Source organism: Triticum dicoccoides, chromosome 7B (genome assembly GCF_002162155.2).
Source record: "Triticum dicoccoides isolate Atlit2015 ecotype Zavitan chromosome 7B, WEW_v2.0, whole genome shotgun sequence".
NCBI classification, from domain to species: Eukaryota; Viridiplantae; Streptophyta; class Magnoliopsida; order Poales; family Poaceae; genus Triticum; species Triticum dicoccoides.
Window position 1 is genome coordinate 430,747,631 of NC_041393.1, and position 72,089 is coordinate 430,819,719.

Genomic DNA, 72,089 nt, shown 5'->3' on the forward strand with positions numbered 1-72,089 from the left:
GAAGATCTTTATCGGTCAAACCGCATAACAACATACGTTGTTCCCTTTGTCATCGGTATGTTACTTGCCCGAGATTCGATCGTCTGTATCTCAATACCTAGTTCAATCTCGTTACTGGAAAGTCTCTTTACTCGTTCCATAATACTTCATCTTGCAACTAACTCATTAGTCACAATGCTTGCAAGGCTTATAGTGATGAGTATTACCGAGAGGGCCCAGAGATACCTCTCCAAAATACGGAGTGACAAATCCTAATCTCGATCTATGCCAACCCAACAAACACCTTCGGAGACACCTGTAGAGCACCTTTATAATCACCCTTTTACGTTGTGATATTTGGTAGCACATTAAGTGTTCCTTTGGTATTCGGGAGTTGCATAATCTCATAGTCCGAGGAACTTGTATAAGTCATGAAGAAAGCAGTAGCAATGAAACTAACACGATCATAATGCTAAGCTAACGGATGGGTCATGTCCATCACATCATTCTCCTAATGATGTGATCCCGTTCATCAAATGACAACACATGTCTATGGTTAGGAAACATAACCATCTTTGATTAACGAGCTAGTCAAGTAGAGGCATACTAGGGACTATATATTTCGTCTATGTATTCACACATGTACTAAGTTTCCGGTTAATACAATTCTAGCATGAATAATAAAAATTTATCATGAATTAAGGAAATTAATAATAACTTTACTATTGCCTCTAGGGCATATTTCCTTCACTAGATGCATGCTGGATAGCGATCGATGTGTGGAGTAATAGTAGTAGATGAAGGCAGGAGTCGGTCTACTTGACTTGGACGTGATGCCTATTTTCATAATCATTGCCTTGGATATTGTCATAACTTTGCGCTTTTCTATCAATTGCTCGACAGTAATTTGTTCATCCATCGTATTATTTTCCTTCAAGAGAGAAGCCTCTAATGAAACCTATGGCCCTCGGGTCTATTTTCCATCATATATTTTCAGATCTATAAACCAAAAAACCCAAAAATACCTCGCTACAATTTATTTACTTTTGTTTTGTTTTACGTTTTAGTAATCTTTTATATTTATTTCTAGCAAATCTCACCTTTGCAAGTGACCGTGAAGGGATTGACAACCCCTTTATCGTGTTGGGTGCAAGTGTTTGATTGTTTGTGCACGTGCATAGATTGGAGACTTGCATGTATATCCTACTGGATTGATATCTTGGTTCTTAACTGATGGAAATACTTACCTCTACCTTGCTGCATCACCCTTTCCTCTTCAAGGGAAAAACCAACGCAAGCTCAAGAAGCAGCACCTACATGGTAACAACTACCGATATCCAGAACAGTGAGTATATATAAGCCATGGGATGAAACTAACCTCGACGGAAAACAACAGTTGTTCCCTAAATTGTCCTAGGTAAGTACATCGAGAGGCATGTTAAGCACAATAGGCTAAACATCAACCAAATATATCCATGGCATACAAAATAATCTCCAAAAGAGAGCTTCAGTGTGCAGGTTTAAGCACACTAGTAAAGAAAAACAAGTGGAAAGGTGTGTTAACTGCAACAGGCCTAACATTTAACAACAAGCAGACATAGTCATTCAAACTGGTATTGTGCCGGTCTAAGTACACTGGTTATTGTTAAATAAAAATGGAAAGGCATGTTAACTCCAACATGCTTAACAACAACCAAATGTAGTAATTCATAGTGGTATTGCTGAAATTGAACTGCACAGTTCATACTTGCACATATAGAACATCACGTTGCGAATAATTGGAATAAACAAGGCATACTACAAACAACCAAAGATAGCATTTTAAATTGGCCATATGCTACGTATAACAGGCTTAATAGCAAGCAAATATATGCATTCCTATCTGTATGTTTAAAACAGGTATTGATGAAAATGTACTGCATAGTAAATAGTTGCACATATAGAGTATCAGATTGTGAACAACTGAAATAAACAAGGCATACTGCAAAGAACCAAATATAGCAATTAAAACTGGACATATTCTCACGACACTACGAAAGGGACTCGACAAAACAAATCATGCCCCCCCCCCCGTGAAGAGGCATGACAAAACAAATCATGGGTTTACTCACTTTTCACAGATGGGCTCATTCCCATGGGAAGAGCACAGACCCTGGGTGTGCTCCATGTTGTGGCAGATGGGCTCCTTCCCCTTGGAAGAGCACGGCTGTAGAGTGCCCTCCCTGATGTCGCAGATGGGCTCTTTCCCCTTGGAAGAGCCAGAGAGGGTTCCTTCCTCGTAGTCGCCGTCAATAAGGTATGACTTGGAAGCTGTGGATCCCAAGCCAGCGTCACAGAAAGTGTCCTTCAGAAATGATAAAAGGGGCTCAATGGCGATGTAGTATGGAAAATTCTTGACAGCGAGGCAGAGGAAATCAGCAGCGAGGCCATGGAAGAGATCGACGGCGGTTGAACCTGAGGGGTTCGGGGTGGGCCGCTTAACCTGTGACATAGCCCATGTCAGGCTGTCGCTGTTGATGACCTCGATGTCGTAGCCGGCATCCGCGACATACCCGCATACTCTGGACCACTGATTGAGAGCCTGTGGCCAGTAATGGTCGTCGGCTTCCTCGGTGGCCACCTCAGCAATGTCGGGCGAAGAGGCCGCGATACACCTCTTTTGTGTCAGCCGCTCCTCGAGCTCCACGGGAAGTGTAGCCGGGCTTAGCTCTAGAGTGGGGGATGGGATTGGGGATGGGGATCTGTGGGAAAGGGGCGTTTGGCAGGCATCATCTAAGAAACTCAGGGCGGCTAGGGTATGGAGATCAGAGGGTAAGCTGCACGGGCAAACCGACTGATGTTGACAATGAAGGCCTTGAGGCGGCAGTGGCGGCAACCTTGCTAGGGTTTCAAGCGAGGAAGGGGTTGTGGTGTGTGTGTGTGTGCGCGCACGCGACCGAGGAGTTTTTGGGGTGTGTGTGTGGAGGGGGTGTTTGAGGAAATGACGCGGCTACTGAAAATTTTACTACGCGGGTGTCAAATGCGGGAGTAAAATGCTGAGGCTATTGAAAATTTGGATGATGGTGCATCGCACACGGTCCCGAAATAACAACCATGTGTTATGAAATAGAAAAACCCTCGAGCCGAGCAGATATTTTCAAGGGATGCAGGCAGGAGCGGGAACAACAAACATCACACACGGTCTAAACATAATAACCATGTGTTATCAAACAGGAAAACCCTGTAGGCGGGTAGATATTTTTGAGAGGGGAAGCCTCGTGGAGCCCAATGTACTGTGCTGATCTGCGTGACAGGGTCACCGGCGTGCCACACAGTTAGTGTGAGTGAACCGTGTGTGTTGCATCATCCGACTAGTCGAATGTTCATAAATTTGGCAAAAATGACGTGGGAAAGGGTCAGAACACGAACACACTTGCATGTGGACCAAATATATGTATGAAGGGTGGTTTGATGTTCAAATACCAAATGCACAACTTGGATGTGGCACCTATCTCACAAAGCGCACGGTATTCACTACAAAAAAATACACTTCCGTGATGATACGTGTTTGTCATAGTAGGTCGCGTTTTTTGTCATGCACGTACATCCATGACGAATTTATGACAGAATCAAGATAGTCATACCTGTGCTGTCGTAGAAGTGTTCCATGACATTACCAAAATTATCATCACGGAAGTGTCCACTTCCATGTCGATAAATCGCGCGTCACAGAAGTGCTTTCGTCAAGGGTGACCGACACGTGGCATCCACCGTAACAGAAAGCTGTTAAGCTATCGGGTCGGGTTTTGGATCCGGTAACCCGTTAACAGCCCCGACCAATGGGGATCTTCCACGTGTAAAATCATCATTGGTTGGAGGAGACACGTGTCAGGTCCGCGCTGGCACAGGTGTCACTCATCCAATGGGCGAGACGCGCCTATGATATGTTGACATGTGGATCGGCCCATCAAGTTTAAATGGGCCAGCCCAACTAAAGGCCCACAAGATTTTGCGGACCATAATGGGCCGGCCCAGCTAAAGGCCCATGAGATTTTGCGGACCATAATGGGCTGGCCCAGCTAAAGGCCCACAAGATTTTGCGGGCCATAATGGTCCGGCCCAGGTAAAGGCCCACAAGATTTTTGTGTGCCATAATGGGCCGGCCCAGGTAAAGGCCCACAAGATTCTTGCGGATCATAATGGGCCGGTCCGGCTAAAGGCCTACGAGATTTCACCGACATTAATGGGTCGGCCCAGATGTAGGCCCACAAGATTTTGAGGACCCTAGTAGGCCGGCCCATTAACCGGCTGCCACGTTTTGGGCCAAATGCCGGCCCATATTTGATCCGGTCCATTAATGGCCTGCCACGTTCCGGGCCTAATAGTGGCCCATATGAGATCCGGCCCGTTAAAAGCCCCACGTTCTGGGCCAAATTACGACCCAGATCAGGTCCGGCCCTTTAAGAGGCTTTGGGCTCAATTATGGCCCATATTAGATTCGGCCCGTCAACTGTACACTATGCTTTTGATCCCACTTGCTAAAGGCCCACTTAGTAATTTGGCCTAATATTAGTTTTGGCCTCTTAAGGGCCCGTTTAACATTTCGGCCCTATATTAATTTCTGTTAAATGCCCATTATATAGTTGGGCCTAACTACGGCCCGGTTTGCATCCGGCCTACTCGCAGCCGATATCTGATTGGGCCAAACAAGGACCGAGACAATTTGGGCCTGTTAAAAGCCCGTGATTTGATTCGCACAATCATGGGCCGGGGTTCATTTCAGGCTGCTGCCGGTCCGTTAGCTTTTCGACACGTTTTAGGCCCAACCTACATCGTGATTGCATGACTGCCCGATTATGTACCGTAATTTTATGGTTTGGCCGGTTTACTATGAAGACAGGATGTATATACAGTAAAATAACTGCAGCATCGTGAATAAGAAAAAACCTAGACTATACAATAAAGAAATTACAGCATATTACATCCACTGGGCATCAAAGTTCGCCACTATGATAATAAAGCACAAGCAGACAGCAGATTACATACACTGGGCATCAAAGATTGCCACCAGTGCAAATAAACACACCGACAAAATAATTTACAAAACCGACAGCACTTCAATAGAGTTCAAGAAAGGTTAGCCCTACTGGGGAGCTGCAGCATAAGCAGCTGAGCAAGATGATGAGACTGCGCTTATTCAACACTTAAATCTTCCTCACTCTGAAAGATAAACAAGCAGACAGATGACAGGTTTTGCACATAAAAGTATTAGTGCTGACAATTCATCACATTTCTTACTGACGAATAAAGTGACACAGTTTAAAATTGCATTAACACAATATGGTATTGTTCAGGTCAAGACATGGCAGGAAATGACATTGTGAAGGACTTGGCAGCTTCACGACACCACTGGATTACAGATCAAGAACTCATAAGTATCAATGATTAGTGTGCTGTCAATTTATCCCATTTCAGATTGGCAAATAAAGAGACGGTTTAAATAATACTCCCTCCGTCCGGAATTACTTGTCATCAAAATGGATGTATCTAGAACTAAAATACATCTAGATACATCCATTTCAATGACAAGTATTTTTGGACGGAGGGAGTAGTAGAATGATATGACATTGTTCATAGTTAAGACATTGCAGAATATGACATTGTGCTGTAGTGGGTAGGTTCACCACACCACTGGATTACGGATGAACAATAGAAGCATACATGCAGTGCAAAAGAAGATCACTTGCTCTGTATAGTTTAATTTACATGGTATGAAGAAGGAACTTGGTTGTACAACTGAAAACTTAAATTGAGAAAGGACAAACTTTTGTTTATGAACTACATAATAAACTTTAAACATGCAATTTGATGCAAACACCAAAAATAAACAGCTATTGCAGTCATGCCTAACCAAATATATACAGCAAAGTTTGAAGGCTTGAGATGGACAAACTTACATTATTGGTGAAGACAGGCTCTATAAAGGCCTTGTCCATGTTGATGGGGGGGGGGCAATTCAGGAAGTTTACCACAGAATCTTCTTCATGAGCATTGCCTTTATTCTACATTTTGTTAAGAGTAAATATAGATGTGATAATATACGGAAAAATGGATAATATTTAAGATAAGATGAAGAGTGAAGCTACATAACCAAGTAGCTATAAATGTAAGTGCAGCGATACATGCAAAAGGTACAGCCAAGAGCAATGCATAGCTAAACTTCTTCAGTACCAACCTTATGGTAAGAGTAAATATAGATCTGATGTGTAGAAAATGGAGGGCAAAGGAAAATAACCTGCAGAGTGATGGTACATGAACAACTACCTGTCATTATAAGTACACTGATAAAGGACAATATGTACTTACAAGAACAATGCAGAGCTAAAAAAACATTAGCATTGGATATATTCTACACTAATGTAACCATTCATACAGATCATTTAATTTGGAGCGAACAATTGATAAGAAAGCTATCATGCATACTGCTGTCACATAATGAACCAGGTATGTATGCAAGTACAATGATATAGGACAACAGGTACTAACAAGAGCAAAGCAGCGGGCAACATATTTGCGAAATCCTGTCGTTCTTTTCAAACCAGAATTCTTCTTTGAGCAGATTTCCTACAAAAAAGATCCGTAAGGCACATGTGGAAAAGTAGAAGTTCAAATTGTCATGTGATTTCATAGACAGTACCTCATCCTGGGAACGAGACCAGTGCATAACAAGGTTTTTCCATTCAATGTCTTCTAAATTTAGCACAGGAGACTTCACCGGAAATTCGTTTATAGACTTGCCATCAAAGTGTGATTTCCTCAGGTAACACCGATACTGCTGCAATGCTTCCTTGAAAAGCACAAGCAAGCTTTGCTCGTCATGACTATCCAGATTGACCCTCGCCTAGTTACAACAATGTAATGTAAATCATTGATGTGTTCAATCAGCAGAAAATAGGAAAATAATAACCATGAATAATAGCACTTACACGTAAGTTGGACAGGAAGATGTGAAAATGGTGTTTGTCTTCACAATAATCTTCCCATGATGGGAATATATGCACCTAGTCCCTAACAACATTGAAAGCATTGTCTTTTAAACTGGGAATAAATGGAATGGGGTTCCAATCTGCAGGAATTGGCCGTCTCTGCAGTTGGGATAGGTCTTCGGCCGGTGGACTTGCTGTACTTTTTACTGGAGTGGGATTTTTCTGTGGTACAACTGGTGCTATGGCAAATGAAATCGGTATACCTTTTGCTGGAGTGCAGGTCCTGTGTGGTGGGGCTAGTGGTGTGGCCAGTGAAGTATGGGTATAGTCTGCTGGAGTCGGTCCTACGTTTTGTGTCACTGGTTGTACAACCAATATAAGTGGGGTGCTGTCTGATTTCTCCGGCACCACCACGTTTTTCAAGGACTTTGCTGGTGCTCCTTCAGGTTCGGCAATCACCCTCTTCCTTTTTGATGTCTGATGCACATGAACAACATTTGAGTGAAAAAACATGGTATGGTGACAGATGGAATATGTATTGATAATGGATGGGCATGGCATCTCGACATATATGATGAGTAAACTAAGCAGATGGCAGTGCAACAAAGTAGAAGAAATGCAAGATACTCGCAATCAATAAAACATTGCCAAATTAGAACATGCACCTTGATGGGTGAACAGGACAGGCCATCTGCCTTTGACTCCTCGAGGTTAGAATAGTCATTAGGATCATATTCTGAACAAGAGTAAACAGGAGGGGAGCGTATGAGTTTCATTGCATCCAGAATGGCACTCAATGCCTTGGTGCCAATTTTGTAAGTCAGTGCATTGTTTAGCTTCAAGAGTGGACTGCTGCTAGTGCGACACAAAGTAGCTACACAGATCATAGTGTAGATATAACGGGAAAACCTTAAGCATCAGAGTAAAATCAGCAAAGTGGAACTTGCTGGAATATATGTGCTAGTATTGCCGGTACGGCTAGAAAGGCTTCGGATACCAGCTCTCTTCAAGTGAAGGTGCGGTACTGTTAATATCAGTGTAACTCTCAAAGGCGACACAACTCCGCGCATTTCCTTGCTATTCTTATAGGATTCAAGTGGGCAGGCCACTACAAATCCTATTCCTATGTTTACAAGATCCTACGAATCAAAGAGGCTCAAAGTGTCCATCACAACCGACCGTATAGACCTCTACACTGCAAATGTCCCTGCTCATCTTCAGTACAAGGAACATACTGTACTACTAGCATACTCCCTCCGTTCCAAAATATAAGTCTTGGTAGAGATTTCCACTATGGATCACATACAGATGTATCCAGATAGATTTTAGAGTGTAGATTCACTCATTTTGCTCCATATGTAGTCCATGGTGGAATCTATACAAAGACTTGTATTTAGGAATGGAGAGAGTACATATTAAAGAAGAACGTAAGAGGAACATGGTAAAGAAGAGCAAGCAGATTTTGGATAATAAAATGTTGGTTGCGCAGTGCCCACACATGATGAACCAGAGCGCATTAAGAATGCAACTCCCAGCTGTCTCTCGACCATTTCAGGCGGTTGGATGAAGATCCTACGTCTCCTAACCCTTCTTCTTCCTCGTCTCTGATTCTTCCCATACAGAACACCGCACGGGCCGCCGGCCGGACCACCGGCCTCCATCGCCTGTGTTCCTCCACCACCCCCACCCCAACCCCGCCCAACCCCCACCCGTGTTGAGTTTTCTTCGTTCGGCGAGGCCCCACAACCACCTGAGCCCCTTCGATCGCACCGGCGAACTCCGGCGAGCTCTGAAAAATCGACTGACCCAATTTTGAAATTTAGTCTACTGTGATTTAACTAGTGTGGAATATAAAAGGGGAAAACCATAAGCATTGGGAGTATAGTGTTGAGCATGCCATGGCGGATCTGAAGGTGCAAACCGGACAAAGTCAACTTCGCAAGCAAGACAAGAAATCAGAGTAAAGCAGTGGCGATCTATTTTCTTGCTGTGATAAATAAGTTGAGCAGATACGAAAGAGTACCGCCTCTGGTGCGGCGTCGTGTACGCATCTGCTGAGAATTTGACGGTGCTGCGGTAGCGATGGCTGTCGGCGGCGTGGAAGTAGATCTAGGAGGGTAGACGGTGGCGGCAGGGTGCGGTGGACGAGACGGTCGTAGGAGCAGTGCCAGCAAGGTGGACGATGGTGGGGATGAAGCAAGAGGACGGGATGCAAGGATCCCTGTCCGAAGGCGTGGATGAGAGAGGTCGATCTCTTGTAATGGACGGCGGCGTCGGGGTATCAGCTCCGACATGGTGGAGGAGGACGGCGGTGGATGGGGTGGCGAACGGCGGCGAACGGAGGAGGGTGGGGTGGAGAGGGTGTTTTGGCGCCCACGGAGTACGAATGGGGAAAAGGGATGAAAGTGCGTTATATCGACTAGAGGGGGGGTGAATAGGCGATTTTTATGAATTCTTCACTGAGGAATTTGCTGGTGAGGAAATTCCTGTCACGACCAGTTTTTCAATAAAAAGCTTATTGAGAAACCGACCTTTATATAGACCGGTATAGGAAAATCCTCCTTACTGGTAGACAAATCCTTGATACAGAAATCCAGTAGTACTAAATATTATACAGGGTTGAGCTGAGGTTGCTCAACAATTTATTACAAGCACGCCAATATTATACATAAGGGCGGATATGACACAAGGGTGTGGTGGCATACTACTGACTCGAAATAAAAGTGGTGGTGGATATGTCACAGTGGAGTGGGTGACATGACTCCTAATCTTGCAGCTCATCGAGCGTCGAAGCGGGGATCGATAATTTTATTCGAGTAGCGGAAGCGTATGTGATACAAGTAACCAATTCCAGGATCGCACGGGACTGACTGGGACTCCTCTAGGCGTCGGACTCGCTATCGTACTCTTCATCCATAAGATCGCCTTCGTCAACATCTGGCCAAATCAACAAGCCAGGTGAGTACTTTGAATGTACTCGCAAGACAGTTTGGACATAAGATATAACAAATGCAAACATGATGCACCATGAGCAGTTAGCAATCCACACTCAAATAATAAATTTGCCCGACATGTTAAATAAAAAGGAAGTCAGGCGGTAGTACTCCCGAAATCCCAATAAAATAACTGACAACCGATCGGGTGTCTGAAGCAACGCCTCGAAAGGTAAAAATAAATTAACATGCCACAGTCGGGCGTCTGAGCGACACCACATAAAGGGCTTATATTGAAATGTAAATGACAGTGCATGCCACAGTCGGACGTCTACGCGACATCTCGGAAAGGGCTTATAACGAAAATAAATAACAGTGATGCCACAGTCGGACGTCTGAGCGACATCACGTAAAGGGCTTATATCGAAGGTAAATAACAAAGGTGCCATAGTCGGACGTCTGAGCGACATCTCATAAAGGGCTTATATCAAAAGTAAATAACAAAGGTGCCACAGTTGGATGTCTGAGCGACATCTCATAAAGGGCTTATATCGAAAGTAAATAACAAGAGTGCCACAGTCGGACGTCTGAGCGACGTCACAGAAAGGGCTTATATTTCAACATTCATTTCAATAAATTCATGAAGTTAAATCACACCAAGGGAAATACTCAATACATCATAATAAACGGGTCAGTCCATCCACAGGAGTAATCATTCAGCCAGATTTTAACATTCATGTTTATTCACTAGAGATTTGTCACTAAGACAGAAACTGAGACTGTCAAGACAAGTTGAACACAGTCCTCGACCAAAGATACGGTTACTTGAATGATTTTGACTCTGCAGAGTTTGTACTATTTAACCACAACCAATGGATTTCAGTAGTCACGAAGGACTAGTTCCGTTTACGGTAATTCAGTAGAAACACATCTAACCAGTACACACCCATTTCCACCTCACGATGCCAGGAATCACCCTAGGCAATGTTCAAGAAAAACTTTGAGACGGGGAGGCCACAACCTCGAGTAGCATGGGATCAAATTTATATCGCGCGCTCTAAGGGGTGCCCCCCTCTCGGTCCCAACCTGAAACACCCATGCCCCCTGACCGGATGACTGGCTTTAATCCAGGGCCATGGAACCCTCATCACGGCCTCTCTATCTGGTGTGTAGAGGAAAGCAGTTTGCAACTTACTAAACCATATTCTTTGCAGAAAACATGCGGTAGCACAAAAAGAAATGGATGGTAACATGACTTGATCCATGTTGACACTGGAGTTAAATGGTTTGGCATAAGACTGGCATGCTTCAACACTGCCATCTTACCACCTCTCATGTCACCACATGATCATGTGAACTCAATCAAATAACATATGGAGTTTCGGAGTTCACTTGCATTAGCTTTGCATGCAATATAACACTTACTACTATTCAACCATATTCATATAAACATGCCATGAGATAACTACTCAAGCAAACATGCAAAACACTCATCATATCAAAGGTTCAAACATGCTTGCCTGGTTCGGAGTAGTCGGAGTCTAGCTCGGTGAAGTTCGCGGTTCCGTCACCTCCTCCGGTATCTACGATATAAGAAAATACGTACTAGCGTAAATACCGTGTGTGCACAAAAAGTGTTCCAAATATTTTTCAAATAAATATGATAAAAAAACTAGACAGAAAAATAAAGATGACAGAAAAAGAATCAATCAAAAATCATTTTCTGTTTAAATGTTATTAAATATTTAGCCTAGGGACTTGTCTGTAATGAAACAGATAGTTTCCAGGGGGTAGAACAAAAAAAGACAGAAAACGTTTTAGATTGAAAGCGTATTTGCCCGAAGGCGTTTTCAGAAAATGTTTCAAAAAAAAGGTGACGGGGAGGTCCCACCTGTCGGGTTTAAACTCTGAAACAGAGTCACCGGCGCCCGAAGGCTGCGGTGGTCGCCGGCGGCGATCCACAGCGAGGTAGGGGGAAAGGAGGGTACCTACGAGTTCCTTGGGTCCTTCCGCACCTGTGGGTGGTGGAGTTGGTCGTCGGCGAGCACCACGTCGACGGCGGCCTCAACTCCGGTGGACGGTGGTTCGGGTGTTGTTGGATCTCGTCGGGGAGGGCTGCAAAGGTTGAATTGGGGCTCGGGTTAGAGCACTGGGTGCACTAGAGGGCTACAGACGTGGTTTGGGAGACAGGGATGGTCTCACCTGAGTGAATCAAGCCGGAGCCCGAGGCGGATCGGGGCAGCCGGAGTCGAGGAAGGAGACCTCCTCGGGGTCCTCCTGGTGGCTTGGCGGGGCTCTGGTGAGGTGGAGTTGTGGTGTGGGGTCGAGAACAAGCTCGGGGGCCCCTTTTATAGCTGGTCCGAGGCGGTGGCCGTGAACGGGATAACTCCAGTGGTGATTACGGTGGTGCAGTGGTTGGTCAGGTGGTTTAGGGGGCTAGGCATCACCGTGGGGGTCTACTGGTTCAGTTTAGGTGCTAAGCTTGGCATGCCTTGGTTGATACTCCAGGTTCCCGACGGAACGGCGCACGGAGCTCGTCGGCGGCAGGGAGCACGCTCTGCGTCGCTCAGGGCACGGTGAAGGTGCCGCAGCATGCACAGGTAAGCAGACAGCCACGCGGAGGCCTCGGGTGGCTTGGGCGGTGCTGGACGGCGCCGAAAGCTGGAGCTGATCCCTGCTGGCCGCCACGGGTGGCTCTGCCACCGCAGAAGCTGCCGGCGTCGGTGGGACACGTCACCACCGACGATGGTGCCCGTCCAAATGACCATGCGGCGCTTTGGATAAGGAGGGGGAACAGGGAGCAAAGCGCCACTGCAGCTACTGGCGAGATCGATGCCGTGCTCTGAAGAAAACGACACTAACGGTGAAACAGGAACACTGAAGTCTGAATTTTTCTGAATTTGAACAGCAACAATGCACGCCAGGTGTTTGATGAAATGATTTTGGCATGTGGAGAAATTTTCTGGAGCTGATCTTTGGTGAGGTGACCTCTCAATGCACCTGGGGACTGCCTGATTTATCCCAGAATTTTTGGAGAAGAAAAATATTGAATTTCACCAAAAATGTCAAATCTGGTCCAAACTTGCAGTGAGCAAAACTTGAAAAATTTGAACTGTGGAAGAGTGGATCTTGATGGATCTAGGTTGACGGTGCTAAGGACTAGTCAGGGGAGTTGGTTTGGAATCAAAACTCAAAACAAATCAGGTACCTCCTTTGTAAATCACCTAGGTCCAAAATAAAAGACAGAAATAGTTTTGGGGATAAAATAAATGGAATAAAAATCAAAAATGGATTGAACTTGTTGTGATGGGATATTTGACTTGACCCAAAGTGGAGGGAGGGGTTTTGGAAGAAATTCTTAACAAGGGCTTGGTAGAAGAGAATGGTTTGAAAAAAGGGAATAAACCAAAACCCATAGGATTTATTTTTAAATGAAATTTTTTCAAAAATAAATTGTGATTAGTCAACACCAATGAAGAGCCTTCAATATCAAACATCAAGGTTGAGGATGACCCAAAAATAAAATTTTGACATAAGAGAAAATTTTGAGAAGGAGAGCCCTTATAGAAAGATTTGAAATAGCCTCCTTCAAATAAATAAAAAGAAAATTTAAAAACCAAATCAAAATTTTTGGAGTGTCACAATTCCTAAATGAAGAACTACTAGCAGCGGAATAAGTACTCAGAAGTAAACATAACAGAATACAAGCATAGTCATCATGACGAGATGAAGACAAGCATAGAGTACAGAAAGCGTAAACACAGGATAACACAAGAAAGAAGACGGACAGACTGAAGAAATTGAACTGAGGAAATTGAGAAAGTCTTCAGTCAAAGTCTTCGAACAGATATGAACAGGCACACAACAACAGAAATGAGGAAATGAAAGAGTTGAGGAACTAGAACCAGTAAGCTTGGTGAAGACAATGATTTGGTAGACCAGTTCCAACTGCTGTCTCAGTTGTACATCTGGTTGGAGCAGCTGAGTATTTAAACTCGAGGACACCCAGTCCCGGACACACAGTCCTCACCGTATTCTCCTTGAGCTAAGGTCACACAGACCTCGCCCAAACACTCGTGGTAAGTCTTCAGGTGACTTCCGAACCTTCACAAACTCGGTCACTCGGTGATCCACAATTCCTCTTGGATGCTCTAGACCTTGACGCCTAACCGTCTGGAAGAAGCACAATCTTCAAAGGAAACAAGCGTCGGATCCACGCAGGATCAATCTCTTCAGTGATGCTCAATCACTTTGGGTTTGTAGGTGTTGGGTTTTTGGGTTTTCCTCACTTGATGATTTTTGCTCAAAGTCCTCGGAGGATGGGATGCTCACAATTGACAAGTGTTAGTTTCTCTCGGAGCAGCCAACCAGCTAGTGGTTGAAGGGGGCGGCTATTTATAGCCTAGGGAGCAGCACGACATGATAAGACGTAAATGCCCTTGTCTGATATGACCGTTAGGTGGGTAGATATTTTGGAACTGCTGGCGCCTAGCACAACAACGGTCGGAATTTTGACTATCAAAATCCTCAGGGCTATCATGTTCCTCACTGTGTAGGCAATTCACACTGGTGAATTCCTAAATCCTCAGTCAGAACAAATTCTTCAGAAACCAGAAGAACTTTGTCTCTGTCACTGAAGAATATGACTGAACTGAATGAGATTTCCAATGGCTTCACTCGAAGGGATTGGTAGGTGTAGGATTTTGAGTTGAGCATCACATGGAAATATTTCCTTAGTATTTCCTCGACCCCCTTTAGAAGTACGGTGTTTCCTATGACTCAAGAAAGAGAAAATGAAACTACGAAAACAAAAGTCTTCACGCTTCATGTTCCTCGAATGATTGCCTAGTCTTCAAGGTCACACCAATTTCTTCACTTTCAAAGTCTTCAGAAAGTCTTCAGAGATCCAAAGTCTTCAGTTGAAGAACTTCATTTTTAGGGGTCGACTTTCTCTGTAAATATCAAACTCCTCATAGACTTATAGACCTGTGTACACTCACAAACGCATCAGTCCCTTAACCTATAAGTCTTCAATACACCAAAATCACTAAGGGGCACTAGATGCACTTACAATCTCCCCCTTTCTGGTGATTGATGACAATATAGGTTAAGTTTTCAACGAGGATAAACATGTGAAGTGTAAATACTGATATTGATGAATTTGATTGCAAGATATAGAAGAACTCCCCCTGAAGATGTGCATAGTGAGGAATTTGCTTTTAAAGCAATGCACACTTGAAGAGTATAATCATGGAGATCTCCCCCTATATCTTGTAATTCATACACGCATTTGATATATAATATGAAGAATTTGAAATGCATGATGAAATATGGTGACTGATGTAATTCAGCATGCGTGCATTAACATTAATGAGGAATAAGCATGCAGAAGAACACAACAAAAGTATCAGGTCACCATAGAGTTTAAGATTACAACTCGATCCAGCAAAGTCATCAGAAGAACGAGAGTTGTAACTTAGCAAAAAACGCCCATATAAGATAGACCCGCTTGAAGACTAACTCAAATTTCTCCCCCTTTGTCATCGAATGACCAAAAGGGTTGACACTGAGGACTAACGCCCCTGAAGAATATCATGAAGATGGAGGAGCGCCAATGTTGTCAGGGTCTTGAGTCGATGTAGGGCCTGCTGCAGTGTCGTCCAAGTCTTCATGCTCGTCCGTGGCGCATGATGAAGAATATGAGCTGGCCACCACGGAAGGAAACTTGACCCTCTTGAATCTCTTTGGTGGAGGAGCAGACCAGTCAAAGTCTTCCTTGAAGCCCATTTGCTTCAGATCTTGTTCACCATATAGATGTGACAGAATAGCCCAGGTGCGATCAAACACTACATGGAGGTAGTAGTGGTTTTTCTTCACTGCATTATGTGTGGAAGTCATGTAGTGAAGAATAGAACCAAACTGACGCTTAACCCACTTGTGGTTGCGATCCACCTTCTGGTGAAGACTTATCAGCAGTTCACGATCAGTCAGCACACGAGGAGCAGTAGCTTGAGGACTTGTCTTGCTAGCATTGGCAGCAGTATCATGAGTGGCAGAGTCATCATTGGTGGAGTAAGATGCAGCTTTGCGGAACTGACCATCCAATGGACGAATGCCTTCATTGATAACGGCTGGTGACTTGCCCTTCTCATCAGATGAGGAAATTGTCCGCTTGAGGACTTCAATAGGGGGCAAGTAGATGAGGTGATTCTAAAAATCAGCCTTGTAGTTGAGTGAATACCTTGTTCTGAGGAATCTCATGATCCACGACGCGTAAGGCTTCAGCTCAAATGGAGAAAGTGCAACATTCGCCATAGTCCTCATGAAGAAATCATGATAATTTATGGGAATGCCATGCATGATGTTGAAAAGCATGTTCTTCATCATTCCGATAATTTCTTCATCGGACGAGTCATGGCCTTTGATGGGACTCATGGTCTTCGTTAGAATGCGGTAGATTGTTCTTGGCACATAGAGCAATTCCTTCACGAGGAATTTGGTCCTTGGAGCTTATCCTGGCTTCAGCGGCTTCATGAGCACTTGCATATAGTGATCGGTGAGTTCAGGCTCATCATACAGACAACGAGCACCGTCAGGTGGAGGACTGATTGGCAGGGCATGAAGCAATTCATAGGCTGGTGCCTTGTAATGAGTGTTTTCAGTCATCCAGTCCAACACCCATGAGTTGATGTCAGCAACATCGCCTGTGATATGCAAAGTTGCATAGAACTGAAGAATAAGTTCTTCATTCCAATCAACTATGTCAGAGCAGAAATTGAGCAAGCCAGCGTCATGAATCATGCTGAGGACTTGAGAGAAGCAAGGCATGGATTCCATGTCCACATGTGGAATATGCTCATGATCGAAGACTTTGTCCTTGTTAAAGAGCACTGAGGAGTAGAAGTTGGCCTGGCTGGCAGTCCAGAAACGCTTCCTTCTAAGACGAGCATTTTCATAGGGGTTGAATTCCATGAAGAATACGTGCTCGCCAAAGAAATCACCAGTCTTGAATTTTTGCTTCTTGGAGAAAGGATCCTTTGGCTTGGGCTGAGGAGTGTCAGTCAATTGCAGCACTACTTCAGGAATCGCAATCTTAGGTTCCTCAAGCTGAGGAATTTCAGGCTCTTCTGCAGCTTCAGCCTGGGTCGTCAATTTTTCATTGACAATTTCTTCAGCACTAGTGGCTGGAATTTCTTCATGAATACTTGGGGTTGCATGAGGTTCTTCAGATCCCATTTGCACTTCAGTGGCGGCAGGGGACTGAGGAATAGCTTGAAGGGGAGTGAACATTGGAGAGTTGGGATGTTGACTATCCCAAAATTCATCATTGAGCACAGGGGTGGTACAACCAATGTCCACATACTCCTCTTCAATTTCTTCAACACCTGCCTCTTCAGGAGTAAACTGAGGCAAAGGTGAGGAAATGACTGGGGTTGAAGGGATCTTATCCACTTCAATTTCTTCGTCCAACTGCTCTGACGTAGTAGCAGAAGGAGATTCTTCATCATATTCATCAGGAATCACATAATCTTCACCAAATGGAACAAGATCCTTTGATGGCATTGATGAGACTGGAACGACATCAATTGGATTGTCAATTAAACTGATCAGAGTCTTCATCTTCTTCGGAGCTGAAGAATTTGAATAAGTTGATGCCTTCCTTTTCTTCACAGCTGCACGTTCTGCAGCCTTGGTCTTCTTCGCATCTGGTGCAGATGGAAGGATTGGAGTTGGTGTAGGCGCAGGAGGTGCAGAGGAATTTGGTTCATTTTCCTCAGGCACAACTGATGTAGTTGTCCTGATTTGTTCACTTCCCTCAGGCTCATCACTAGTGGATGCCCTGGCAATATCTTCAGCGGCTGGAATGGAGTCATCAGCCCTGGCACTCTCATGGTCTTCAGCAGCCTGATTGTCACCAGCGGTGCTGGCATGTTCTTCAGTAGGCTGAGCAGATGCCTCAGCCTGAGTAACTTCAACGTGCACAGGTGGATCAATACTTGAAGTGAATTTCTTCGTCAGATTGACGAAATGCACCTTGGCACCCTTCCAATCAGCATGGTAGCGATCAAATTCATCACTCAACTATTTGATTTCAACTTTCAAGGCAAGGAGCTGATCAGGAGTGAGAGTGAGGACATTGTCCTTGAGGTAGCGCTGTTTCTTGTACTGTGCCTTCTTCAAACTTCTACCTTGATCAAATTTCCATTTTTCTTCTTCAATGAAGGCAGTAAGAACATGACTTTGACCAGGAGTGAGGTTCATCTCCGGCAAAGGTGTGTTAGGATCCTTGTGCCACAGGTCAATATAGTCAAGGATCAACTTTGGATCCAGCATCAGCGGCACAGTGCTGCCTTTGGCTCTAGCGGCCCTAGCTTGCCTGTCTCTGATGATTTCGGCAAGTTCTTCATCATCAGCGTCATCATCATCAGAGGGTACATGGAAGGCGACCTGCTTCTTGTGAGGACTTGGGCGAGTGCCTCGTCCAGCAGTGGCCTTTTTCTTCAGCAGAGAGGGACCAGCTGAGGAGCTTGTAGATGCTCCTGAGGCAATAGAGAAGCCTTGAGTCCTTTGGCACATGGCGAGATGCACAGGTGCCAAGGATTTTGTTGGAGCAGCTGAAGACTTTGATGGAAGAGCTGAGGACTTTGAAGGAGCAGTCTGAGGAATTTGCCATGAGGGCCTTGAGGAATATGGCCTTGATGGCATAGCAGAGGAGCTTGGCCGTGAGGGCATTGAAGGTGAAGCACTGGATTTATGTGCAGGCTTCTTGTGCATTGCCTTCTTTGGATGACTAGCAGAGGCCTCAGCAGAGGCAGCAGCAGCAGCAGAGTCTGCATTGAATTTCTTTACTGCTTCTTTTGCTTGCTTAGCCAGTTTGGCTTGGCGCTTTGCCCATTCATCAGGATAATCCTCACCGTGCTTGAGGCTGGTGGGATCTGCCAATTGGCCTGGTGCAAATGGAGGTCTTGGGCATGGAGGGTTGAGTGTGAATTTCTTCATATACTTGGGAGTGACATATCTGTACTCCCTCCATTCTCATGCCCATCTCCTCTCTATCCTTTGTATGCGCACCTTGCGCTGATTCTTGTCCTCTTTGCCGAATTTGGCTTCATCGGTGTGCAGTAGTCCTTATATATGTCCTGAGGGATTTCAAACACAGTATTGACCTCAGGACTCTTTCCTCCCTTCTGTGGCCTTTTGTCACCCATTTTCTTCAGTTGAGGAATATGAACAACTGAAGTTTCTGAAGAGGTATGCAACTTTTCTTTGAGGAACGCTGCAAATGAGTTAAGTTGATGAGAACCTAGTGATTCAGCAGCGGACATTTGTACCTGTGAACAGAGTATAGTTGCGAGGAATTTGGAGAGGTCATATGCGTTCTCAGAAGTTTTTTCAAAAAGAATAGGTTTTGAGGAATTTGACCAGATGAGTCTTGAGGAATTTCACTACGTGTTCTTTGTCTTAGGTTCTAGAGTTGTGTAGATTGAAAATCCACACAATTGAGGAATCTTGAAGAAAATCATTGCTTAGAGAAACGAATCAAGAGCAGATGACATGTGAGGTGTTTATGTGTATGAAGAATTGAAGAATAAACACTTTTGAAGATTTTCAGGAAAAACTTGAGAATCAAAGCGAGCAGTTAAAAGTAAATTTTAATTACCCGAAGTGAACAACACGACGAACTGGGAAGAACATAAGTGAAGTTTGTCAGATCAGATCTTCCACGCCCTAACTCGGCAGAGGAAGATGGCTACGGCGGCGGCGGAGTGAAGAAATCCGCAACCGGCGCGAGTACGATGGCGACGAGGTCGAGGCAGTGAATCTCTTCCTCACCGACAACGATGAAGTAGCGGCGGCGCTAGGGTTTTGGGAAGCTCGAGCGGGAGAGAGAGCGCGAGCGAGGTGAAAGTGAAGTGAGGAAGAGACAGGGGTATTTATAGAGGGAGTGACAAAGTGTTCAACCGAGGAAATCGGACGAAAATGCCCCTGGACTCTTCTCATTCGCTTGACATGTGTCACCCACGTACTGAGAGGTGGCGATCATGTAGGATCATGGGTGAATAGATAAGTATTGTTGTGAGAAGCGGAACGGTTTGAGCGGCAAAGCCGAAAATTCAGATAAGATAAGTTAAAAGATCCGTTCGCAATTTCTATAGCTGTCAAGGACACAGTGAAGAATTTGAACGAGTTTCAAATAGAACGCATATGAGGAATTTGTGAATAGACTAGGTTGAGTTTAGCATAGAGGGGGAAGGGTCCGATCACATTCACTTAGCAGAAGAAATCAACTTGAAGAAATAACAATAAGTGAATGCTATAGAGGGCATAAAACTCACATATATATATATATATTCGAATGAAGAACAACACCACAAAGAGTGAAGACAATGCAAAGTTGAAGAATTTGAAAAACTTAGGAATTTCAAAAACGAAGAAAAACTCAAATTGAAGATTTTCAACTTTGGTTGGTGGCATAACCCACCGTATAAGAAAGCTGATTTCAGACACCGCGTACAATTGTCGTAGGGATCTGAGAATCAATTTCTTCATTAATTTCTTCACACTTAGAGAGTTAGTCTTCATTGATTGAAGAAAAACGTTACTTCGTGTGTTGCGCATCTAAGTCATCAAGTCAGCATATGTGTTAGGAGGTGTGTCCATTTCAGAGAACATTCGAAGATTCTAGGATATTTAGCTACTTGCTAAATCTCTTCTCATCCAAGGGCTTTGTGAAGATATCGGCCAATTGATCTTCAGTGCTGACGTGGTCGATGAGATGTCGCCCTTCAACACATGATCACGAAGAAAATGATGATGAATTTGGATGTGCTTGGTCTTCAAGTGCTGAACTGGGTTATGCGCAATCTTGATGGCACTCTCATTGTCACAGTAGAGAGGCACATTCTTCACGTTGACACCATAGTCCTTGAGTGTTTGCTTCATCCATAGTAGTTGAGAACAGCACGATCCAGCAGCAATGTACTCAGCTTCTGCAGTGGAGAGAGATACGCAGTTTTGTTTCTTCGAGGACCAACAGACCAAAGATCGTCCGAGGAAATGACATGTACCAGATGTTGACTTGCGGTCCACGCGATCGCTAGCATAGTCAGAGTCTGAATATCCAATGAGATCAAAGTGGAGCCCTTGGGATACCATAATCCAAGTGTTGGTGTGTGAGCTAAGTATCGAAGAATATGCTTCACAGCTTTATGGTGTGATTCCTTCAGTGTAGCTTGAAATCGGGCACACATGCAAACACTAAGCATAATATCCGGCCTAGATGCACATAGGTACAATAAAGAGCCAATCATGGAGTGGTATACCTTTTGATCGAAGTCTTTACCATTTTCATTAGTGCATAGATGGCCATTTGTGTGCATTGGAATTTTGACCCCTTTGTAATCTTGCATGCTGAATTTCCTCAATACGTCCTTGAGGTATTTCTCCTGAGATATGAATATTCCATTGCGCTGTTGATGAATTTGAAGACCTAAAAAGAATTTCAACTCTCCCATCATAGACATTTGATATTCTTCACTCATCATATAGGAAAATTCATCACTATATCGTTGGTCAGTACAGCCGAAAATGATATCATCAACATATATTTGGCACACAAACAATTCACCATCATAAGACTTAGTGGAAGGAGTTGGGTCGATTGAACCGGGTTTGAAGCCTTTCTTCATGAAGAATTCCTTCAAGGTATCATACCACGCCCGAGGGGCTTGCTTGAGGCCATACAGGGCCTTGTTGAGCTTGAAGACTTTGTTGGGATTCTTTGGATCTTCAAAACCTGGGGGTTGAGCAACATATACTTCTTCCTCAAGCTTACCATTGAGGAATGCACTGTTCACATCCATTTGTTGTAAGATAATATCATGATGGTTAGCATAGGCAAGTAATGCGAATAGCCTCAAGTCTAGCAACAGGTGCAAAAGTTTCATCGAAGTCAATTCCTTCAACCTGTGTGTAGCCTTGAGCTACAAGCCGTGCCTTATTCCTCACCACAAGGCCATTTTCATCTTGCTTGTTGCGGTAGATCCACTTTGTGCCAATAATGTTGTGCTTGCGAGGATCTGGACGTTTGACCAGTTCCCAGACGTTGTTGAGCTCGAACTGATGTAATTCTTCTTGCATAGCTTGAATCCACTCAGGCTCCAGAAATGCTTCATCTACCTTAGTGGGCTCTATGATAGAGATAAACGCAAAGTGCCCACAAAAGTTAAATAAATGTGAAGCTTTTGAGCGTGTGAGAGGACCTGGTGCTTCAATGTCATCGATGATCTTCTCGATTTGCACTTCGTTTGCAATACGAGGATGAGCGGGTTGTCTTCGAGGAATTTGGTATGCATTTTCTTCAGGAGCATTTTCCTCAGCACCATTTTATTCAGGTGCGCCAGCTCGACGTTCATCACGTTCTGGAATGAATTCTTAAGCAGATTCTTCAGTAGGAATGACATCCTCAGTGGCTTTGAACTTGATAGAATCCTCAGGTGCTGGTTCATCTACCACAGAAGGTAGGTGCTCTCTTTGCAAGCCATCTCAACAAGAGTTCCATTCTTGCGCTCCACGACGCCATTCTGTTGAGGAGTATAAGGAGTAGATAACTCATGAGTAATACCAAGTTCATCAAGATAGTCATCAAGACCAAAATTCTTGAACTCAGTTCCATTGTCACTCCTGATGTGCTTGATCTTCACACCAAAGTTGGTTGAAGCCCTCGAGGAAAATCGTTTGAAGACTTCCTGCACCTGATGTTTGTAAGTGACAATGTGTACCCATGTGTAACGAGAATAATCATCAACAATAACAAAGCCATATAGAGATGCATCATTTGTCACAATAGAATAATGATTAGGACCGAAGAGATCCATGTGAAGCAATTCAAATGGTCGAGTGGTAGTCATGGTAGTCTTCGCTGGATGCTTGGCCTTTGTCATCTTCCCAGCTTCACAGGCTCCGCATAAGTGATCCTTGAGGAATTTGACATTCTCAATGCCAATGACATGCTTCTTCTTCGCGAGCGTGTGTAGATTCCTCATGCCAGCATGACCAAGTCGTCGATGCCATAGCCAACCTTCTAAAGCTTTTGCAAGTAAGCACACGGCAGGCTGTGGTCCTGTAGAGAAATCAACAATGTACAAGTCTCCTCTCCTAAAGTCTTCGAAGACTTTGGAATTCTCAGCTTCCAAGATCACAACACAACGATACTTGCCAAAGACAACAACCATATCAAGATCACAAAGCATTGAGACAAACATGAGGTTGTATCCTAAGGACTCGACAAGCATGACTTTGTCCATGTGTATGTCCTTAGAGATTGCAACCTTACCTAGACCCAATACCTGACTTTTGCCTTTGTCAGTGAAGATGACATGCTTCAGATGTGACGGTGATAAGGGAGCATCCATCAATAGATTCTTGTCACCAGTCATGTGATTTATACATCCACTATCGAGGACCCACTCATTTGCTTTGGGTTGATCATCCTGCAGATGAATTAGTGCAGCTTACAAACTCATATACTTCATCAGTGAAGAATATGACATCAGTATCATCAGGTCAATTTCATCAAGCAATTAGAACAAATAATCAGTATGAGGACGTGAGAAATGAAGGTTCATTTCATCATGATTAGCCTGCGTTCTATCAGGCACTGTTCAGGTCTCCAGCAAATTCTTCAGTCGTTTTGAGCACGACTGGAGACCTGACCCTGCATAAGAGATTAGTTCTTTTTCTTCACCACCCACATCTAGAGGGGTGGCAAAGAATTCATCACTCTGTGAGCACCATATGAGAAAGGTGGCATGGACGCCAGTCCACTTCGTTTCACATAAGAGGGGTTAGGGTAAGCATATGAATAAGCAGAGAAATTCTTCGAGGACTTATGAGCACGATTTGAAGAATAATGCACATATTCATAGCCCTTAGCTCTACCCTGCGAAACAGAAGGGTTAGCACGATGATGATCATATGAGGACTTTGATCCTTTTGAGGAATTTGATCCACGTGAGGAATTTGGTCCACCTGAGGACTTGGATCCATATGAAGAATTTGGTTCATATGAAGAATTTGATCTGGAGTTCCTTTTCTTTACAGGTGGTGTCATGAGGACATTCACCTGAAGACTTTCAAGGAAACTTTTGGGAACCCAGATTTTCTTCATAGGAGAACCGTTCCTGCAGTTAGTCCCAACATATCTAGCAAATACTTCACCATTCTGATTTTTGAACAGTTTATAGTTAGAGTCAAATGACTCATCAGAAGAATGAGGAGATTCACATGTAAAGCCAGATAAGTTGGATGGATCAACTGGAGGTCCCTTTGCAGCAACCCATGAGGTTTTTGGGTACTGCTCAGGCTTCCAATATGTTCCATCAGCATTGAGTTTCCTCTCAAAGGCAATACCCTCTTTCCTAGGGTTTCTGTTGAGGATCTGCTTTTTGAGCACATCACAAAGAGTCTGATGCCCTTTGAGGCTTTTGTACATGCCTGTCATGTACAATTCCTTCAGCCCCGCATCATCAGTGATACTTGCATTGTCCTCAGATGAGGAATTAGTGACAACAGATACATATGAAGAATTTGTAGCATTAGAAGCATTTGAACATTCAGGTGAAGAATTAGCAGTTTCACGTTCAATGCACTTCAGACATGGAGGAACAAATTCTTCCTGGGTAGCGCTGATTTGTTGAGCAAGTAATGAATCTCGCTCCTTCTGAAGATCTTCATAATCCACTCTTAGCTTTTCAAGATCTTGCTTTCTTTGAAGAAATTCATAAGAAAGCTTCTCGTGTTCTGATAAGAGAGTGTTATGATGACCTTGAAGATTGTCAAATCTGGACTGAAGTCTCTGAAGATTTTCAGTCAAGGTTTTAGTGCGATCCATTTCTTCACCCAACATATCATCACTTTTGTCTAGCATGTTTTGAACCTTTTCAAAGGCCTTTTGTTGTTTCACAGCAATTTTAGCAAGTTTAGAGTAGCTGGGTTTGAGATTCTCATCAGATTCATCCTCACTAGAGTCAGAGGAGGCGTATTTAGTTACCTTGGCACCTTTTGCCATGAAGCAATAGGTGGGAGCGTAGTCATCATTGCCTTCATCAGCCTTGTTGGTGGAGTCATTTTCTTCAGAGTTGAAGATAGACTTGCTGATGAATGCAGTAGCGAGAGCTAGGCTCGCCACACCAGACTCAGACTCCTCAGATGCCTCCTCGTCCTCATGTTCCTCAGATTCAGCCTCAGAGTCCATTTCCTTGCCAATGAATGCCCGAGCCTTCTTGGAGCTGCTCTTCTTGTGAGATGAAGACCTCGAGGATTTTGATGATGAAGACTTTGAGGATTTCTTCTTCTTCTTTGCGTCATCAGAACTGTAATCCTTGTATTTCTTCTTCTTTGATTCCTTATCCCACTGAGGACAATCTTGGATGTAGTGACCAGGTTTCTTGCATTTGTGACACAGCCTCTTCTTGTAGTCACTAGATGAGGAATCATTGCTCCTTGAGGGTTTTCCAAAGCGAACACATCTAGTGAACTTCTGAAATTTCTTCATGAGCAGTGCAAGTTCCTGGCTCAGTTCTTCAGGATCACCAAGACTGCTAGCAGAGTCTTCATCTTCAGACTCAGAGACTGCCTTGGCCTTCAAAGCACGTGATCTGCCATAGCTCGAACCATAGAGATCTCTCTTCTCAGCAATCTGGAACTCATGAGTATTTAGCCTCTCGAGGATATCAGCGGGATCAAGTGACTTGTAGTCAGCACGCTCTTGAATCATTAGTGCCAGAGTATCAAATGAAGAATCTAGCGATCTCAGCAATTTCTTCACCACCTCATGGTCGGTGATGTCAGTGGCGCCAAGCGCTTAAAGCTCATTTGAGATGTCAGTGAGGCGATCGAAGGTTTGCTGAACATTTTCATTGTCGAGTCTTTTGAAACGGTTGAAGAGATTGCGAAGAACGTCAACACGAGAGTCACGTTAAGTTGAGACTCCTTCATTTACTTTGGACAGCCTATCCCAGATAAACTTGGTTTCCAAAGCACTCACTCTTCCATACTGTCGTTTGCTCAGGTGACCACATATGATATTCTTCGCTTGAGAATCGAGTTGCTTGAATCTCTTCACATCAGTAGCGTTCAGAGAAGGTGTGACTGAGGGAACACCATTTTCCACAACATACCAGAGATCGTTGTCAATTGCCTCAAGATGCATTCACATCTTGTTCTTCCAGTAGGGGTAGTCCGTTCCATCGAAGGTAGGACACCCAGCAGAGACCTTGGTCATACCTACGGTCGACATAACTAAAACTCCAGGCAGTTAAACCAAAATCACACAGAACAAGGGAGTACCTTGCTCTGATACCAATTGAAAGTGCGTTATATCGACTAGAGGGGGGGGGGGGGTGAATAGGCGATTTTTATGAATTCTTCACCGAGGAATTTGCTGGTGAGGAAATTCGTAAATGAAGAACTACTAGTAGCGGAATAAGTACTCAGAAGTAAACATAACAGAATACAAGCATAGTCATCATGACGAGATGAAGACAAGCACAGAGTACAGAAAGGTTAAACACAGGATAACACAAGAAAGAAGATGGACAGACTGAAGAAATTGAACTGAGGAAATTTAGAAAGTCTTCATTCAAAGTCTTCGAACAGATATGAACAGGTACACAACAACAGACATGAGGAAATGAAAGAGTTGAGGAACTAGAACCAGTAAGCTTGATGAAGACAATGATTTGGTAGACCAGTTCCAACTGCTGTCTCAGTTGTACATCTGATTGGAGCAGCTGAGTATTTAAACTCGAGGACACCCAGTCCCGGACACACAGTCCTCACCGTATTCTCCTTGAGCTAAGGTCACACAGACCTCGCCCAAACACTCGTGGTAAGTCTTCAGGTGACTTCCGAACCTTTACAAACTCGGTCACTCGGCGATCCACAATTCCTCTTGGATGCTCTAGACCTTGACGCCTAACCGTCTGGAAGAAGCACAGTCTTCAAAGGAAACAAGCGTCGGATCCACGCAGGATCAATCTCTTCAGTGATGCTCAATCACTTTGGGTTTGTAGGTGTTGGTGAGGGAGTCCCGGATTAGGGGGTGTCCGGATAGCCGAACTATCACCTTTGGCCGGACTCCTGGACTATGAAGATACAAGACTGAAGACTTCGTCCCACATCCGGATGGGACTTTCCTTGGCGTGGAAGGCAAGGTTGGCGATACGAATATGTAGATCTCCTACCATTGTAACCGACTTTGTGTAACCCTAACCCTCTTCGGTGCCTATATAAACCGGAGGGTTTTAGTCCGTAGGACGAACAATAATCATACCATAGGCTAGCTTCTAGGGTTTAGCCTCTCTGATCTCGTGGTAAATCTACTCTTGTACTACCCATATCATCAATATTAATCAAGCAGGAGTAGGGTTTTACCTCCATCGAGAGGGCCCGAACCTGGGTAAAAACATCGTGTCCCTTGTCTCCTGTTACCATCTGCCTAGACGCACAGTTCGGGACCCCCTACCCGAGATCCGCCAGTTTTGACATCGACATTGGTGCTTTCATTGAGAGTTCCTCCGTGTCGTCATCTTTAGGCCCGATGGCTCCTCCGATCGTCAACAATGATGCGGTCCAGGGTGAGACTTTTCTCCCCGAACAGATCTTCGTATTCGGCGGCTTTGCACTACGGGCCAATTCGCTTGGCCATCTGGAGCAGATTGAAAGCTACGCCCCTGGCCATCAGGTCAGATTTGGAAGTTTGAACTATACGGCTGACGTTCGCGGAGACTTGATCTTCGACGGGTTCGAGCCACAGCCAAGCCCGTCACATTGTCACGATGGGCATGATCTAGCTCTGCCACCGGACAGTGCCCTGGAGGCCGCACAAGTGTCCGCTCTGACCCTTAGCTCGGAGCCGACTGCACCGATTGAGGACGGGTGGCTGGACACTGCCTCGGGGGCTGCTATCTCTATGGCTATTGAGCCGAAGACCAACCCTGTCCTCTGCGAAGCTCGTGACTCCAAGGTGCCGGACTCCTCTCCAGACTCCGAACCTTCCGCGCCCCTGCCAATCGAATCCGATTGGGCGCCGATCATGGAGTTCACTGCCGCGGACATCTTTCAGCATTCGCCCTTTGGCGACATCCTGAATTCACTAAAGTCTCTCTCTTTATCAGGAGAGCCCTGGCCGGATTATGGTCAGGAAGGTTGGGATGCGGACGACGAAGAAATTCAAAGCCCACCCACCACCCACTTCGTAGCCACTGTCGATGATTTAAGCGACATGCTCGACTTCGACTCCGAAGACATCGACGGTATGGACGACGATGCAGGAGACGACCAAGAACCAGCGCCTACAGGGCACTGGAAGGCCACCTCATCATACGACATATACATGGTGGACATCCCAAAAGATGGGAGTGGCGATGGAACATCGGAGGATGACCCCTCCAAGAAACAGCCTAAGCGCCGGCGTTAGCGGCGCCGCTCTAAATCCCGCCACAGTAAAAACGGTGATTCCGGCACGGGAGACAATAACACCCCGGACGGAACGTAAGCGCGATGCTGTCCCTCCCAACATCTTCCTAGAGAGGCTGTTCAAGCCATCCATACTATGGGAGGGGGAGTCCGGAAATAACAACCCGGACCCAACCGCACTGCCCGACACCGAACATTCTGACACAATTGGTGGTTCTGCCAACGAAGTAACATCCTCTGCCCACATAATAATGGCAGACATTGCCCCGTGGACGGAACCATTCCTAGCCTACCTAACCAGGCAGGAACTTCCCGAGGACCAAAACGAGGCCCGCTGCATAGTGCAGCGATCTAAAGCCTATAAGGTCCATGAGGGAGAGCTTTACAAGAAAAGCACAACCGGAGTCCTTCAAAGGTGTATCTCCGAAGAGGAAGGATGGAATCTTCTGGCTGAAATTCACGCCGGACTCGATGGGCACCATGCTGCAGCCCGGGCCCTTGTAGGCAAGGCCTTCCGTATAGGATTTTATTGGCCGACGGCCCGGGCAGATGCTCAGGACTTAGTCCAACGATGCGTCGGTTGCCAGCTCTTTGCTAATCAAAGCCACATGCCACCCACCGCCCTCAAAACTATACCCATCACCTGGCCCTTCGCAGTCTGGGGCTTGACATGGTTGGACCCCTTAAAGGAGGAACCCACAAGCAAAAATACCTACTCGTCATGGTGGATAAATTCACCAAATGGATAGAGGCCAAACCTGTTAAGACGGCCGAATCTGGACCGGTGATAGACTTCATATCAGGGGTCGTACACCATTACGGCGTCCCCCACAGCATCATCACTGATAAAGGCACGAACTTTATGGCCGACGAGGTCAAACTCTGGTGCAAAAACATGGGCATTAAGCTCGACTATGCTTCAGTCTATCACCCTCAAACTAACGGTCAAGTCGAGCGAGCAAATGGTCTAATCATGAGCGGCATCAAACCCAGATTAGTGTGATCCCTCAAGGAATCTAACATGCGCTGGGTAGAGGAGCTTGACTCCGTACTCTGGGGGCTGCGGACCACGCCGAATCGCACTACCGTATTCACACCATTTTTTATGGTATACAGCGCAGAGGCAGTTATGCCCTGCGACATAATTCATGACTCACCTCGCGTGCGCATGTACAAAGAAAGAGAAGCCGAGCTCGATCGGCAGGATAGTTTGGACGCCTTGGAGGAGGAGTGTGACATGGCAAAAGCCCGTTCCGCATTCTATCAACAGCAGGCTCGAAGATATCAAAGCAGAGAAGTACGGGCCAAAACTTACAATGTTGGCGAATTAGTTCTACGCCTGCCGGACAAGAAAAAGGACAAACTCAAGCCCAAATGGGAAGGTCCCTTCATCATCGACCAAGTCCTGACCGGCGGAACTTACCGTCTGCGAAATGCATCGGATAACTGACTCGATCCGAACCCATGGAACGCAGCCCGTCTCCGAAGATTCTACGCCTAGCGCCGGACTCTGAGTTCGTCTCCTTCCTCTGTCTATATTTTACACATTAGCTGTCTTCCATTTCTCTCCTTCTCCCTCCTTTTCTCTTACAGCCTTTGAAGGCTCGTTTGCGCGTTGTTCGCACACACTTGATGCGCTATCCGCGCTCATTATACCTGGGGGCTTCTTTAACAGAAGCTTATTTATACGGGCTTCATGCCCAACACATGTGCCACACTTCCGCATGTACCTTTTATTCACCATTATATGCATTGATATGACTTAAGTTTTGGCCAAGCTGGGTTGCCTGGCTCCTGTGCTTACCACTATGTTCCCGATTGTTCGGCTAGGTGGTAAAGGGAGCACCTCTGCGATTGCTACTGCTAGGTCAGCCGGATGTGTACGTCAGACTGGGTGAAGCCGAAAGCTAGCGTTCTTAAGGGAATATTCGGTCGGTGAACTAAAAGACGATTTCTCATTTATTTATTTATCTACCCCCAGATGTTTTTCTGCATTTTTTGCAGTCCGGACATGCACTTTAGGGCATGCCTCCCAGGCAAAGGAACCCATAACGGAACTATTCTCACTGGAAGATGTTTCTTACTAACCATGTAATATAACATAACTAGTTGGGCACTTGTCTGATAAAGGACTAATGACCCCTACGCCTGGTCTCCATGCATGCCCTGGTTCTTCCATAACCTTGAGGGTATTAGGACACACTCCGGACTATCGGGTCCCGAGGTTGAACGAAAAGGTCCGCCATGACAAACGATCTACAATCTGGCTAGAAGGCATTTTACATGTCATCTTAAATTACATAGTCAACTTGACTGGGCATATTCCTCTTCAATGCCATCCAACAGGTTGTCTAGTTTACAGTCTTGTTGGGAATACTTTGCGGCCAATTCTACTTGGCCGTACACTAAGCTCACAGGGATCTCCTTCCCATAGGGCCGCACAGGTCCGACCTCGGCCATGTGGTTTGGGTCAGCCTTCATGTTCCGCGTCTTCACCATGGCCCAGGCCTCCCTGGCGCCTTGACGGCAGGCCGATATCTTCCATAAGCGGAAGCGCCGCCGTGCTCCCTGAAGCCTCTCTGCAAGCTCTCAAGGCCTTCGGGCAGGGAGACAGATGGCCACAAGGCCTGGGCGACGCCTTTCATCAACCGCCGAACTCGTTCATGCAGTTGCAAGAGCTCGGGAAGAAGGTCACCCGTAGAACCGGGCATTTCCTCTGCAGGACAGCCTGTGAGCATACCTACAGACATAACTCGGTTAGTCGACTTCCTCACCGAACTCTTTTTCAAAGTTCGTTCAAGCACTTACTAAAAATGCCGTGTCGAAGCCGCCGATTCTCCTTAACGGAGTTAGACAGCTGGGCACGAACATCCTTTAGTTCCTCACCCAGCTGGGTGTTGGCATCTTGGAGATTATTTTTCTCTTGCCTCACCCTTGTAAGCACATTCTCGCCGGCCTTTAACCGGTGCATGAGCTGTTGCTTGTCCGGATCTATCCCGACGCCATCTGCAATATTATTGTCAGACTTATACACACGACGCACTTCACAAATTACTTATCTTTTGAAGCATATATTACCAGAGGCGGTCTCTTTGGCTTCCCCCACTGCGGCTAGTGCGGCCTCAAGTTGGGCTTTGCACTCCTCCAGCTCCTGGGACAATTGGGTATTCTTTTCTATAAGATCCCGCACAATAAATGATCCTTAAATCAGTTATTCTAACTATTTCAAGTCTCGGGGGCTACTGGCATATATAACTGTCAAATTTTCTCACCCGTATGTCTTTTACATACTGCTCCGTGGCTCTGGCTAGACCATTTTGAGCGGCACGGAGGTGCGCATCTCTCGAATTGAAGGCATCCAATGCCTCTGGGGAGAAACATGCGTCACGAAGAACTGTCCGGCGACGCCTGTGATTCATGGCACTCTCCACCTCGGAATTGGTGGCAGATAACCTGTCGGCATCCTCTATCGGAGGAGCATCCAACGCACGCCTCGTGTTCGCCTCCGCTTCTGGACTTTGGAGCCTGGTGAGTGGAGGATTGATTGGCAACCTCTCCGGATACAGTCCGGCGAGCGCTCTTCTTCCTGAAAAAACACGAGCGTTAGTATGCCTCTCGGGAATAAAACCTGGGAGTAAGATGACACGCCATACCGTTGCACCGACGTTTCAATCTGGACTGCACTTCTTTTCAGTCTGTTGGGCCTTGCTGTCCCTTGTTGACTAGCCGTCGCAGGCTCAGCCTTCCGCCTCAAGGACTTCCCCTGCGAAACACCATTGGTATACGGTGATCAAAAACAAGCACAGATGGGTCATTTTCAAAGTATTGGGACTTCGGTCTCAGTTACCTGCGAGGCTGGAAGTATTCCGAGGTAATCGGCCGTAATGGCGACCAAGGCATTATCGATGCTCAGTTGGTGAAATACCCCATCGATCAGCTCCACCGATATGTCCGGATCCTCTTGGGAGGTCGGATCGAGGAACCGTTTCGGATCCTCGGGTTGTGGAGGCGGGCTGTTTATATCCTTTACGGCCCGACATAGTTCCTGCGCCGAAATCACAAAATGAGATACTTGACTATGGGAGTATGGATCGGATAGGCAAAAATAAATGTCCGCTTACCCAGCTTGGAGGATTGTACATAGAAAATCCGTCCTGTGGATTGACGCGGAGAAATTCCTCCTCTTCTCCCTTGCACAATGAGGACAAGATCTTCATCAGATCAGCGACCGATCCCGGCCCCTTACGGCCGCAACGGGTGGCATCATCCTCCCCGTTGAAATCCCACATGGGGTGGCCTCTATACTGGAGCGGCTGCACCCCCCGCATAATGCATGTGGCCATGACCCCGATCATGGTCAGTCCGGAATGAGCTAACAACCTAATTCAGCTCATCAGGTAAAGGACATCCCTGTCATTTTCCTTTTGAGGGCTCCGTGGACGCCAGCTTAGGCGTTTCTTCAAAGGAGTGTTATTGAACTCAGGGAGGCCGATCCGAACAGGGTCCAGCAGGGGGACATCTTCTATATAAAACCATTTCGAAAGCCAGTCTTCGGACGCCTTCTTCGAGGTTTCGGATAGATATCCGATCCCGGCGATGCGCCATAGTTTGGCTCCGCCCACTTGATATATTGACCCCTCTTGAGAACGGGGCACAAGGCAGAACAGCTTCTTCCATAGCGCAAAATGATCCTCAATGCCCAAGAACAGCTCGCAAAGGGCCACGAAGCCCGCAATATGCAAAATGGACGCAGGCGTAAGGTTGTGCAACTGGAGGCCGTAGAACTCCAGGAGCCCCTGGAGAAACGGATGAATTGGAAATCCGAGCCCTCTTATCAAATAAGGGACAATGCATACCCGCTCTCCTTTGGAGGGACTGGGGACGCTATCCGCTTACTTTCCGCCCTTATAGGTGGCGAGTCCGGCTCGAACCGAAACAATGAAGGCTGGGGGAAGAAATCCCTTGGTTTGGAGCGCCACTAGCTCGCTGTGCGGGATGGAGCATCTCTCCCAATCTCCAGGCTGAGGGCTGGAAGGGCGAGAGGAGGAGCCGCGTCGACTGTCCATGATGGAATGGATTTCTGTCAGATGCGCTCCGACGAATGCTCGTGAAGGGGGGATGGTGTGATTCGGATCTAGATCCTCGTCTCTTTTATATGCAGCTCATTTGCGCAGCTAGGGGGGTAAAAGTAAAAATACCCTGGCTTTTCGCATTCGTTCAACACGTGGAAGATGGCCATTATTGGGCGTGGAAGCCGAGGAGCACAATATTTATAAGGAGTCGGACGCTATTCAACAGGTACACAATATTTGGAGAAGAACTTGTCTTGCAATGCCGAAGACAATCTACACGCCGGACTCGTCGTCATTGAAGCCTGGTTCGGGAGCTACTGAGGGAGTCCCGGATTAGGGGGTGTCCGGATAGCCGAACTATCACCTTTGGCCGGACTCCTGGACTATGAAGATACAAGATTGAAGACTTCGTCCCGTGTCCAGATGGGACTTTCCTTGGCGTGGAAGGCAAGCTTGGCGATACGAATATGTAGATCTCCTACCATTGTAACCGACTCTGTGTAACCCTAACCCTCTTCGGTGCCTATATAAACCGGAGGGTTTTAGTCCGTAGGACGAACAACAATCATACCATAGGCTAGCTTCTAGGGTTTAGCCTCTCTGATCTCGTGGTAGATCTACTCTTGTACTACCCATATCATCAATATTAATCAAGCAGGGGTAGGGTTTTACCTCCATCGAGAGGGCCCGAACCTGGGTAAAAACATCGTGTCCCTTGTCTCCTGTTACCATCCGCCTAGACGCACAGTTCGGGACCCCCTACCCGAGATCCGCCGGTTTTGACACCGACAGTTGGGTTTTTGGGTTTTCCTCACTTGATGATTTTCGCTCAAAGTCCTCGGAGGATGGGATGCTCACAATTGACAAGTGTCAGTTTCTCTCGGAGTAGCCAACCAGCTAGTGGTTGAAGGGGGCGGCTATTTATAGCCTAGGGAGCAGCCCGACATGATAAGACATAAATGCCTTTGTCTGATATGACCGTTAGGTGGGTAGATATTTTGGAACTGCTGGCGCCTAGCACAGCAACGGTCGGAATTTTGACTATCAAAATCCTCAGGGCTATCATGTTCCTCACTATGTAGGCAATTGACACTGGTGAATTCCTAACTCCTCAGTCAGAACAAATTCCTCAGAGACCAAAAGAACTTTGTCTCTGTCATTGAAGAATATGACTGAACTGTATGAGATTTCCAATGGCTTCACTCGAAGGGATTGGTAGGTGTAGGATTTTGAGTTGAGCATCACATGGAAATTTTTCCTTAGTATTTCCTCGACCCCCTTTAGCAGTACGGTGTTTCCTATGACTCAAGAAAGAGAAAATGAAACTACGAAAACAAAAGTCTTCACGCTTCATGTTCCCCGAATGATTGCCTAGTCTTCAAGGTCACACCAATTTCTTCACTTTCAAAGTCTTCAGAAAGTCTTCAGAGATCCAAAGTCTCCAGTTGAAGAACTTCATTTTTAGGGGTCGACTTTCTCTGTAAATATCAAACTCCTCATAGACTTATAGACCTGTGTAAACTCACAAACGCATCAGTCCCTTAACCTATAAGTCTTCAATACACCAAAATCACTAAGGGGCACTAGATGCACTGACAAGGGAGGTAGAGAGGAAGGGGGGGAACCATGTATTCAGGGCACGCTTGTCTCAAATGCGAGGAAATTTACAAACTTAGCGCTCATTTCAAATTTCAACTACATCACAGCAACATTAGTCGGTTGGGGATAGGACGGTAATCTCGCATACACCGAATATTTGCCGACAAGAGTTTGTTTTTGGCGCCCACCGTGTATGAATATGAATTGGGGAGGGAGTCAATTTCGGCCGAGGGCACACTGTGTTTAGGCGCCCACCATGTATGAATCCGGGTGAGAGGCGGTTACGTCACGTTTGGGTGAAATTACAAACGTACCCCTATCGAAACCTATAGAAATCCAGCAGATAGGCTTTGCGTGGGAGGGATAGGTAGTAGTGATTTCCATCTCGCAGATTTTGGTTTCGGGCAGTTACTGCGACTTTCCCCGCTTCATTCAAATTTTGCAGAGTGCATGTTTTACCATGCCAACTCAATTCGAATCCTGTTTGTATTCTACTATTTTTTTCGGGCGGGATCCATTTTCAATTGGAATTACATTCTATATACATCATTTTTTATATATACTTTCAAAAGCACAACAAAGAATTCTGCTCCTTTATATGTATAATATGATTTACAAATACAATGATCTCGAAATCTTAAGGTTGAATTCGAAAAAATTTAACCAAATTATGTTCTACTAAAATGTATGGATCAGTAATATCTACATATTAAATAACATAGATGTGCGTGAATTCATATGAGTATGCATGTTTGATAGATCAATTTTGGTTCGAGTATGGATTACATGTATCATCATCTCGAATTCAAATATTTGAATCCCTTTTTTGTTCACTCCTTTCACGCCCATCTCTCTCGCATGCATGCTCCTTCAGGTAGCTATCACTCTCTTTTCTCTAGCTCACCTGCACGCCGCACGCTCACTTCGTGTTTTTCCTATCCTCGCAAACATGGTCTCTCGACGTCTCCCTTGAGAAGTGTCACACTCTCCTTATCATTATACATTACACGGTTTTCATTATCTCTCACGTCTCTATTGTTTTCTGGTATCACTCGGTACCTAAGCTTTCTTTTTCACCGCCACACACACAGTCTCCACTTGTCTTTCACTTTGTCTTCCTCTCCATGGGATTCTCTCACACACCCTATATGTCTCTACATATGACTCATACCACTAAAATTACTCTCTCTCTCTCTCTCTCTCCTGTAGACACAACATTTGTTGTGGTCTCCTTTTCGTCTCCATCCCAGACTAACATTATTCATTTGTTTACCGATCAGACAACCCTGACTACCGTCTCCTCTCTCTCACACAAACACACACACAACTCCTACTTCCACTCCCCTTCCCGACTACCGTCTCTCTCTCTCACACAAAACTCTCGCTTTCGCACCCGACTCGTATTTCTCTCACAAACATTTATCGACTAGCTAGCCTCTAGATAGGTTTATACACCCGCACACTCGTGCTTCCACCACCGCATACATGTCTCTCTCCCTCTCCTTATATCCATGTAGCTTTTTCTTCCCTTCTTGAGACACGCCCTCTCGATCGTGCACACACACACTATCGCCTCATTTTAAGCTGATACCTATCGCACACACACTACTTGTGTCTTTGTCACACATGCACTCCGTTCTCCTCCACTCTCCTTCTCTCTCACACACACATGGGCTTTTTGCAACAACTAGCAAGATGCCCATGCGTTGCACGGAACATCAAGATGCATTTGTATGAGTAGTTTATCTTGTGGGGGAAAAGGATGAACGAGGGAAGGCCTTATTTGCAAATGTGGAGAGGGGTGTGGGTATCTTTTTGCAAAATTGCCATAGTTTCCTTCCTATACGTCAGATATAGATCGGACGGCCTATATTGCTGGATGGCAGGCACACGATCATCACCGACAATGCTTTTTATAAGAGTAGGTATAAAAAATAGAGTTGGTTTTGATGGTGGGCCTGCCATCCTGCAATGTGTAGGTCGTCCGATTTATATCTGACGGATAGGAAGGAAAATATGGCAATTTACCCGCACTCTTCACCACTTTTGCAGATAAGGCCTTCCCTTGTTCATCCTTTTCTCCCACAAGATCTTGATGTTCCGTGCAACGCACGGGCATCTTGCTAGTAAGAGTAGAAATTAGACATATACCACTTCTCGAATCTTGAAACCAACAACATTCCTCCCTTATCTCATCAAAACCACCAAAGGAATATATTTTGAGTGAAACATAACATATTTTTAGTGATATACGTATTTCAAAACTAGACTTTTTTCTATCAAATCCGTGAATATGTATTAATCTACTTTGATCGTGTGGCAACGCATTGGCACATTGCTAGTAGTTATTATAATTTTTTTGGACACCAGACAAACGGTGGAGTACATATACGAAGAGAAGAGGCGCACGCATGCATTCGACCTCTTGCTGTCTCGCACACATGAGTGTTATGTAAAGGCGACGTTAACAAATAAACCCTAAAACCCTGGGTGCATGATTGCTGCATTCGCGGGTACCGGGTACGTGGTGGAGCACCTTTGTAGGAATAGTCAGCTCGCGTGATAATTTGATCCATAGGAGTTGATGGTCGGGACCACAGGTGAACGACTTGGAGCGCGGTGGCTCGCCAGTTGCCACATATTGAGTAGCCACATTTTAAATATCGTTTTTAGCGGGGTTAAGAGTTCCGATTTTGAATGGCACGTTATAAGTAGTAAGTAGTTTTTAGAACGATTGGTATGGAGCAAAAATGGAATTCATAGTACTACGTACCTCCTTGGCGTATGGTTGTATGGGTTTATGTTGCGAGATGTTGAACCTGGTAGTTCTAGGGCAAATATTATGGTTTAGATTTAGATGCTGGTTTTCAGTAATCGGAAGGGGAAACCCTTCTTTGATTAAAAAAACTACTACCTCCATTCTGGTTTACTAGTCCCCATCGTACTTTGGGTCAAAGTTTGTCCATGAATTTTACTTGTAAAATGTGAATGGAAAACGAGATTTTGTTATACCCAAACAAAAAAGGACTGGAGGGAGTGATTGCTCTGACACGGACGCGACCTCTCATAGCGCAGGCATTGAACTGGCGCGCCGGCCAAGAGGGTCGCACTCGCTGCAGGCCCGGCTAAGCACGCCTCCTCGCCGCGTGCAACCAGCTTAAGACTGCCCCGCCTGCCTTCATTGAATCCGCGCGTGTGCCGACAACACGTCCTTCCGCAAGCCGGCAAGCATTTTAGAACAGAAAAAATGACTAAAATATAATTAATTTATGCATGGTCTTGACTTGTTGTGCTCGCACTGGTAGCAGGAACTAGTAGAGGTTTTTCTTTATTTATAACTCTCCTCACATTTTTTGGCTTTGAAGTGAATCATGGTTGTGGACATTATGTATGAATGTGCAGATATCTGAGAACATGAGTTTGATGTGGAAGTTGAACTTGGAATGTCGGGCTTGCGCGTGAACTATACCATGTCCAATGCTTCATCTGTTATTGTTTGGAAAGTAATTGCTGTTATTACATGACCAAAAAAAACATTTTGTGCCACATCACTAGATGCACAGACATCACAACAGGCATGCTGACTGGATAAACATTTGAACCTAGCTATTATGAAGGAAATTTTGTATTGACAACAGTCTTAGATAGCAGGAGACGCCTAGCCTGCTCTGCCTTTGCTAGCTTATTTCTGGCTTCTTCCATCTCTTCTTTGGCTTGGGTGAAGAGAGCATCTGATTGCTCTTTTTGCTTCTTCAGGAACTCAGCTACATTCTCAAGGGCTGCTGCACACTTTCTTTCAGCCTTTACTAATGCCACGAGGACACGAACAGCTGACAACTCCACCTGGCTTGTGTGTAATCCAACATCATCTGGGAATTTGCACCTTGTGTCTAATCCAGCATCATTAGGGAACTGGCACCTTGTGTGTAATCCAGCCTCATTTTGGAAACATGATCTCGAGGTTGGCCATACTTCCCTCCTCGCAGGAACTGCATCCTGACATGAAGTTACTTCTTTTTTAGATCAATACTCAGAGAAACCTAGATCCATTTAGTAGAAGCCAGATAAACAAAAGTCGGAGAAGTGAATTCAAAAGGAAAAGAAATATAAAAACAAACTACAAGGTGAGAACACCCACTTCCTACATCAAGCTAAAAACGAAAGCATTAGGACGATTAAGACTCTTCTTATTACACATCAAAGAACACCATGCTTAAGAGAAACAGAAACTACAACATATACACATCGAAGAACACGAGGCTAAACGAAAGTAATTGAAAGGGTGTTACTTACCAAAGCTCGTTTTACAGGTTCGGTGCAGCTCCTATTTAACTTGCCACGCTCCTTGAAGATGTCCCGAATATCCCGTGTTTGGTCTTCATTGCTCCTCTGCATGTTCACACTTGTGGTTTTAAAATCTCAACATGGCAAGAAAAATACTACTAGTAATACTCGCCATCTTGTGGGCAACATTAAAGCACTCGTCTGCCATGTTAGAGCATCTCCAACAGAATCGCAACGCGCGGCACTTTAAAAAAGCGTTTACAGTGCTGAGATCGAGAAGTAGATACTAGAGAGTAGAGGATAGTTCTCAGCATAGATAGATAAAAAAAAGATAATTCAACTACTCCTCGTTGTCCGACTCCTCCTCGGTGATGTCCTCCTCCGACGTCTAACTGTAGGCGTGAAGATACCGATCGTCGTCGGATTCCTAGGGCGACGCTGCTCCTAGCCTCATGTTGAATTGAGCGTCCGCTTTTCGCCTACGCTTGTCCTCGCGATAGGCGGCTCGCTCCTCCCTCCTCTTATCCCTCTTCGCCCTCCTTTGCGCGTAGAACTCGCGCTCGTTGATGATGTCCTGCGGCAAGTATTGGCGCCACAGTGCCATGGCTTCCTCGTCCATCTCGGCGATGCTGAGACGGTGCTCCCACCTCCGGTTGTCGCGACAATCCTCGTCGGTGCTAAGCCGCGCCAGAGGTGCGAGCTCTTGCGCCCGCTCCCGTGTTGGCATGTTGGGGAAGTTCAATGTTCTATGAGGCCACCGAAGGCGCCACACCGCCACGTCGTACGCGCGGGCGGCCTCGTTGGCGGTGTCAAAATTGCCGAGGCCGAGGCGCATCCCGCGGAACCGGATCTCGACGGAGAAGCCGCCGGAGGGGCGTGCGCGGACGCCGCGGTATCCCCAAGTTTCCCGGCGACACGGCGGCATGGTGGCGTGGTGGCGGCGAGCCGAAAAAGAGCGGGCAGAGAGCGGTGGCGAGGCACAGAGCGGTGGCAAGGCACAGAGCGGTGGGAGGGCGTTGTATTTTATAAAGCGCGCCGGAGGCCGCGCGCCAAAACTAGCGCACGCCCGGCCGCTTTTTCCCGCGCGCGCGATCCTTTCCTGACATCTCTGCTATCTCTAGTCTCTTCTCTACGGTTATATTTATTTAATATTTAATATTTAATATTTATCTCTACTTCCTTTACTGTCTACTTTTTTCTCTATACTTTTTTTTCTTGCAATATAGGCCGTCCGATTTATATCTGACAGATAGGAAGGAAACAAATGGGAATTTTGCAAAAAGATACCCATACCCCTCTCCAGATTTGCAAAGAAGGCCTTCCCTCGTTCATCCTTTTCTCCCACAAGATAAACTACTCATACAAATGCATCTTGATGCGTGCAACGCATGGGCATCTTGCTAGTTCTAAAAACCTATCCGTCATTTGCCACACTACTGGTTGCAGATGAAAAACCTACCGAAGCACAGCGCGATACAGGAGCGACGCACAATTACAAGCTGATATTCTGTTGGACAATGGAGGCTATAACCAATTACTTTTACGGGAACAATAGCACCCAGGAAAATTGAAGGGTAGGTATGAACAAAATTGGAACTGCACATGTACTGCTAAGTGATTCAATATACACATTACCAATCGAGGAGGAGAACAATGGTCGTGGCGGCCTCTGTGAGTCATGGTAGGCTATGAGAGTCAGTTCATTGTCCATGACGGTGGTACTTCTGCGCTTGGCGTTGGCTTCCGGGAAGCAGATCCGAGACCGTGGAAGACGATGCCGGGGAAGAGGCTCCGTGTATGACGACGACGGTGGACCGGCTCTAGTGTGGCGTACGAGGTCGTCGATGAGGCAGATGCGCTGCGGTGGACGAGTGCGCCGATGTAAAGGGGAGGAGCACGAAGGCTGCGGTGCCGTGGAGAAGTCTATTTTGCAGTGGGGATAGAAAATGGGGAGTATTCAGGTGTACTACTCTGGGTGCCGGGGTGGGGTTGGCCGGGTAGGGTGAACCTGAAGTTACAAAAACAGCTCCCTACCAAGCGTCATCCGTAGGCCTGTTCCGAAGGCTATGATGGTAACTTCCCACTGCTCGAATCAGGATCGCGGGAGATATTCCCGCCGAACTCAAAATTTTGTGACACTAGACTCCCCGTGTGGTGTGTTGAGTGATTCGGTTAAGCAACTAGCGAGTAGTAGTAGTAAACTCTGCATATTAGGTTTGACCAAAGTCAAACTTCCTAAAGTTTGACCAAGTTTATATAAAAATATAATTACCATAACAAATATGTATGATGTGAAAGCACATTCAATAATGAATCTAATGGTATTTATTTGTTATTGTATATGTTAATATTTTTTGTTATAAGCTTTCTGAGAGTTTACAAAACTTGACTTTGACCAATGCTAATACGCGGACTTAAATAAAAACGGAGGGAGTACACATTTGTTTTCTTAGTTTGTAGTGAACTAATCATTTGTTGAAATTGTGAAATAAATATATTAGGCTATTGACTTCGAATGTAATGGTCTATACAATTCAATAGTTACAATCTTGTTGAATCCCAAGATGTATACAAGGTCTATAGTACTTCACAACATGCTCAAACTCACATAATCCCAGTCAAATGAGAATCTAAATGCATTTCATAGTTATTACTTTGTAGGATGCAACAAAAAAACCAAAACTCTACATCAGCCATTATAGAAGCAACATTTTGACATATCCCAATGTGTGAATGAAACATGCAGAGAGAGCTTTTGAAGATGGAGCAGATAGGGCGGGAAAGATTGTATGTATGTGGACGAGAGAGTAGGAGACAAACCTAATGAGAGAGAGAGAGAGAGAGAGAGAGAGAGAGAGAGAGAGAGAGATAGAGGAAGAAGTTAGGTCTGTGAGAAAGATGGAGACATGTAATATACGTGAGATGCGTGTGCATCTGGATTCTGTATACGTGGAAGGAGAAGAGACAACATGTTTGATGAGAGGTCTAGAAAAACATGGACGAGAGGGGAAGGATCTCATGGGTTGAGGCATTGACAATTTTGTGTGGGGGAGAGAGGGATTGGTAATTTTGTGCAAGAGAGAGAGAGAGAGGGTGGGGGGAGGAGTCAGTCAGCCGTCGTCACATCACCCTGCTTCCAAATGACCTCGCATTCTCTAGCGCGGTGTGGTCGCCGTCTTCGATCTGCTCGATGCCCTCTTTGAAGATTGAGGTGTTGTGCATGTTGGGGTGAAAACAAGCAAAAGCGAGAGTGGTCGCCGTATAACCTTGGATGGGGATGAATTGTGTGCTCGGGGGAGTGTGTGTGTGTGTTGTGCTGCGTGTGTCTCTGTGTGTGTGCGTGTATGTGTGTCAGATATTGAGCGAAAACAAACCTAAGGAGAGAAATGGGTATTCACGAAGAGATTGTGCGGGCCTTGAGGTGGGCAGGGGCCGAGTGAGGGTGTCAAAATGTGCGCGTTGATGCATGTGTTGCATGCGATCGTGCGAGGGACGGACGAATCAAGAGAGATGGTTGTTGTGTTACGGATGCTCCTCTCTCTCCGTGTCTCTCTCTGTGTCTCTCTCTCTCTCTCTCACACACACACACACACACACACACAAGTAAACTAGAAGACCGTTCTCTCATGTATACACAACGTATCGGCATCTGTCTATGTCTCACTCATGCATGATCATTTGCACATTCACACCTCTCTATGTCTGTATCACACGCACACCGTCTCCACATTGCCCTTCCGCCACAACACACATATGGACACATACACACGTTCTCTCTCAGTCACACACACAAAATAAGTATTAAAAAAACTAGGGCGCACCTAAAACGTCCAAATCCAAATAAACACAAACTGGAGCTAAATTCAAATATATGGAAATATTGCAGCGTCAAGAACTTTCCCAGGAAAAAAGTTGAGTAATATTCGAGGATTGTTTTCACACACACAAAAAGGTTCGGTGGATGTCCTTCGAGCACGACACGGTGAGGCACCGTTCGATCGACCGCGCGGCCGCGGTTCACGCGCTTGCACAGGATTCCGTATCATGGCTGTGGTACTAACTTCAATTTTTTTTAATAAAAGCGCTGCCTAAGTCTAATGTTTACGTGTACTAGTACGATTTTCTTTTAAGTTTGACCAACCTTATATAAAACTAAAGTAAGCTCCCACACGCGCACTCATCAATATGCCGCCGCCGCCGTTGCGCATGTCGGTGCCCGCCTGCTCCGGCCAACAATTTCTCGCCCATCACCACCGTGTCGCTGCCATCCCTGTGCCATGAAGCCGAAGGCTCGCCCGCTCATGTCATCTGCAGTCCCTCCTTGCCATGCCGCCGCGCTGCCAAGCACGCGAGCAGCTGGTGGAGCCGCGTCTATGCACGCAACATATGAAGAGGAGGACGAGCGCGTGCTCCAGCACGCCGGCAAGGAGGAACTAGCGTGTCATTGTCATCTCCGCCCACTCGGAGGAGGTGTGCATGGTGGCTGTCGCGGTGGAAGCCGGTCGCGCGCGCGTCGAGCCTGCAAACCGGGTGCGGACGCGGAATCTACCTTCAAGACCTTGAATGCCACGTGGATCCTGCAATCTGAAGGAGCAATTTGGGTCAGTCGACTCATGTGAGCCGTTTGATGCAACATGGATGGCTAGAAGGGCTTCTTCCACCTCTTCTGCCGTCTTCTTCCTTCGCTCCGTCGAACTTCTTTCACAAATCGACTGACCCAAATTATACTACTAGTACGAACGCATTAAGTACAGTAGGAACACGAAGATACGAGCAGTAGAACCAACTGCAAGAAGAACAGTAGTAAGACATAGTACTAGTACTACTGTATGTACTAAAGAGTTCAAATAATGAGAAAGAATATAAACATAGGGCCTCAGCACAACACACCCTTGAAATTAAACTAAGCAACTAGTCCGCTTGACACTGTAGTAGAACCAGCATGAGCGACGGCACTGCCACCTACTCGGAGTCCGAGTCCATGTCCTCGACTTCGTCCTCGTCCCTCTTCCTCTTCCTCTTCGCCGACGCTTCTTTGCTTGAACCGGACACTGGGCTCTGCTTCTTCATCCAACCCTTGTAGATATTTAAACAAAGGTAGGCATCCATTGCTGCGTACATGATGTGATCTTCATCTAATGTCTTCGACTCCCATGCATGATGAAACTCGTGATGAGGTTTCTTCAGTTTAGCGTACGAAGGATCAATCATGGCTGCTGCCAGGGTCATCATTGAAGGTTGAGAGGAGGACACCAGGCTTGGCTTCTGGAGATCGAAGGGCTGGCCCACAACGAGACCTATCCGACGCAGGACATCCCTGTCATTCTTAAAGCCTACAGTAACGAATTTCACTCTTTTGTCCTTGAGGAAGTTCTTAAAATCCTGGCACTCAATGTCGGCATGGCATATGTGGTAGACCAAGCAAACGTTATGTACGAAAACCTGGATCACGGCGGGCTTCTTCCTCTCTTCGTCCTTTAGATCCTTCTCTCGTCCCAGGACTGTGGTGTACTCAACATCTAGCCCAACGACCCACTCATCCGTTGAACTGTTGAACATGCGTAGGAAGCAAGCAAGCCATGCTTTCACCATTGCGGATCCACGTGTGTAGATGACGATGAACTGATCGCCGGTGATTGCTCTAACTTGGTACTCAGCGGCGACCATGGAGATTTGGGAGGCCATGGATTTTGGAGGAGGGTTAGGAGAAGTTGAACTGTTGTACCCCGCAAAAATTGGGAGCGAACTAATGTGAAAGGATGGGAGGACTAGGAGTGAACTGTTGTGAGGTAGAAGACGGGGACGAGTAGGGCGTGCAAATGGCGTGGGGTTGCTGGCTTGCCCGGTGGATAAACGGCTGCAAGCCCCCAAAGACTTCTCGAGAACTATGCGGGACCCACTAGATGTCATGTCTACTAGACCTATATCGTAGGCCTGACGGTATAGCTTCTGCCTGTTCGCACGCCATGCCGGCGCGTGGATGTAACTTCACTTAATTCCATCAACCGTCGTGCCTCCCACGACCTTCGCCTCCCTCGCACGGTCGCGCCCTTTGAGACTTCGACCGGCTATAAATGAGCAATTTTTTTGCCTACTCCGCATGCATGATACTCCCTCTGGTCCTTTTTACTCCCGTCAACCGTTTGCAAAGTGTTTGACCAAATTTATACTTTTTTTTGAACACCACCTTATATTAATTAACCAGCCACACCAGTACAGTCATTCAATACAATATTCACCATATAGGGCGGTACGTTATTTACAAGAATACCATCTAATCTATTGTCAAAGCTATACTTAGCGATTACGTGTGCCACCTTATTGGCCGAATGACTAATCTTTGACAATTGAAGATTGTTGATCAACTTGAGATGCTCAACGCTTTCATCTTCAGGTCACACATAGCAGACCTGTCATAGTCCCCCGATGCAAGAGACGCTACCACAAAAGCGCAATCAGTCTCTAAAATTACAGGATTATGAAGAGAAATACCTATGTAGAGACCGGCAATGCAAGCCCTAAGCTCCGCGTCCTCCACGCTTTGACAGGCATCAATGAAATCCCACGACCTAATTTATACTAAAAATTGTTGGGGAACATAGTAATTTAAATTTTTTCCTACGCACATGAAAGATCATGGTGATGCATAGCAATGAGAGGGGAGAGTGTTGTCCATGTACCCTCGTAGACCGAAAGCGGAAGCGTTAGAACAACGCGGTTGATGTACTCGTACGTCTTCCCGGCCCGACCGATCAAGCACCGAAACTACGGCACCTCCAAGTTCTAGCACACGTTCAGCTTGATGACGATCCCCATACTCCGATCCAGCAGAATGTCGGGGATGAGTTCCGTCAGCACGATGGCGTGGTGACGATCTTGATGTTCTACCGTCGCAGGGCTTCGCCTAAGCACCACTACAATATTATCGAGGAGGACTATGGTGGAGGGGGGCACCGCACACGGCTAAGAGATCAAGAGATCAATTGTTGTGTCTAGAGGTGCCCCCTGGCCCCGTATATAAAGGAGCCAGGGGGGGAGGGGGAGGCCGGCCTAGGAGGGGCGTGCCAAGGGAAGTCCTACTCCCACCGGGAGTAGGACTCCCTCCTTTCCTTGTTGGACTAGGAGAAGGGGGGAAGGAGGAGGGAGAGAGGAAGGAAAGGGGGGGGGCGCCGCCCCCCTCTCCTTGTCCTATTAGGACTAGGGGGAGGGGCGCGCGGCCCAGCCCTTGCCTCCTCTCCTCTTCTACACTAAGGCCCATGTAGGCCCATTAAGCCCCCGGGGGGTTCCGGTAACCTCCCGGTACTCCGGTAAAATCCTGATTTCACCCGGAACACTTCCGACATCCAAATATAGGCTTCCAATATATCAATCTTCATGTCTCGACCATTTCGAGACTCCTCGTCATGTCCATAATCTCATCCGGGACTCCGAACAAACTTCGGTACATCAAAACTCATAAACTCATAATATAACTGTCATCGAAACCTTAAGCGTGCGGACCCTACAGGTTCGAGAACTATGTAGACATGAACGAGACTCGTTTCCGGTCAATAACCAATAGCGGAACCTGGATGCTCATATTGGATCCTACATATTCTACGAAGATCTTTATCGGTCAAACCGCATAACAACATATGTTGTTCCCTTTGTCATCGGTTTGTTATTTGCCCGAGATTCGATCGTCGGTATCCAATACCTATTTCAATCTCATTACCGGCAAGTCTCTTTACTCGTTACGTAATGCATCATTCCGTAACTAACTAATTAGCTACATTGCTTGCAAGGCTTGTAGTGATGTGCATTACCGAGAGGGCCCAGAGATACCTCTCCGACAATCGGAGTGACAAAACCTAATCTCGAAATACGCCAACTCAACATGTACCTTTGGAGACACCTGTAGAGCTCCTTTATAATCACTCAATTACATTGTGACGTTTGGTAGCACATAAAGTGTTCCTCCTGTAAACGGGAGTTGCATAATCTCATAGTTATAGGAACTTGTATTGGTCATGAAGAAAGCAATAGCAACATACTAAACGATCAAGTGCTAAGCTAACGGAATGGGTCAAGTCAATCACATCATTCTCCTAATGATGAGACCCCGTTAATCAAATGACAACACATATCTATGGTTAGGAAACACAACCATCTTTGATTAATGAGCTAGTCAAGTAGAGGCATACTAGTGACATTAAGTTTGTCTATGTATTCACACATGTATTATGTTTCCGGTTAATACAATTCTAGCATGAATAATAAACATTTATCATGATATGAGGAAATAAATAATAACTTTATTATTGCCTATAGGGCATATTTCCTTCAAAAATATCAATATCTACAATACTCATTATAATGAGTATAAGAACTATGTTTTATAATGAGTGTAAAAATATTGATTTGACATTGTGAATGTTGATACTCCCCCCGTCTAGGTGAGTAAGTCATCTTAGGCTGTGCACCGTGACCAAGGAGGAGGGGAATGCGAGAGACATTAATGTTTATTTGCTAATTAAATTGTATTGCATGCAATGAACTAACCACTGCATGTCATGTTTGATAGTCTCATGTCATTAAAAGCATGCACACCCTCATCTCTTATTGGTTGATATGTCAAGAAACAAGAAACGAGGTAGAAGTTAATGCACCGCGCCTACGTGTTTTGGAATTATTTGGTTTTCGTAAGATGACTTACACACCTAGCTATTAGAGTACCACTACCTCCCTTCTAGTTTAAAGGGCTCGACTCAAAAATTTCACCTACTCTTAGCAAGATAGTAGAGGCGGTGGAATAGTTTTTGAAGTCTGCAAAGTACTCAACTAATGCTGTCGTTCTTCACAAAAAAAAGTGTTTACCAATGCATGCATGAACACTAGTTACTCTAACCCCCCTCTCTTCTTTAGTTCTTTGCCACATCAGCATGTTTGCTATTCCCGTGTGCATGATACCAGCTAAGATACCACCATTATGGCCAGCCTTAATCATCTCATGCAATAATTTAGTGCACCTTGAAATATGAACATGTGTGGGGCGTGTATGTTTTTAATGAATTGAGACTATACCTAGCCCGGCATGCAAGATGACTTATTATGCACCATTCCCCATACCTGCAGGAAGCCCATTCGTCTCCAAATCTTTTCCTCTCCATGTGTGGAAACAATATGCCTGCCAAACTCTCCTTCTCCCTTTGGCGGTCCCACCACTCCACCCCGTGTGAAAAAATCTGCATGCATGACTCTCCTCCCCCCATGCTCGTCCAATCCGTTGTGACCAGCAATATTTCCAACCCTTCGCTCCCCCGTAATTTACTCCAACAAATATGCCCACGTAGCTTTTACTTAACTTCAGGTGCATTGGGTCACTGACATATGGGCCCAGCAGGGTACTAGCCCACATGTCAGTGACGCAACTGGACCTGCAGTTAAGTCAGTGCAGCTCAGTCCATATCTTACATAGGTGTGCCATTGCTCGCTATAAATACTGCGCCTCCCACGACATCACTATCTCCTCCCCCTCACGTTCACGTTCATCGCTATCTCCTCCCCCTCTCTCTCAGATCGACCACCATGGCATCGCCCTTCCCAAGCCTAGGAGCCCCTTGCTGCACCGCGCGGACGGTCACGCGTCGCCGTTCTGTTCCTCGCCGCCACTAGTCGAGGAGGACGCGTCGGTGTTCGGCTCCTCGCCGCTACGTGACATGTCGCCGTTCCGTTCCTCGCCGCCACTGGTCGAGGAGGACGCGTCGGTGTTCCGCTCCTCGCCGCGACGCGACGTGTCGCTGCTCCGTTCCTCGCCGCCACTAGTCGAGGAGGACGCGTCGGCGTTCCACTCCTCGCCACGACGCGTCGAGGTGGAAGCGTCGGCGTTCCCAATCTCGCCAGCACGCGCGTCGGAGGACGCGTCGGCTCCCCGCTACGAGGAGAACGCCGCGCCGCCCGCCGAGTCCCCCAGCCTTGAGGAGCTTTGGAAAGAAATGGATGTCGCCTTGTGGGAGGCTTTGCCTCCAGCAGAGCGCGCCAAAATAGAGGCAGAGAAGAAGGCCGAGGAAGAGAAGCGCACTGCGCAACAAGCTGCCTGGGAGGTCTATGTCGCGTCCGAGAGAGTCAGGCAATTGGCTCTTTGGCAGAAGGCTCGTGCGAGGGCCGTGAGGGTGGCGGAGGATGCCTGTGCAGACGCCCTGAGTGTAGTTGGGCCCAAGCGCCTCATCTACGCTTGGCGGTACGTGGAACGGGTGCACGCTTCCAGCTAGGAGGAGTACCTGTTGGCGCCGGATCACCACACCGGTGAGATCGCGCTCGCCCGTCGGCAAGCCGCCAATCAGCACCTCACGAGTTGTGAGGCTGAGGAAGAGGCGCTGTGTCGGCGCGCTGGGAAACGGCTGCGCACCAGGGCACTCGTGGCGTGCCGCAAGCGCTCCTGCGAGCGCCGTGGCTTTTAGGAGGAGTATAATTTTTGTTTCATAAGGCGATCTCATTAGTTTTGGGACGCAAATGATAAATCCCGAATGTTCAGGAATTTTTAGCATCCTTAATTAAGTATGTAAAAGGGAAAGTTTGGAAACGTTGTGTGTTATTACACATTTTGCAAGTACGTGCATATAGCACAAATTTTACTATATACTATCGGACTACACGTCTCTCTCGATATATGCTTGCAGACTGTGCTACTCCCTCCGTCCGGGTCAATAAGTCATCTTTGGTTGTGCACGGTGACAAAGAAGGAGGGAAGACTTGTACACCTAGACGGAGGGAGTACTAGTATTACATATGTATGTGCAAATGCACGTTTTAACATTACGATGCGGTTTTTGTAAAAGTAGAAAAACAGCACTAGTCAAGCATGTGAAACGATTCAATGCAAAACAAATGCAAAAATGCTTGTTTGATTGTTTACTTTTAGCTTCCTTCTCTGTGGTTATTTCTCTATCGTACTGGAGTATCTCACTGGTTGGAAAGGCATGCAAATTCCCAAACCGCTTCCTACACCCTGTATCGAATTTTTAGCCTAACAAGTTGTGCCGTGCAATTGGAATTCCAACTTGAGTACTACTACTAGTAGGAGTACCAGGGGCCAGTTCTTTTAGGCTTCTAGATTAGTAATCGCATAACTACTACCTCCGTCCTGGTTTATTGGTCCCCATTGTAATCTGTGTCAAATTTTGATCATAAATTTAACTAATGAAATGTTAGTGCATGTAACATGCACTACTCCATCCGTCTAGGTGAGTAAGTCATCTTAGGTTGTGCACCGTGACCAAGGAGGAGGAGAAAACGAGAAATGTTAATGTTTATTTGCTAATTAATAGTATTGCATGCAATGAACTAACCACTGCATGTCGTGTTTGATATCTCAAGTAATTAAAAGCATGCACACTCTTTATCTCTTATTGGTTGATATGTCAAGAAACAAGAAACGAGGCAGAAGTTAATGCACCGCGCCTAAGTGTTTTGGGATTATTTGGTTTTCGTAAGATGACTTACACACCTAGATGCACCACGCCTAAGTGTTTTGAGTAACATTTTATCAGTTAAATCTTTGGTCAAAATTTAGCACAAATTACAATGGTGAGGAATAAACCAGGACGGAGTAGTAGTTTAGAAGCCCAAATAAATGAGTGAGGCGCCTTATTGTTATTCTCCACTGTGACTAGTCTGGTGGGAAACGCTGGGGAAGCCGCCAAAAGAACTGGCCCTAGGAGTAGTAGCTAGGGATCGAGTGTGGGAGATGAACCGGAGAAAGTAAATGCAAAGAGATGAAATGCAAAAAAGACGGAGGGATGTGATGGTTGCTTGTCCGTTTATTTTACCAGGCCACTTATTACTGGGAGTGGTTGGGTTTTGTGATACGACGGCTTTACTGCCGCGCCACGAGCGGGGTGAGAGGTGAGACTCCCGTGCAGCGCCGCCCTCTACACTTGTACTACATCGGTCGTGGTTTATTAGTCCCCCGTTGAATTTGACTGAAGATTTAACTGACAACATGTTAGTGCATGTCAACAAAAACTATATCGTTGGATTCGTATTTGAACATAGTTTTGAATGATATAATTTTAGGTGACATGCATCAGTATTTATCGTACTATATATAATGTTAGTTCAATTGTTGGTCGTACTAATCTATAGTAGTAAGGTGCCCGTGCGTTGCACCGAAGAGTGAAATGCATTGATCGGGGAGTTGTTTATTTTGACAAAGGATGTGGGGGTCATCTCATGTGTAACGGGTATCGATAGGTTTCTTCGGATATTATCTCATCTCTAGAGCTCACAAACATCCGGGTGAAATAGATAAAAAGGTATCTTTTGCAAACAAAAGCGTTCAACTGTTCAACCTGCATCCAGAACTTGTGAAGAAATAACACTTATTGTGCTTTGCAAGAAATGATCTTTAAGAATTAGTTTTTGAGTATCGATTGTTATACATGTTGGCTACAGATGACATGGCACTTTCTTATAGTCAACAGTTGGCTATACTATTAAGTAATATTAACCATGCCCTTATATACCTAGACGGAGGGATTAAATCAGGATGACTTGCAAGGGAGCAGAGGAGATGTAAGAAATGGTTCATCGTAAGTCTTTCACCAGTACTATAGTAAAAATTCATACATGGAAGATTCTAGACTAAACCATAAACGGATACACTTCTATTCATGCACGATACTCCAATAGAGCAAGATCCTGCATGGAAGTCTCCACATGCTTAGACAGCGGATTACATTGAGCGAAGACTAATGATCAACATTTAACTTGATAATGCGTAATTTTTTTAGTAGAAAAGGGAGGCTCCTCCCCGGTTCCATTATCAAATGAAACCCAAAGTGTCTTACATCAGCTCACTGAGAGGAGCAGTTCAAAGGAAGGACTGTGGCGAAAGCCACTCAAGTTTAACGACAAGCTTACAGAATCAAAAGCGGCAAAGACACGGACCATAAGCGCCCACACACACACTACATGTTTTCTAAGTGCACTTGATAATGGCGTATGTCCAGGTGAACCTCCTTGGAGTCCCCGTGCACCGCGTCGGCAGGTAAAGGATGCCATGGGTTTTCCAAGTCCACATTGGTAGGATAGTCCCAGCTCCCCAGAGTCCAAGTCCGTCCGATGAGGCTGGTGTCGCCGCCCACGCGACCCAGAGGGGTAGTAACACTGACCACGCACCCGTACATATGCCTCGTGTCAGTGTCAGCGTCAGTGGTGATGCCCCTAACGCACATTACAGAGACGGGGCGACGGCTTGCGTGGGCCTCGCCGGTGCCCACGATCAAGAGGAAGACGCTGCCGTACTCCTCCGAGATTAGAAGGCGGCGGTGGTCCTCCAGCGACTCCGGCATGGTGAACCGGTAGCACGTGTCGTACTTGATGTTCTTCGCCAAGGGCCAGTAGTGACCGCTGCATGCATCCGCGAGGTGATGCACCATGTCCGCCGGCGAGCCACAAAACGGCATCGGGCACTCATAGCAGTGGACGAAGGGCTCCTTGGAGGCATCGACCAGGCCGTGCATGAAACGGGAGTGGCTGTAGGGGACATTGGCCAGTTGAATATATGAGCAAGTTACTACGAGATTTAATCCGAATAAGCACAAAATAAATCATGACGGCTATAACAGAGATGAAACTAATAATGTGGACTAGCATAGTAGTAGGATATAGAGTAGAAACATGAATTCTACCACGATTTCGAACAGGAAGGACAGAAACACATACGGTGCAACAGGAGCAGCGCCGGTGGCATTGAGGTTGTCGCCCATGTCGTTGAGGAAGAGGTTGCCGAGGTCGAGGAAGAAGTCATCGTCGGTAAAGTCATGGCTGCCAACAGTCGCGAGAGTGCGCTGCCCAGATTTCAATAGCGCCCGCCGAATGAAGCACAGGAGGGAGTGTGTAACGTCCCGGATTCGTTGCGCCAGGTGTCCGCCAGTTATTCGCCGTTGTTGCCATGTCATTTGCTTGCGTGTTGCATTTTATCATGTCATCATGTGCATCTCATTTTGCATTTGTGTTCGTCTCATGCATCCGAGCATTTTCACCGTTGTCCCTTTTGCAATCCGGCACTCCTATGTCCTCCGGCGTCCCCCTCTTGTCTCTTTTCGTGTGCGGGTGTTAAACATTCTCGGAATGGCCCGAGGTTTGCCAAGCGGCCTTGGTATAGCACCGGTAGACCGCCTGTGAAGTTTCGTTCCATTTGGAGGTTGTTTGGTACTCCAACGGTTAACCGAGGAACCGTAAAGGCCTCTTTTGTGTGCAGCCAAACACCCCTTCCAAAGTGGCCCAAAACCCAGCAAACTCTCCTCCATGCTCTCGATCGTTCGATCACGATCGTGTGGGCGAAAACCGCACCTCATTTGGACTCTCCTATCTTCCTCTATCTATAAATATGCCCTCCCCCCGAAAATTCGCAGATGAAACCCTAGCAAACCCCTCCCCGCGCCGCCGGACGCGTCCGTGTCGCGCCGGACACGTCCAACCTCCACATCACCCCGGCCAATCGCAGGCTGCCACCTCAGCACCGCCGCCTCCGCGCCCAATCCGGAGCCGCCACCTCACCCTCTCTCTCCTCCCACCTCCGTGCGGCCCGCGGGACCCGGATCGGGCCCGCGCGAGCCCGCGCCGTCCGCCGCCCGCCCGCGCCGCCGCCGCGCGCCCGTCCGCCGCCAGCCTCGCCCGCGCCTCCCGTGCCCCGCTCTGCCCCGCGCCCCGCCGCCGTTAGCCTCCCTCCGCGCCGCCAGGGAACCTCGTCGCCGGCCTCCGCCCTGCCGGGCCACCCCCAGATCCGGCCGCCGCCTCCCTGCGCTCGACCTCGCCGGCGTCGCCGCCCCTCGCAGGCAAGCCGCCCGCGCCGCCCGGAGCCGCCTACCCGACCCCGTCGGTCCTCCCCCGACCTCGCCCTCCGCCGGATCCACCGGATCCCGTGCCCTCCGTCGCCTCTCCTTCGTCTCCGGCAAGACCTACGGCCATCCTCGTCAACCGTGCCCCGGATCCGGATCTCGCAGGTTGGCCCCCTCGTTTTCTTCTTTCCCCGAATCTGTGACATTATCATGCCATGTTCATCGCATCATAACTTGCTGCATACTGCTCCGTTTTGTGCGTATAATATGTCGAATTGTTCATCTCAACGAGTACTTCATTTCATTCCATTGCATCATGTTCATTTGAGTCCATCTTGAGGCCCTAATCATCATTGAAAGAGTGCTATATGATGTTAATCTGCTGAAACCGTTATAACATGCTCATTTGTCATTTTTGCCATGTTTGATGTGCGCATCCTATGAGGTTGATGTCTACATGTGTTTTGATCTATGTCATGCCATCTTTACAGTGGTGCCATCCATGTATTTTTGTGATGCTCGTACTGAGTGCATCGAGCTCGTGAAGTAGGGTACTTGCTGTTGCTGTTTTGCTAGGCTGATTTTGTTATATTTTGTTGCTATGTAAACCTGCGGCTACAAGTAATTCTATGCATAATCTGGAGATGTTCACTAAGGATGATTTGTTATACATGTCATGCTCTATCCATTCATGCCCCTGGTTGCATTTATAGCCTGCTGTAACATGTTGTTATCTTGCTCCAAACTTGCTAAATAATGTTTCCTGGCAGATTGTTTACATGTTATTCAATTTTGCCAAGGTTGTTGTAGTTGATCCTTGCATGATATGAACTTGTTCTTGCCATGCTTAGCTTCTCAAACATGTCTTCTTACTATTGGTTGCCTTTCCATGCCATGTATTGCCCTGTGGTGAGTGGTTCAAGCTCACCAACATGCCTACTTATTGTTGTTCCTGCCATGTATGAATCTGTCATATAACTTGCCATGTTTACATGGGTGCCATCATATCTTCTGTGCCTTTTTGGCTCATGGTCAGTAAAGGACTTTTGTTCTATGCAATTAGTAGATTCATGCCATGCCTTTGTTTGCCATGATAAGTTCCTGTAACATGTTGTTTGATAGCTCTAAACATTGCAACCTGATGTTATTTTTGCCAAGTCTGGAACTGTTATTATTTGCAATCTTGCCATGTCTTTTTGAGCATGTTCTGGTGATTTCTGGAGATAGCTCAGTGTTCATGTTTTGCTATGCTTTACCTGTACTTCATGCCCATGCTTTTTTTTATTATATTGTGGTACTGTAGCATGTTGTTTTGGTGCTTGCAATATGCCTAGTTGCTGTTTTGGACAGCTTGTCCTTTAAACTTGTATAGAGTGTATGTGTTGAACCATTGCTCCGTTTTGAGTGTGCTCTATATGAAACTTGCTTGATTTTGCATGTAGTTTCATATTATCATGTTGCATCCTTGTTTTGAGGTGTTTGTTTGATGTTTGGATGCATTTTGCATCAATGCCATGTTTAACTTGTTTTGCTCATATCTTCTAGGCCGTAGCTCCAAATCTAATGAACTTTATATGTAACTTGACTAGAATCTCGTGTAGATCATCTTGGTGCATCTTAACTTGCTGTTCAACAACTTGAATATAAGGTTTATTCAGATCTGGACCAATTTCGAAATTTGCATATGAGGACTTACCGGAATTGTTATATGTTGTTTCCGGCCTCATTTAAACTTGCTTTGATGTGTTGCTCTTGTTTGCATCGTCTCTTGCCATGAGTAGCTTCATGTAGTGTTGTCATGCATCATGCTTCTTGTGCATCATGTCTTGTCTATGTGTGGTGTGTTTACCATGTTGTGTGCTTCTTCTTGATAGTTCCCGTTTTCGTTGCGATCGTGAGGATTCGTTCGTCTACGCTTGGTTCGTCTTCGTGGCTTCATCTTCTTCATTGACTCGTTCTTCTTCCTAGCGGGATTTCAGGCAATATGACCGCTACCCTGGATCTCACTACTATCATTGCTATGCTAGTTGCTTCGTTCTATCGCTTTGCTGCGCTTCCTATAACTTGTTCTTCAAGCCTCCCAAATTGCCATGAACCTCTAACCTTTGACACCCTTCCTAGGAAATCGTTGTTTGGCTATGTTACCGCTTTGCTCAGCCCCTCTTATAGCATTGTTAGTTGCAGGTGAAGTTGAAGATTGCTCCATGGTGGACAGGATTATGTTGGGATATCACAATATCTCTTATTTAATTAATGCATCTATATACTTGGTAAAGGGTGGAAGGCTCGACCTTATGCCTGGTGTTTTGTTCCACTCTTGCCGCCCTAGTTTCCGTCATACCGGTGTTATGTTCCTGGATTTTGCGTTCCTTACGCGGTCGGGTGATTTATGGGACCCCCTTGACAGTTCGCTTTGAATAAAACTTGTCCAGCAAGGCCCAACCTTGGTTTTACCATTTGCCTCACCACCACCTATACCCTTCCCTTGGGTCGGCCAACCCAAGGGTCATCTTTATTTTAGCCCCCCCGGGCCAGTGCTTGTCTAAGTGTTGGTCCGAACCGAGCAACCTGCGAGGCCACCTCGGGGCAACTCGAGGTCTGGTTTTACTCGTAGCTTGACTTATCCGGTGCCCTAAGAACGAGATATGTGCAGCTCCTATCGGGATTGTCGGTGCATCGGGCGGCTTTGCTGGTCTTGTTTTACCATTGTCAAAATGTCTTGTAAACCGGGATTCCGAGACTGATCAGGTCTTCCTGGGAGAAGGAATATCCTTCGTTGATCGCGAGAGCTTATCATGGGCTAAGTTGGGACACCCCTGCAGGGTATAAACTTTCGAGAGCCGTGCCCGCGGTTATGTGGCAGATGGGAATTTTTTAATGTCCGGTTGTAGATAACTTGACACCTGATTCGAACTAAAACGCATCAACCGCGTGTGTGGCCATGATGGTTTCTTTTCGGGGGAGTCCGGGAAGTGAACACGGTTTTGGGTTATGTTTGACGTAAGTAGGAGTTCAGGATCACTTCTTGATCATTGCTAGTTTCACGACCGTTCCGCTTGTTCTCTTCTCGCTCTTATTTGCGTATGTTAGCCACCATAAATGCTTACTCGCTGCTCCAACCTCACCACTTTACCCCTTCCTTACCCATTAAGCTTTGCTAGTCTTGATACCCATGGTAATGGGATTGCTGAGTCCTCATGGCTCACAGATTACTACAACAACATTTGCAGGTACAGGTTATGCGATGATCATGACACGAGAGCGATGTTTGCTTATTTTGGAGTTCTTCTTCTGCTTCTTCTTTGATCAGGGGATAGGTTCCAGGTCGGCAGCCTGGGCTAGCAGGGTGGATGTCGTTTGAGTTTCTGTTCGTGTTTCATCCATAGTCGGATGGTGCTCTTATGTAAGATGATGTTGTATTCATGTGGCATTGTATGCCTTATGTATGTATCCCCATCTATTTATGTAATGTTGATGTAATGATATCCACCTTGCAAAAGCGTTTCAATATGCGGGTCTATCCTTGGTGGTACCTTCGAGTTCCTCTTAGATAGGGTCGCATATTGGGCGTGATAAGTTGGTATCAGAGCCTCGACCGACCCTAGGAGCCCCCTTGATTGATCGTGTAGTTTGGCCGATGTCAAGTCTAGAAGAAAACTATTTTCAGAGTCTAGTTATATCGGAGAGTAGGAATTCTTTTTACTCCTCAGCCCCTTCGTCGCTCTGGTGAGGAATCTTGACGTAGGTGTTTTGAATTACTTCTCTTCCCCTTCAAACTTTCTTTAGGATCACGCGGTTAGTTTTTCGTTTGTTGGTTCTCAGCTCTTTTCATCCGGTGCATTTCTCGTCAAGTTGACTCGAGCCTCTTCATCTTTGCCAAGTTCAATCCTCAGTTGTCTTCTTTTCCCACCCACCCACCCTTTTTCTTCTCGGAACCGGAGTCCGTAATCGAGTATCCTTCCTACTCGTGTGAAGCCTTTGCATTCTCTCCTCAATGATTTCAACTGGTGTTTTCTCTTCAAGATATTCGTCGGTTTCCCCTTTCAAGTTGCCTTTGTTTTCCCGTCCTCCCACCCTCTTCTTCCCGGAGTTTGAGTCTCTTTCGACCATCAATTTCATTCGTACGGAGCCTCTTCAGTCTTTCATCAATTATTGCAATTGGTGAATTCTCGTCTCGTTTGACATTCATCATCTCTTTTTCTTCTCCGATGGACTCAATTCAAGTTTTTCGGGTTGATCATATTCTTTTTCCTCGGCTCAAGTGTTTTTCCTTGCTCGTTCGCCTCTCGCCAGTTTATCCTTCCGGAGTGCTGAAGAGATCTCAGGAGATTCGTCTGTGTTTCAATTAATTCAAGGTTGTCACCTCATTCAAATATTTCAATTGTTCCGGTGCATCATCTATCTGTTCAACATCCCTTTCCAATGGTGTCTTCTTTTAGTGGGCCCTAACCCACAGGTCTTTTCCCAGGATCTTACCAGACTCTTCTAATTCCCCCGGAGCTATTCTCAAATTCTTTTCGTTTGTGACGTAAGAATGGATCCCATCAGTCACATGCCTTCTCCAAGGTCTCTTTCAAATTCTTTTCATTGTTGGCTCAACCCCCTCCGCTTTTCATTCTCCCGGAGTATCTCAGTAATTTTGGTGACGTTTCTTGTCGTCATTTGAAGATCGAAGAAGAGTTTTTCCTCTAAATCTTGCCCGTTCTCTCGAAGATTCGTGGTTCTAGTTTCATGTTATCCTCTCGAATTATTCCATTTGTCAGTTATTCTTTTCTCAACCATCCAGAGTATTTCAGGAGTTGATTTCTGTTTCGCTTCACCGGAGACCATCATTCCAGAAGAATTCTTCGTCCTCACATTCCAGCTATCGTATCCAATTATCCCGATGCTTCGTTCAAGTGTTCTTTAATCAGCTCATGATCTCTTTGATCTTTTGCATCTAAATCCCCTCAAGCAGATTTGTTCTTCTAATTCTTCCCGGTGATTCAGTCTCTTTCATCAGTCATGTTTGAATTCTTACGGTGGTTCGTTCAAAGATTCTTTTTCCTTCATTATCATTTTAATCCATTCGTTCTTTCCAATCCTACCGGTGGTTCATGAAGACTTTCTCAAGTTTTGTGCTATACCCCCCTTAATCCTTTTCAAGAAGAATAAGTAATATGTAAATCCATCGCTTGCCACAATTTAATTTGATGAAGGATAAGCATACAATAAATCTTATTATTATTTCATCCAAGTGAGTAATCCCATCCTTTGGAGTTTGTTCTTGATGAATAAATTCTAGTTCCAAGTGTTTTCATCCTTTTTTTTCCGGAGTTCAAATTTCCTCGGCTATTTCGTCGGAACCTCCATATAAATCACCACAAGGCTCATCTTATTCTTTTCATCCCTCAATTCTATCTCATTGTCTTTTTGTTTACCGGAGTTCTTCGTGACGTTCTTCATGATTTAATTCATTCTTCAAGAGTTCATCAAGATTCTTCTCGAAGGAGCTCAAGTATCCTTTTTTCTTGCATCTCGAAGTGCAATTAATTCTCTGTGTTCTTGTGAAGCGGAGTTTTGCATTTCTTCGTTCTTCTAAGCTATCCACTCATTTCCGTTTGTGGTTGGTTATCACCTCATAATTTTGAGATGTTATCCATAAGTCCACAACAAGCTTATTCTTTTCGTTGTTGAATTCCTCAACAACTCCATTTAAACATTCCTTCTAAAGACGCTTTCAATTCCATTCGTGGCGCAAGTTGTCATTTTCTTCTCCGTTCTTTCATTCAACTCCTTCAATTCTTTCGGGAGGTTTTGTGTCATGTCTTCATCAAGTATCGTTCCATCCTCTCAAGCTCGTGTACTAATCCTTCCATGTTCAGTCAGAGTGCTGCCGAAATCCTTTCAGTCTTATTCGTTTCTTATCTCATTCTAACCGGAGTGGTTTCATAGTCTATCTGATTCCGTGAGCTTTCGATTCTCGTCATTCTCGTCGTTCCTCTCTTCTTCTCGAGTGCTCTTGATTCTTTGCTTCTTCTCCTGAGTTTTGTTTCACCTCATTCCCTTTTCCCTTTTGTCTCGGTCCTAAGATCTCGGGACGAGATCTCTTGTTAGTGGAGGAGTGTTATAACGCCCCAGATTCGTTGCGCCAGGTGTCCGCTAGTTATTCGCCGTTGTTGCCATGTCATTTGCTTGCGTGTTGCATTTTATCATGTCATCATGTGCATCTCATTTCGCATTCGTGTTTGTCTCATGCATCCGAGCATTTTCTCCGTTGTCCGTTTTGCAATCCGACACTCCTATGTCCTCCGGTGTCCCCCTCTTGTCTCTTTTCGTGTGCGGGTGTTAAACATTCTCGGAATGGCCCGAGGTTTGCCAAGCGGCCTTGGTATAGCACCGGTACACCGCCTGTCAAGTTTCGTGCCATTTGGAGGTTGTTTGGTACTCCAACGGTTAACCGGGGAACCGTAAATGCCTCTTTTGTGTGCAGCCAAACACCCCTTCCAAAGTGGCCCAAAACCCAGCAAACTCTCCTCCATGCTCTCGGTCGTTTGATCACGATCGTGTGGGCGAAAACCGCACCTCATTTGGACTCTCCTAGCTCCCTCTATCTATAAATATGCCCTCCCCCGAAAATTCGCAGATGAAACCCTAGCAAACCCCTCCCCGCGCCGCCGGACGCGTCCGTGTCGCGCCGGACACGTCCAGCCAACACATCACCACGACCAATCGCAGGCTGCCACCTCAGTGCCGCCGCCTCTGCCCAATCCGGAGCCGCCACCTCACCCTCTCTCTCCTCCCACCTCCGCGCGGCCCGCGGGGCTCGGATCGGGCCAGCGCGAGCCCGCACCGCCGCCGCCGTATGCCGCCCGGCCCGCGCCGCCGCCGCGCCCTCCGCCGCCGGCATCGCCCGCGCCTCCCGTGCCCCGCTCTGCCCCGCGGCCCGCCGCCGTCAGCCTCCCTCCGCGCCGCCAGGGAACCTCGTCGCCGGCCTCCGCCCTGCCGGGCCACCCCCAGATCCGGCCGCCGCCTCCCTGCACTCAACCTCGCTGGCGTCGCCGCCCCTCGCCGGCAAGCCGCCCGGAGCCGCCTCCCCGACCCCGTCGGTCCTCCCCCGACCTAGCCCTCCGCTGGATCCGCCGGATCCCGTGCCCTCCGTCGCCTCTCCTTCGTCTCCGGCAAGACCTCCGGCCATCCTCGTCAACCGTGGCCTGGATCCGGATCTCGCAGGTTGACCCCCTCGTTTTCTTCCAAGTTCCCGAATCTGTGACATTATCATGCCATGTTCATCGCATCAAAACTTGCTGCATACTACTCCGTTTTGTGCGTATAATATGTCAAATTGTTCGTCTCAACGAGTACTTCATTTAATTCTATTGCATCATGTTCATTTGAGTCCATGTTGAGGCCCTAATCATCGTTGCAAGAGTGCTATATGATGTTAATCTGCTGAAACCGTTATAACATGCTCATTTGTCATTTTTACCATGTTTGATGTGTGCATCCTATGAGGTTGATGTCTACATGTGTTTTGATCTATGTCATGCCATCTTTCCAGTGGTGCCATCCATGTATTTTTTTGATGCTTGTACTGAGTGCATCGAGCTCGTGAAGTAGGGTACTTGCTGTTGCTGTTTTGCTAGGCTGATTCTGTTATATTTTGTAGCTATGTAAACCTGCTGCTACAAGTAATTCTATGCGTAATCTGGAGATGTTCACTAAGGATGATTTGTTATACATGTCATGATATATCCATTCATGCCCCTGGTTGCATTTATAGCCTACTGTAACATGTTGTTATCTTGCTCCAAACTTGCTAAATAATGTTTCCTGGCAGATTGTTTACATGTTATTCAATTTTGCCAATGTTGTTATAGTTGATCCTTGCATGATATGAACTTGTTCTTGCCATGCTTAGCTTCTCAAACATGTCTTCTTACTGTTGGTTGCCTTTCCATGCCATGTATTGCCCTGTGGTGAGTGGTTGAAGCTCACCAACATGCCTACTTATTGTTGTTCCTGCTATGTATGAATCTGTCATATAACTTGCCATGTTTACATGGGTGCCATCATATCTTCTGTGCCTTTTTGGCTCATGGTCAGTAAAGGACTTTTGTTCTATGCAATTAGTAGATTCATGCCATGCCTTTGTTTGCCATGATAAGTTCCTGTAACATGTTGTTTGATAGCTCTAAACATTGCAACCTTATGTTATTTCTGCCAAGTCTGGAACTGTTATTATTTGCAATCTTGCCATGTCTTTTTGAGCATGTTCTAGTGATTTCTGGAGATAGCTCAGTGTTCATGTTTTGCTATGCTTTACCTGTACTTCATGCCCATGCCTTTTGTTATTATGTTGTGGTACTGTAGCATGTTGTTTTGGTGCTTGCAATATGCCTAGTTGCTGTTTTGGACAGCATGTCCTTTAAACTTGTAGTGTATGTGTTGAACCATTGCTCCGTTTTGAGTGTTCTCTATATGAAACTTGCTTGATTTTGCATGTAGTTTCATATTATCATGTTGCATCCTTGTTTTGAGGTGTTTGTTTGATGTTTGGATGCATTTTGCATCAATGCCATGTTTAACTTGTTTTGCTCATATTTTCTAGGCCGTAGCTCCAAATCTAATGAACTTTATATGTAACTTGACTAGAATCTCGTGTAGATCATCTTGGTGCATCTTAACTTGCTGTTTAACAACTTTAATATATGGTTTATTCAGATCTGGACCAATTTCGGAATTTGCATATGAGGACTTACCAGAATTGTTATATGTTGTTTCCGGCCTCATTTAAACTTGCTTTGATGTGTTGCTCTTGTTTGCATCGTCTCTTGCCATGAGTAGCTTCATGTAGTGTTGTCATGCATCATGCTTGTTGTGCATCATGTCTTGTCTATGTGTGGTGTGTTTACCATGTTGTGTGCTTCTTCTCGATAGTTCCCGTTTTCGTTGCGATCGTGAGGATTCGTTCGTCTACGCTTGGTTCGTCTTCGTGGATTCATCTTCTTCATGGACTCGTTCTTCTTCCTAGCGGGATTTCAGGCAAGATGACCGCTTCCCTGGATCTCACTACTATCATTGCTATGCTAGTTGCTTCGTTCTATCGCTTTGCTGCGCTTCCTATAACTTGTTCTTCAAGCCTCCCAAATTGCGATGAACCTCTAACCTTTGACACCCTTCCTAGCAAACCTGTGTTTGGCTATGTTACCGCTTTGCTCAGCCCCTCTTATAGCGTTGTTACTTGCAGGTGAAGTTGAAGATTGCTCCATGGTGGATAGGATTATGTTGGGATATCACAATATCTCTTATTTAATTAATGCATCTATATACTTGGTAAAGGCTGGAAGGCTCGGCCTTATGCTTGGTGTTTTGTTCCACTCTTGCCGCCCCAGTTTCCTTCATACCGGTGTTATGTTCCCGGATTTTGCGTTCCTTATGCGGTCGGGTGATTTATGGGACCCCCTTGACAGTTCGCTTTGAATAAAACTTGTCCAGCAAGGCCCAACCTTGGTTTTACCATTTGCCTCACCACCACCTATACCCTTCCCTTGGGTCAGCCAACCCAAGGGTCATCTTTATTTTAGCCCCCCCCAGGCCAGTGCTTGTCTAAGTGTTGGTCCGAACCGAGCAACCTGCGGGGCCACCTCGGGGTAACTCGAGGTCTGGTTTTACTCGTAGCTTGACTTATCTGGTGTTGCCCTGAGAATGAGATATGTGCAGCACCTATCGGGATTGTTGGCGCATCGGGCGGCTTTGCTGGTCTTGTTTTACCATTGTCGAAATGTCTTGTAAACCGGGATTCCGAGACTGATCGGGTCTTCCTGGGAGAAGGAATATCCTTCGTTGATCGCGAGAGCTTATCATGGGCTAAGTTGGGACACCCCTGCAGGGTATAAACTTTCGAGAGCCGTGCCCGCAGTTATGTGGCACATAGGAATTTTTTAATGTCCGGTTGTAGATAACTTGACACCTGATTCAAACTAAAACGCATCAACCGCGTGTGTAGCCGTGATGGTTTCTTTTCGGCGGAGTCCGGGAAGTGAACACGGTTTTAGGTTATGTTTGACGTAAGTAGGAGTTCAGGATCACTTCTTGATCATTGCTAGTTTCACGACCGTTCCGCTTGTTCTCTTGTGACGCCCGGATAATTAGGCTACAACAATTCCATGCTAATGATGCCACATCACCTCGATTACTGTTGTTAATCTTGCGATGGTTCAAAAACGATTCAAATTCAAATTTAAAATCAAGTCAAACAATTAAAGTTTCCAAAAGTCAAAACTAAAATGTTCTTAATGTGATAAATAAATCATGGATATTATTGGTGGAATAACAACATCTTTATAAAATAATTAAATACCCTAAAGTGATTAAAACAAAATCAAAACAATTAGTTATACTCCTAATATATTTTACCAAATACTGAAGTATTTTTATTCTGAGGTAAAACTTCTTAGAACAGTGGATTATTTTAACACACTATTTTTGGAGCTATTGTCATATTTTACTAAACCAAAAATAAAGTGTAACTAAAATAAAACTAAAAAGAATAATAAAAAAACAACAAAAGGAAATAAAAGCCCCCCCCTCGCTGGGCCTCGGCCCAGCAGGCCATCGGGCCGCCAGGCCGGCCCAGCCGCGCCCCACACCCTCCCCCATATCCATCCCACTAGGGGAAAACCCTAACCACCCACCCCACTTTCCCCACTCCTCCCTCTGCTTCCCCCGATCCAGATTGGATCGGGCGTCGACGCCCTTTGCTGCTCGCCCGACGCCGCGCCTCGGCGGACCGCCTTGCCGGAGCCGCCCACCGGGCCGCCCCGTCCTCATCAACCTCCCCGATCCAAAACTGGTTCGGGGCACGACCCCGACGCTGCACCGAACCCCGATGCCTGCCGCTCGACCCCGGACCGCTCCCTCGCCGGACCTCCTCCTCTACGTCGCCGTCGTCCCCGTCCTCCTCCCCAAAGGCTCCACCGAGCCTCGCCGACCCTCTTCTCTTCAACGCCGGTGAGGGCCTTGCCCTCCCCTTCCCTTCCTCTGCTCCGTGCCGGCTGCGCCGCTTTCTGCATCGTCCTGCGCCCACCACGGCCATTGCAACCATTCGCCACCGCCCGTGCTGCTCCCGCTCCACGCCTCGCCGCACTGGCCGCGCCCCAGGCGCGCCCCCGACCCCGGCCTCCTGCAGCTCTCACCAGCACAGACCCTCCCGCTCGCGCGACCGCGGCTCGCGCCGTCCAGCCGTCGCCCTGGCTCCCCGTGCCAAACCCTGTCGCCACAGCCCCTGCTGTGCGCGCCCGCATGCAATCCCCCCTGCGCTGCAGTTGGTAGCCGCCCCCTCACCTCGCTGACCTGCTCCGGTCGGCTGCGGCTACCCTGCCGTGGCCGCCGGCCAACCCGCACTTGCCCGAGTCCAGTTGCCCGCGCCCCGCCGCCGGCGCCAGCGTGCGTCGTGCGCGCCCTCTCGGGCACGCGCTCGTTCGGGTTACACCTGCACCCAGCGCCCGTTAGGCCCGTGTGAGCAAATGACAAGTGGGCCCATCCCCTAAAACATTTTAAAAAGAATTAAAAACTAAATAAATAAAGTAAATAATAATTAAAATGTTAATTAAATAATTAATTAACAAAATGATTAATTAACTTAATTAATTCTGATTAGATTAACCTAATCACTAGTTAACTTAATTAAAACCTTGATTAGCATGAATAGTCAATGACATAGGGACCCCACCCGCAAGCTTGACTCGGTCAACACCTCTGTTGACTGATGACGTCATGCTGACATCATGCTGATGCAGTAATGCCATATTTGAATTAAATTAATAATAATAATTTAGAAAATGTTTTAAAACTTTAAAAATTAATATAAAATAAATCGTAGCTCAGATGGAAAAACTTTGTACATGAAAGTTGCTCAGAGCGACGAGGCGAATCCAGATACGCAACCCGTTCGTCCGCCATGCATCCCTACCATAGTGAACCTGCAACATTTCCCCTCCGGTTCATCTGTCCGAAAACACGGAACACTGGGGATACTTTCCCGGATGTTTCCCCCCTTCACCGGTATCACCTCATACCGCGTTAGAACACATCTAGCTCTGCTTGTTGTCCTGTTATGCACTTGCTTGCTATGTATTTACTGTTTCTCCCCCCTCTTCTCTCCGGTAGACCCCGTGACGGTGCTGATGCCCCTGTGGTCGACTACGTCACCGACGACCCCTCCTTGTCTGAGCAACCAGGCAAGCCCCCCCCCTTTGATCACCAGATATCGCCTATTCTTCTCTATACTGCTTGCATTAGAGTAGTGTAGCATGTTACTGTTTGATTACTCCTATTCTGTTGCATAGCCTGTCATTGTTGCTACAATCATTGATACCTTACCCGCAGTCCTAAATTCTTAGTATAGGATACTAGTTTATCATCATTGGCCCTACATTCGTGTCAGTCTGCCTTGCTATACTATTGGGCCGTGATCACTCGGGAGGTGATCACTGGTATATACTATACATACATACATACTATACAGATGGTGACTAAAGTCGGGTCAGCTCGAGGAGTACCCGCAAGTGATTCTGATGAGGGGGCTGAAAGGATAGGTGGCTCCATCCCGGTAGAGGTGGGCCTGGGTTCCCGATGGCCCCCGACTGTTACTTTGTGGCGGAGCGACAGGGCAGGTTGAGACCACCTAGGAGACAGGTGGGCCTGGCCCTGTTGGGCGTTCGCGGATACTTAACACGCTTAACGAGATCTGGGTATTTGATCTGAGTCTGGCCATTTGGTCTATACGCACTAACCATCTACGCGGGAGTAGTTATGGGTATCCCGGCGTCGTGGTATCAGCCGAAGCCTTCTTGACGTCAGCGACGGAGCGGCGCGCGCTGGATTGGACTGCGTTAACGCAACTTCCTTTGTAATGGACGTTGCTAGGTCTGCTTCCGGTCGCCCTCGCAACGTGCAGGTGTGCAATGGGCGATGGGCCCGGACCCCTGCGCGCATAGGATTTAGACCGACGGGCTGACCTCTCTGTTGTGCCTAGGTGGGGCTGCGACGTGTTGATCTTCCGAGGTCGGGCATGACCCAGGAAAGTGTGTCCGGCCAAATGGGATCGAGCGTGTTGGGTTATGTGGTGCACCCCTGCAGGGAAGTTTATCTATTCGAATAGCCGTGTCCCTCGGTAAAAGGACGACCCGGAGTTGTACCTTGACCTTATGACAACTAGAACCGGATACTTAATAAAACACACCCTTCCAAGTGCCAGATACAACCCGGTGATCGCTCTCTAATAGGGCGACGAGGAGAGGATTGCCGTGTAGGATTATGCTATGCGATGCTACTGGAGATGCTACATGGAGATGCTACTTGGAGGACTTCATTCTACTCTCTTCTACATGCTGCAAGACGGAGGCTGCCAGAAGTGTAGTCTTCGACAGGATTAGCTATCCCCCTCTTATTCTGGCATTCTGCAGTTCAGTCCACTGATATGGCCCTTTACACATATACCCATGCATATGTAGTGTAGCTCCTTGCTTGCGAGTACTTTGGATGAGTACTCACGGTTGCTTTCTCCCCCTTTTTCCCCCTTTCCTTTCTTTCTGGTTGTCGCAACCAGATGCTGGAGCCCAGGAGCCGGACGCCATCGTCGATGACGACTACTACATTGGAGGTGCCTACTACTACGTGCAGGCTGCTGACGATGACCAGGAGTAGTTTAGGAGGATCCCAGGCAGGAGGCCTGCGCCTCTTTCGATCTGTATCCCAGTTTGTGCTAGCCTTCTTAAGGCAAACTCGTTTAACTTATGTCTGTACTCAGATATTGTTGCTTCCGCTGACTCGTCTATGATCAAGCACTTGTATTCGAGCCCTCGAGGCCCCTGGCATGTATTATGATGCTTGTATGACTTATTTATGTTTTTAGAGTTGTGTTGTGATATCTTCCCATGAGTCCCTGATCTTGATCATACACGTTTGCGTGCATGATTAGTGTACGATTGAATCGGGGGCGTCACAAGTTGGTATCAGAGCCGACTACCTGTAGGAATCCCCCTTTCCGACTCCTTGGCCGAAGTTGAGTCTAGTCGATGAAAATTGTTTTACTAACTTGGCTGTGCGGCCCATGGGCCCACGTTGCCATTGGGTGGTATTAGGATCTTTTACTCCTTATCTATACTCTGGGACTCTGATCTCTCTTCTATTCGGGTTAAATGAATTTTGCTAAATCTAACATTAGGATCTCGTTATCACTTTCACCCGGAGAGCCCTTATTACTGATGATCGTCTGCTGCACGTGAAGACCCTGAAGATACTCTCCGCTGTTAACCCGAGAACTTGTGTTCATCGAGTTTGCAATTCCCCTTCCACCGTCAACCCTTATGGACAACTACTTACAGTTGTTATTCTTATATTCATTCCCAGTTGGTCTTGTTATTACAAGATACCCCGAAACACTCGTCATTGTTTTGATAATCCTTTAAGCTTACTACCTTGCTGTTCTTTGTCACCTGAATACCCATACGGATAATTCTCGCATTTATCGAGTATCCGCTCATCCCCCAGTTGTTCATGTGTTTCACAATGGTCTTCGAAATATTATTTGATCCTCCAAAAATCCTTAGTAACTTATTGCTCTGCAATACTTGACTACTTGCATGATGGATGCTTTCCATATGTCTGGCAATATTCGTTAGTATTCTTAGGCACCGTCATTTTGATCCTTTTGATTCAACATGAGTGCGAATGCACGCAATCATCAGTTGATCCTTTTAAATTATCCTTCCGGCTCAGACGTCATTTTAAACATGAGCTAGTTCTCAACCAATCCAATTGCCATCGATTGTACCCCTAAGGCTATTCTACTTACCCACCCCTAATCAGAACATTGCTTCTGATCCCTTGATTTGAAAATCTTAATTCCTTTGCATTGAGCTCTGGATTAGTCAGTTGTTTCTATAATCCACTGCCCTTGCATTGTTACTTCCTCTGGTTGTGTGCCGATGCTCACATCAGCTCTGTTATGGACCGGCAGATCCTTTAATGGATTTTATCCGACATCGCCCTTCATGTTCAATAACCTTGCGAGCCTTCCCTCGGATACATAATGCCTTTGTTAAATTGTATCATCTACTCTCTCAACCTTGCTCTACATTCGAGCTTGTGATATTTACTCTTGAAACTTGTGGTATATGTTTCTAAGAAGCCCCTATGGGTTGAACATATTCGTTCTCTAAACCATGTGAACCCGAAAGTTTTCACGAGTCATACTCTTCTGGTGCTTCGCCAGATAAAATTTCAACACTGCAACTTCTTCGAAGACGGGAAGTGAATGAAAGGTTATGCATTGAAGAAGTGGGAGTCGACCTTGAACTTTGTGTTCATGCCCATGGACATGATGTAGATCCTATCATGGAAACTTCTTGTAATAATAAATATTTCCTTGATAAATATCATCTAGTAGTTGTGAATTGATCCTTTGCAACCGTGGTTCCGACCATGTTTGTCCTCCTTTGATTTTATTTCTCGGACAAGTTAAATTACTTGCCTTCTGCAGATCAGTACGCCTTCCCAACCTCTATTTTGTTCTACCTTCGAGTATTACCCCCTGGTATCTCGAGAATATCCACCCATCGCACTTCATCTATGAAATTCTGACGAAGTAGTACCTTTTCCCATCATAGTCACTCCACGGGTTTTGGGTTGTCGTCAACCGAGAACACCAATTGGTGAATCGAATCAATACTGAGATTCATTACTCTTAGTACTTTGTTGTTGAGAAGTTTAATACTCCATCATGTCATTCTGAGCCTGATCGGCTACATCATTATCGTGCTAATTTAAACTAGGCTACCTGGTCCTTCCGGAGCAAAAGTTTTGATGTTGAGCTAAGCTTACAACGATCTTCCTCGGCATATCATTTCGCCTTGGACAACAAGCTTGATTTCAAGTTTGTACTGTACTAGTGGTTTCAATAACCTTTCGCTCCATCATTCATTTGACTTGATGTCATCGCCAATCGATTACATCTTCATGAAATCTCGCGACAAAGGTGTCGTGATCATCATCAGCATTTAGAGCTCTTCCAGGATATTAATTGAGTTCATGATGAGAAATACTATCCTTGCTCTCGATGATCTACGTTATCATCGACCACTTTATTGCCTTCCCACCAACACAAGCTTGTTCGTGTTTGATGTTATACCTTGAGTTCCTTGCTATCTAGCAATTGTTCTCCCTTACCTTGGAACATTAACATCTCTTATGTCATGAATGTCGTGGGAATTTCACCACCTCTTAAGAATTCTTGGTATAGTGATATCTCTCACCATCACCATTCTTTCATGCTCCTCGTGTTGATTCCAATCGGGGTACCAACAAGTGAACGGTGCTGTTTGGATCCTGCACTTCTAGCAACCCTATTACTTTGAAGTTAATGGTCGGCCGTTCATTCTTAGTCTTGATTATTGAATCACCATTCCGACGTTGGTTGTGCAACCCAACCCATATTTCGGGTGCACCTTTCAACCAATGTTTAATTGTGTATGTTTTCCTCAAGCATACATCATTATACCATTTGATCTGACAAATGTTATCTCCTTGTTCACATAATTGTGGAAATCCATCTTTTGTTAATCTCGATGAATTGTCGCTGATTCCACCAGCCACCTCCTCATCCTCTCATTGGTTTACCGATGAACTCTTGTTTCGGAACTGGCTTCCATGGTTCATCTCCCGAGAATCTTCGATGTCATCTCGTCAATTTGTATCGCACCTTTTCTCCTCAAGCATCGTGAGCTTGAGGTATCATGACACCAATCGGATCTGAATCTCGGTCAGATATGATGGTAGGGACAACTTTCCAGGAGTTATGATGTTGGTCCTTTGATGACCCGGTAATATGATGTCATGCCTAGCACCCCCCTGGCTGGAGGACCTATCATTACAATTTCTTTTGCAAGGATATCCATTCTTCCTGGAGGTAATTGTAAGACTTATTGTATACGTTTTTCCTGATATGGATCCGTTGTGACTTGAAAAGTCTGATCTTTACCCAATGACCATGTCAATGCTACCTCGAACCATGTCTGTGGTACTCCGATCTTCAATAAGAACATTTGAAGCTCAATACTAAATTTTCTTGGTCAGTTATCCAAACACCGTTGTATGGGTAACCTCTTGATTATTCCTTGCCTCTTATCTGAATGGTTGGGTACTTGCTCTCCTACCCTGTATGCCATGTTCTGCTTGTACATGGGAAGGATATACTCCTAACAATTGTGTGTAATCACAATTTTCCTTTCCATTGTTTTGTTTAATCTGATAATCGTGTTTTCCTTTCCATTCGTTTGTTTAATCTTTCCTGAATCTGACTTAACTAAGCAGAGATAATTCCCTGCCTAGGTAGGCATCTTGTTGTACCCCTCTTTCTGTAAGATCCTGTTACTATTGTTGATGACATTCCGGTAACCACCGATGGACGAGAACTTTGCCTATTGGTCCGCCTCGTTCAACGAGCAGGAAAATGGTTCTCTTCGTCCCTCGCCCTTGGTATCGCTGTTGTTGCCGACATAACTAACAGGCTACCCTCTGACATACCTTGCTTGTATGATCACGCAAGACGTCTCCGCCCTTCCTACTTAAAAACCACATGGTGGGCCCATAACCCGCAGTTCCACAGGATCGAAACCTAACTGTCCTGTACACCCCCTATTCCCAAAGTTATTCCTCGCGCGTGACCTCGTATGTAATTCACGGGACACCGTCCTAGTGATCTATTCTGATATCAGACGCAATACTTACTCTCGCTACTCTGAACCCTTTCTCACTCTGGTTCAGACTTCGAGCAACTATCTATCCGCTTGGAACCTCTTATTGTACCTTCGTACCTTACTCTCGATGTATTTCATATTTTCAACTTGAGAGATAATCTTATACTCATTCATGGGTTAACCCCAGATTGTTTCCCTCAAAAGCATTATGTCA